This window comes from Neomonachus schauinslandi, chromosome 8 (genome assembly GCF_002201575.2).
Source record: "Neomonachus schauinslandi chromosome 8, ASM220157v2, whole genome shotgun sequence".
Classification (NCBI taxonomy): Eukaryota; Metazoa; Chordata; class Mammalia; order Carnivora; family Phocidae; genus Neomonachus; species Neomonachus schauinslandi.
In genome coordinates, this window is record NC_058410.1 from 21,562,724 (window position 1) to 21,634,812 (window position 72,089).

Here is a 72,089-nt window from a genome sequence, read left to right on the forward strand (position 1 = left end):
GAAGAGAGGAGTGGAAATTTGTCTGATGATGGAAGATAGAATGGTGGGATTTATACATAAAATCCAAGATGACAGTTACCTTATTTTATTATTTTTAAGCTGTACACAATCTTCCGCAGGTTCCTGTCAAGATAGGAATTTTACATTGTAGAGCCTGAAAAATACGTGCATATGACATTCAACTATAAAGCATTGGGACTATTTTTAAATCAATAGGAAGCACAAGAAGAAACGCTGTTTTCTTTCAAAGTCATTATCCTGAAAGGCCATAAACTCACTCCCGTGATGTCACAGTTCAAATCCTTTTGAATTATTGATCTGCTTTTAAAAAATTCGAACTCATGTTATCCTGGATACTGATGCATTGTCGGTGAGCATTTCTCTTATATCTGATCTTTCTGGAGTCACCGCCTATAATCTGTGGCCGTGACTGTAAGGTTTGGTGTTTGGCTAGTTAGAAGGAGTCACTGCATATATGAAAATAGCTTTAGAAATAGATTTCCACCTTCTGCCCCTGAAGGATCTATTGTTCTTTGTGATTGGGTCTTTCATTTTGTACATTAAATGATGTTAGTGTATGAAATTAGTAGCTTTGCCACAAAGTTTTCCTCTTCTTGCGCAAGGTCAACTTTCAGAGTTTGCCAAGAGAGCATTGTGGGATTGGGTAAAACCAACCTCTATCACACCTCTTGGGGGCACCGGAGTAGCCTTTCCAGAGGAAAACACCAGCATCTCACACACTGTTTGGCACAGCACTCAGAGCCAGGAAGGGCTTCAGGGGAACAGGGCAGGATGTGGGAAAAGCCAACTGTTCTCTTTAGTCTGTTGTAACCTGGCCTCCACAACTTAACACTTTCTGGGATTTTCTGACTCACAGCTTGGGAAGATCAGGGGAATATACTTGCCAAATTGAACAGAACACCTGCTTCCTGCTTAACTGTTCATTTTGAGTGGAAAATCTAATACTTTTCCAGAACATGTTTGGATATAAGAAGGAATAGAAATGCCATTGTGAAAATGGTTTTGTGTGTGTGTGTGTGTGGTAGGAAAAAAAAGCCCTAATATTCAAAGAAGATGGGTCTTGGTTTCTTTATTCCATTTTATTAAAGACTATCAACAGAAAAATAAACATTTCTTTTTCCTCAGAAGTTAATAACTATTAATTTACTAAATTAGTAACAGCTCTCTCAGTCTACCAGAAAGCTATAACAATAATGAACATAGATAGCCTTTCTTTTTTAAAAAATTTTTTAAATTGTTATGTTAATCACCATACATTACATCATTAGTTTTTGATGTAGTGTTCCATGATTCATTGTTTGCATAGAACACCCAGTGCTCCATGCAGAACGTGCCCTCTTTAATACCCATCACCAGGCTAACCCATCCTCCCACCCCCCTCCCCTCTAGAACCCTCAGTTTGTTTTTCAGAGTCCATCGTCTCTCATGGTTTGTCTCCCCCTCCGATTTCCCCCCCTTCATTCTTCCCCTCCTGCTATCTTCTTCTCTCTTTTTTTTCTTAACATATATTGCATTATTGGTTTCAGAGATACAGATCTGTGATTCAACAGTCTTGCAAAATTCACAGCGCTTACCAGAGCACATACCCTCCCCAGTGTCTATCACCCAGCCACCCATCCTTCCCACCCCACCCCCCACTCCAGCAACCCTCAGTTTGTTTCCTGAGATTAAGAATTCCTCGTATCAGTGAGGTCATATGATACATGTCTTTCTCTGTTTGACTTATTTCGCTCAGCATAATACCCTCCAGTTCCATCCACGTCGTTGCAAATGGCAAGATCTCATTCCTTTTGATGACTGCATAATATTCCATTGTATATATACCACATCTTCTATATCCATTCATCTGTCGGTGGACATCTTGGCTCTTTCCACAGTTTGGCTATTGTGGACATTGCTGATAGCCTTTACTTCTTACAACTCGATGAAGTAGGCCTTATTATGTCCATTTTACAGATGAGGAAACTGAGGCACAAACAGGTTAAGTAATGTGCCCAAGTCATACATTTAGTATGTGGCAGAGTTAGGATTTAAACCAAGAGAGTGAGGTCATGAATCAGTGCTCTTAACTACTATGCAAACACTCAGAAAGTTACTAAAAAGCAGGAAGAAATTCTTACCTTGTCATGGGCAACAGTTCACTAATCACTTAGTAAATGAAAGTGCAGTTTTTACCTAAGTCTCTAATGTGAAATGTGGGTAATTAAAGAATACACAGAGCCTGCAAACTCGTTTACTTTTATGACTGGTTCTAGGCAAAGAAAATGATTTATGGGTTTAGAGAAGTCGAATTCATGAACCATTCTCTCTCAGGGAAACCAGCTGGTGGTCTATATTCACAATATCACTTCTCTACAATGGAAGACATAGCAATGGAGCTGTGTGAAGACGTTTTTTGTTTTTTTGGTTTTGTTTTTGTTTTTGCTTTGTTTTGTTTTTATGGAAAGGGAATTCGGTTAAAAGTGAAACATATTCGTGAGGTTAACTGAGAAAGAAATCGGGAGAAATCTGAGAGGAGCCCAGTGGAACTTGGTTTCCACAATTCTCATATTTAACCATGAAATTAAAATTAGGTGCAGGGCTAGATTTTCATGGGCATAAGGAGGTTTGTCAGTGAGTTCCAAAGAGTTCACATGGTCTTCTTTCTACTCCTTTCTAAAATCTGTCTGAAAGACCCGAGAATTTTGACTGCTGAGTAAACTTGCTCATTTAGTAAATAACGAGTAAAAAAAGTTAAGAGTTGACTCAGAAGAAAGACAGGAAGTATGGTAAACGTGGGTGAGGGCATTACAAAGTTTGCAAACAAAACCAAATCTCTAAAGCATGATGATTTGCTAAACTATTATAAGTAACTTGGGAGAGAAAGCAGGACACCCACAAGGGAATTCTTTTTCATCTTTTCCCCTTCTAGTCAGAGTTCCATCCAGATGTTGCAGCCTCATGCAGCTAGTAGAATAATTTTTAAGAATAATAATTGAAAAAGCAAACTAAGATTTAAATGGCCAAGATAAAAATACACAAAGGGGATGTTATAGTGTAATGTTTATTAAGCTAAATTTTATTTTAAATTACTCCATTTCAGTACATGAAAGGAATGGTCCACAGTAAAACAAAAGTAGTATTTCCAAGAATGTTATTTTATTATCTCCAGTTCTGTATGCATTTTCGCCTTTGACATCTGTCTCTACCACCACGACCAACACAGAATGGTTCAAAATAGAATTGTGACTATGGGCATGGGAGTGAGATAAACTCAAAACAAGCAAACCAACACCAATGACCAGTAAAAGTGTTGCTCTTGATATTTATAGACCATATTTACAAAAGTCAAGTTAAACCAACTGGTCATTATGTACATGTGTTAATATTAGTACTTTATATTTACGGATTTGTGTGCATTTGTATTATCAAGTAAAAAGATAAATTTTAAATTATTTATGAAAAATATATAAAATATGACTGATAACATACTTCAATTTGAGTACGTGTTCAAAACTCAGTGCTTAAAAATCTTTGGAAAAAGTCCAACAGATATTCTGATGGCAGATGTTAAAAGCGAAAGAGATGAGGAAATAATGAGTGTTAAGCGTGATTTTAATAAGTAGGGGAGGTGGGCAGAAAGAAGGTGTACACCTGGGCAGGAATCACACAGGATAAGGCAGATGAAGACTCAGAAATGAAAGATGTACAGTTTTTCTCAAGATCCATGTCATGTGAAATTGAACAGAACCAAGGCACTTTCAGGAAAAGGTAAAGGAATTTAAGTTTTGATAATGAGTTCATACTATCAGCCAGTGCAGAACCGACTTCCGTCTAGAGAGTCGTTAGGAAGCATGCCCCGGACATTTACGGCACAGTCAGCTACAACGTCAAGTTCTTTGTTGGGCTTCCGTTAAGAGGGAAAGGGTGCCACGTGCCATATAATGCCCTCCCACAACCGCCCTGGCGATCTGTCCTCACCGGAGAAGCACGGGGTGGCATGAGCCCCCTTCCCAAACACAAGCGGGGTGGGAATTCTCGCACCTGAAAATTCTTCTTTCTCTAAGAAGCCCCTAGGACTTGGGGCAACTCAGCCCTGCGCCGCGGCCCCCCAGATCTTCCCCGGGGTGTTTCGCGGCCGGGGCCGACCTGCTAGTTGAGGCAGGGGCAGCAGCAGCAGCAGAGGGTCCGGCAGGGGTTCTTCTTCTCGTACTGCACCGCCTTGCGCACCTGCGCCTTGGCCTGGCCGGTGTAGTCGAGGGTCCTCTCCACGTTGAGCTCGATGACGTTCAAGGTGTCGGCCTGCTCCTCCACCAGCACCGCCATCTGCAGGAAGAGCTCGTGCACGTCGCGGATGCGGCTCTCCAGCCGCAGCAGCTCGCGGTGGCGGCTCTCAATCTCGTTGAGGGCCGCCCGCGCGCCCTTCACGTCGGCTAGCAAGTTCTCAGAGAACACGTCCCACTTGCCCTGCTCGAACATGTCCTCGATCTGCTCGCCCGACACGTCCTTGCCCATGATCTCCAGCTGGCGCTGGATGCGGATCTTGCAGTTGTGGCGCTGCTTCATCTCGGCCTGGTTGTACTGGTGCATGGCGCTCTGGAAGGTGCGGGTGAGCGCGCTGTAGTGCGCGCGCCAGATGCGCGCCACCGCCGAGTTGGGGCCGTGCCGGGCCTCCGCCTCCTCGCTCAGCGCCTCCATGGCGCGCAGCTTGCGGTGGATGTTCTCGCCCCGGGCCTTGATGTCCTTGGCAATCGAGTTGGTGTCGCGCTTGATGCTGCTGAGGCGCCGCATGGACGTGAGGAAGCGGGCGTTCTGCTTTCCCAGCCGCTTCACGTCGGTCATCAGCTGCTGGTTTTCATTCTGAAGGTCCTGGATGTCTCGGTACAAGGACTCCAGGATGTGATCCGTCTCGAACACGATGTCCTCGTGGGGCGAGTCCAAGTCATCGTCCCCGTCTGGGAACTGCTGGTCATAGTTCTTGGTTAACTCCACAAGTTCGGCCAGCCGGTCCTTCATTTTGCCTGCAAGTACAGACTGGGGTTAAACTCCTGCAGCGACTCAAATACTTGCATTGAGAACACTGACGCCCAAAATAAAGAAACTTCTGCACAGCGCTCCCAGTTCTTTATTCCCGGGTGTAGGCAACAAATACACTAAAGGAGCTAAATATTCTAGGACATTTGGCTCACAAGGAAAGGACTATCATGACCGAGAGGCGTGAACACAGCCGTACTTCATAGCCCATAAGGCCTCTGCAGCTCGGAACTCGAGTAATCAGCAATTTAAAATTTCAGAATGCCTCAAAAAATTAAAAATAGAGCTACCCTATGTCCCAGCAATTGCACTCTTGGGTATTCACCCCAAAGACACAGATGTAGTGAAAAGAAGGGCCATATGCACCCCAGTGTTCATAGCAACAATGTCCACAATAGCCAAACTGTGGAAAGAGCCAAGATGCCCTTCAACAGATGAATGGATAAAGAAGATGTGGTCCACATATACGATGGAATACTACTCAGCCATCAGAAAGGATGAATACCAACTTTTACATCAACATGGATGGGACTGGAGGACATTATGCTAAGTGAAATAAGTCAAGCAGAGAAAGTCAATTATATGGTTTCACTTATTTGTGGAACATAAGGAATAGCATGGAGGACATTAGGAGAAGGAAGGGAAAAATGAAGGGCGGGAATCAGAGGGGGAGACGAACCATGAGAGACTATGGACTCTGGGAAACAAACTGAGGGTTTTGGGGGGGGGGATGGGTTAGCCTGGTGATGGGTATTAAAGAGAGCACGTATTGCATGGAGCACTGGGTGTTATAGGAAAACAATGAATCGTGGATCACTACATCAAAAACTAATGATGTATTGTATGGTCACTAACATAACAAAATAAAATAAAATTTAAAAAAATAAAATTTCAGATTGCATTAGGAACCAATCACTTTTTCTTGCTTTATGTTTTCCAAAAATCGCAAATCAAAACAGGCACAGAAAAAGGAAAAAGAAGAAGAAAATATTTGGAAGGATAAAGATTTTTAAATAAGGACAGTCAATGTACTTCCAAGGCTGTAGGGCCAGCTCTAAGTGCTGTTTTTTGTCTATTTCAGCAAATGCTGAGCATGCCTGGTCCCAACCAACCTATCAGTTCTTAAAACAGTTACCATATAAATCATGGTTTAAAATGTTTTCTCTTAAAAATGTTATAAAAGTAAAACATGCTTGAAGTAAGACAACAAAATATAGACAAAAATCTAATGAGGAAGTATAAAATTTGGACGTTGACATTTCCTTGCTCCTCTGTTCATTATCACCGATACAGACTTCAGTTTGAGTGCCTGTTTGGTGGGGGTGACATCTGAAAATATATTTTGATGGAAGATATTAAAAGTGAAAGAGATAAGAAAGTGTTTAATGTGATTTTAGTAAGTAGGAGAGGTGGGCAGAGAGAAGATACCCTTCTAGGTGGCAATCACATAGCATAACCAGATGAAATGTCAGAAACAAAAGATGTTCAGTTTTTCCCAAGGTCCCTAGTAGTAAGTATCTTTAACAAAACTATTTGAAAAATTTTTTATATGGAAAATTTCAATCATACGTAACCCTAGTAGCAGTAATAAAGCACACTCTCATTTAACCCATTTAGCCATCACATAGTAGCAATATTTGTACTTTTGTTGTTGTTGTTATGCACATGCTGGTATTTTATTCATATCTGAATGCTAAACACAGTGCTTAAACATAAAATATTCATTTAAATGTATATGAAAGCTCTCAGATGCTGCCTTACCCCAGGTTCCCAAGAAAGCAGTCTGAAACAAATTTTATGTGCCAACATATTGCTGTGATACAATCCCAGGGCCTCCAGGGTGAGGGGGAGAAGGGAAGTGAGGTGGGAAAGAACAGAGACAAATACCCAGCTGGCTACAGCCTCACAAAACAACACAGCCAGTTGCTTAGTCAACTAGAAGTTTCCAGAAACACTACATGGAGTCGTGGCACCTGGAACAGTCCATGAAAAGGAGAAAGAGGGAGGGAGTCATTTGTTTATTGCTTCCTTCCTGTCTCCTGTCTCTTCTTGGTCAATATTCAGCCAATGGCCATTAAAACCCCTCTACTTATCCACATCCTCAGGGCAGCCGCTGGGGAAACCAAGTCCTATGCCCATGACCGGGTGCTGCTGTGAAACCAGGCATGAGGGCACCTAAGCCTCTGTGGGTGCATCGGGTCACCCCCACACACTGGAGCTGATGTGGCTACCATCACAGCACACGTTACAGAGGCCTTGCCAAGGTCTGGTCCTCGGGGGAGGCTGAGACAGATGGCAGTGTTAGGAGATGAGGCGACAGAACAAACAGCTGGGTTCTTGGTTCTTCCCTGATCGGACAGCCAAGAACTAGAGGGTAGTTGAGACTGAGCGAATCAGGGAGGAGTATAAACTGGATCTGGAACAGACATACATACAGATGAACATGGATGCTACTTTTATATTGGAATTGTTCATCTGTGTACACATCCAAGTGTTATCTGCAATATTTGTACTTCTCATGACCTTTTGAAACAAGTTGGCAGCTCAAGCAGAATTTCCATGTTTTCATAAGGGTGGTTCTAATTCGTTGCTACATAGCAAGGTAAAATAATGTTCTCTGTGTCCACATTTTTTCCAGGGAAGTGAAAAACGTTCATTTTTAGTAGCATGTATAAATGTCAAAATAATGAACATGTTCCCTTGGGCACAAGATTTTGTGGCTGCAAAGATTCTCTTCCGACTGTATAATTTGCAGCAAAGAAGGAAAATGTAGTAGCACTTAATGGACACTCAATCGATGAGGGATCTTGATCTCAAATTAAAAGCTTCTCTCAAGTTGAAGTAATTAATTTTATTTCACCAAAGAATGCTGACAAGTTGGATTTAGTGATAAATGGGAAATGGTGAAATATTAACCATGGCCTCTCATCTGCTATGATCACTATTTACATAAATTAAGCAGAAGTTTTATTCCAAGGTGATGATTTTTAATACCCTGCTTAAAATGCCATTTTGCTATCTGGTGACAATGAAATGACAATGAAAAGGCAACTCATATATGAAGAAATCTAAATGCTAGCGAACATAGGAGTAGCTGATATGTATCAGGTGCTTACTGTAATACCAAGTGCTTTCTAGGCACTTGTCATGTGATACCCTCTTTAATCTTCACAGATTCCACGAAGTAAGTATTGTCATTATCAGAGCTGGTACCTGAGCATAGGGAGATTAAGGAACTCACCCATGGTTGCCAGGGAGTGAACACTTGGGCCCTAGAGCAGCCCTACTTAACCACTACATTAACTTCTTCAGCAAATAAATAAAAGTGAGTCACAAAGGACTTCACTATTAAACAAGGAAATGCAGATTTAAGCACTGTGATTTTCTTCCCCCACCAAGTTGCCAGGATTTAAAATAATAATAATAATAATAATAATAATGTTTAAAAATTGGTGAGGATTCTGGGAACTCTGAAAAAATGCTGGTAGGAGAGCAAATTGATAGAATCTTTGGCGGGGAGGTTAGCAATATGCATCAAAAGCTTTTAAAATGTGTATTTGTTTTGCCCCATGTACATTAATTCTAAAAATTTGTGCAAGAGTGTGTGAAGCCCATTGCTGTAAATATTTCCAACGTCATGCTATTTTTACAGAAATTCAGAAATACTTTAAATGTGCAAAAATGAGGTATTGGCTGCTAAATCATTGCAGTTTAGAAGGCTATCTAATGGTAGTAAAGCATAAAAAACCATCTTAGGCAGACAAACTAGGTAAAGAGAAGAGGATGTGTAGCACTACTACACATACATCCTGAAACAAGGACTTGAACAATATGCATCAAAATGTTAATAGTTGGTTTCTTTGAATTGTGGAATTATAAATGATTTTAATTACTTCCTTGTGCTTTTCTGTATTTTCCAAAATTTTTATGATGCCCATGTAGATTTTACAATTAAATAAAATCCCACAAAACTGTAAATATTATTTGCTTAAAGGACTAATTTCTTAAGGTCCTTCTTTAAGACATATGCATTGCAATCAGTTAACACCTTATGTGACCTGGACAAAGTACATTAGAGTTAGCTGGTTTGGAGTTGAGCTGTATCTATCTGCTTAAGTTAGTATCCAATGTATTCTACGATGCAACAGGTAGATGGTACAGAGAAGGGATATATTTTGATGAACCAGGTAAGAATAGGTGCCATCCTTGCTTCTTGGCCAAGACTTAGGAGGCACTACAATGGAAGGTAATGAATGGGTGGTTAAGGTAAAACACCACACACCACAACATTAGGAATCTGTTTGCTGGTCTTCCACTAGTCTTAGACAGGTCCCATGCTCTGTATTGTTCTCCTAAAGCCACAAAAAAGCTATTTGGGGGAATCATCTCATTCATATTATGAGCAGAAAAACACACTTCAATCATACAGATAATGGCCTTGGAAGAAGATGTTCAGAAATAGTCATTCCTTCTCAAGACCTGAAAACCATAAAGGCATGGAGCCTAAATCAAGTGAAGGCCTAAGATCATTGGAAGGCTCAAGTCCATAATCAGGTAAGGAGAGTGAAAGGAACAGTGTGGGGAATTAAAGATTCTCTGTGGGGGTGTAGAGGAGATGGTGGCCTTTACCTTGCCTTCCTACCAACCTTGCCTGGCCCAACCCACCCCAGATTGAGTCGGTCCTACTGATCCAGACGTCTTCTGGTTGCCAGGGAGCTAGCATTAGGAAAACTACAACAGAAAGTCAACCAAAGAGAGGAAACCATCAAAATCCTAGAGGAGAACACAGGCAGTAACTCTCCCTAACATCAGGCATAGCAACTTCTACCTTGATATGTCTCCTGAGGCAAGGGAAACAAAAGCAAAAATAAACTACTGGTACTTGATCAAAATAAAAATGGTTCTGCACAGAGAAGAAAACAATCAACAAAACTAAAAGGCAACCTATGGAATGGGAGAAGATATTTGCAAATGACATATCTGATAAAGGGTTAGTATCCAAAATACATAAAGAACTATTTTTAAAGATTTTATTTATTTGAGAGAGAGAGCATTGCAGGCAGGAGAGAGGGGCAGAGGGAAAGGGAAAAGGAGAAGCAGACTGCCCACTGAGCAGGAAGCCCGATGCAGGACTCCATGCAGGGCTCAATCCCAGGACCCTGAGATCATGACCTGAGCCAGAATCAAGAGTCAGACACTCAACCAACTGAGCCACCCAGGTGCTCCCAGGAAACAGACTCTTAACTATAGAGAACAAAGTGAGAGTTGCTGGAGGGGAGGTGGGCTGTGGGGTGGGTTAAATGGGTGATGGATATTAAGGAGGACACTTGTGATGAACAGTGGGTGTTGTATGTAAGTGATGAATCACTAAATTCTACATCTGAAACTCATATTACACTGTATGTTAACTGACTGGAATTTAAATAAAAAGTTGGGGGAAAAATTTAAAAATAAAATATAAATTTAAAAAATAGAGAAAAAAAGTCAACCATGAAGCTGCTATTTCTAAGAATGTGGCCCAAAAGATTAAAATGTATTCCTTGCTGTAGTTATACCAAAATATAGATGCAGGCACTGAAAGAACATCAAATTAACCTACACATCCAGTAGCTTGATTCTGTACTGTGAGATCTTAAAAAGGAAACTATGATAAATGAGAAAGAAAAATTAAACAATTCTATTGACCATCCTGTCTCACTATGATAAAGAATAATGTAATACATTTTGGTAAATTGTATTTATAAAGTTGCTAAAATAAATCCTGCTTTGAGTCATGTGGAGATGAAGAATTCAACCGAAATTTTATGACCAACTACCAGAAATCTGCTTCTGTCTTTTAATTTCCTTTTCAGGCATGCATATCATGTGTCCTGAGAACAAGGTCCCACAGGGAAGGAAGGGGAAATTGTGTAATCCTTCTTTCATTGGGCAATTACATTTTATGTACAAAAAATATATAGGAACAGAGAAGTGACAGTAGCTCAGTGGTTCTCAGACTTTAGGAGGCAATAGAATCCTCTGGAGAGCTGCAAACACTACAGATGCTTGGGCCCCTAGAGTTTCTGACTCAGTACTTCTAAGATGACCTTCAGGTGATTCCAGTGCACACTTAAAACTTGTGACCCATTCTGTAGATAATGATCATGACAGCTTCTGATTCATAAGCATAATGCAGTTCTGGACCACTTATAATAGTCCTTATGGCTGGGTGTTAAACAAACTTGATGGGGAAAGACTCAGAAAGACAGAAAAAGAAAGATTCAGAAGGCAGGTTTGGACATACCTCAGAAGGTCAATGAGTGGGGGTTATAATACACAAATAACCCATATACTGGATGCTACAAAGAACAACTATGAAAGTTCCTACTTGCTTCTAAGGGAACCAGCTGTAAACAGAACACAAGGTCATATCTCTGATCATACAACAGAAACGTTTTGCCTACTTACTCTAAGGGGAACAAGAACAAAACTGTTCATACATTGTTATGGGCTAAATTATATCACCCACCCAAATTCATATATTGAAACCCTAACCCCAGCACCTCAGAATGCAATTGGTCTTTAAAGAGGGAATTAATTTAAAAGGAGGTCTTTATATAATCTATATATTATTATACATTAAGCAATGCATACATTAAGCAAATTTTGCCTATTCCCAGAAAACAAAACCTTCTCTTGTTTCACAGCAATATGTTAAAGTATTTTTACAAGTAGTGAGAAACTTCAGACTTGGGGATACACAGTTCAATGCAAGGCAATGTGCCAATCATGTGAGGTTTATTACGAAACTCAACTTGTAGATTAACGGAGGGGAACAAATCCAAAAGCATGGAAGGACTTTCCTTTCTGTATTTATGACAAAGAAATGTTTTTAGAGACTTTATTACTCTTGAGTTCAGAAAGTTCCAGATTCTTGTTTCAATGGGAACTAAAAAAAACACATTGAGAGACACACACACACGTGTGCATAGGCTTTGTATAAAGTTATCAGCTATTAATGAAACTAAAAATATCCTGCCCCATGATAGATTGTTCCAAATAAGGACTTTTGAGTAATGACTCCCTTACTTCAATTATGAAGGGTCCATGTTCTGATTTTCAGGTCGTATAATCTATATCTCCTAGGTCCTGATTTTATAGCAATATTTTAAGTCTTGCAAACAAAAAATGATGATTACAAATCAGAATGTGTCTTTATGTCTAAGCCCACCACTGGCCCATATGGCATTTTAATGAGCCCTTGTGTAGGAGCCTGTGACATCCTCGTGGATGCTAGAAGGGTGCCCCTTTCTCTGAGTGATACAGCCCTGCACCAGGGCACAGCATCTGGCAAACTGGGCACGGGATGGATTTCCAGTCTCTCTTATCTTCGTGGCAAGTCACCCTTGTACTGGGCAGTCTGCACAGCCCCGTGTGGTTGCCCTGCGTGCTCCCTTCTTGACCTTCCTGCCCAATGGGTGGGGCCAGGAAGTCCCATGGGTCCTATGTCATGGTAAGTTAGCAGTTACCTTCCAGCACACAACACAGGAACACAGCACTTAGCAGGCAACAAGTGTACTTTCCCAAACAGGATAATTCAGGTCCACAAATAATAATTTTACTCAAATGAGTAAAACCTGGCATTCTGCTCTATTTTTTGATTTAAAAAAATGACACATCTAAGAGGTAAAAATCCTTCTTTGAACTTCTGAAAATTATAGGCTAAAATAGAAAGAGTCCCTAAAAAGACTTATCTTCTTACTGCTCTAAAGGTTAATTAAAAAAACAAACAAACAAACAGTTGTGTTGGATCCAAAGTGCACTGGCAAGAACACATTTAATTGTTTAACTTTTTGAGGTTCACTCAAAGCATAATGTGAGAGTCTGAGAAGTATTATCCGAAATGGATTCTAAGTATAAAAGTCTGAGGCTAGAAGAAATAATAATACATGTTTCTTACTTCCCCTCTTCATTAAAGCAAAGCCAGGAGTTTTTCCAAAGCATTTCTGGGGAATCTAATCTAAAAGAGCAGATAGTCTCCACTTTTTTTTTTTAAGATTTTATTTATTTGATAGAGAGAGACACAGCGAGAGAGGGAACACAAGCAGGGGGAGTGGGGGAGGGAGAAGCAGGCCTCCCACAGAGCAGGGAGCCCGATGTGGGGCTCGATCCCAGGACCCTGAGATCATGACCTGAGCCGAAGGCAGACGCTTAACGACTGAGCCACCCAGGCGCCCCAGTCTCCACTTTTTAATCACTCTATTCATTTGCTGCTTCCTGAAACTTTCACTTTCCAGTTCCCTCAATCAGACTTCTCAGCCAACGTTTGAAGAGAAGGCAGTCCAGTATGCATGGCCAGTAAATCGCCAGTGGGCAGGAGGGATTTTACTTACAGCAATATGCTTTCAGATGCATTCTGCAGGTATGCACTGTAAATCAAAGTCCATACATTTGCTCTATAGCTGACATTTATCAGCTATATCAATATTTGTAGAGTGTCCAACACAGTGCTAAGGATTGTGCGGTCTCTATGAGGCCCTATTTTCATCCCTGTTTTACAAGAGAGGAAACTTGAGGCCTAATGAGTTAAGCAACTTGCCTAAAGTCACACTCTAAGTAAATGTGGAGCTGAGGCCTGAATCCAGAAAAACTGACTTAAGAGCCCATCTATAAACCACAAAGCTACATTAGCTTCTTTTTCCAGAGACTCCTTGATAAAGGCTTTGAAACCTTTAATCTTCCTTGATATATTTTTATATATTAAATATATATTTATACACATAATATTCCATTATATTCCATATATATATAATATATATTCCATACACAGGTATATGTGTTATATGTATGTATAATGGAATATTACTCAGACATCAAAAAGAATAAAATCTTGCCATTTGCAACGATGTGGATGGAGCTAGAGTATATTATGTGCTAAGCAAAGTAAGTCAGTCAGAGAAAGACAAATACCATATGATTTCACTCATGTGGAATTTAAGAAACAAAACAGATGAACATATGAGAGGGGAGAAGAATAAAAAAGAGAGAGGGAAACAAACCATAAGAGACTCTTAAAGATAGAGAACAAACTGAGGGCTGATGGAGGGAAGTGGGCTGAATAGGGGATGGGCATTAAGGAGGGCACATGTTATGATGAGCCCTGGGTGTTGTATGTAAGCAATGAGTTGCTGAGTTCTACTCCTGAAACCAATATTGCACTGTATACTAACTAACTAGAATTTAGGTCAAAATTTGAAAAGAAAAAAAAAAAAAAAGGAAGAACTCTTTAATCTTCTAGGGAACTATTCCCTGAGTGCATTTGAGTTGCTATAACATACCACAAGCAGGGTGGCTTATAAACAACAGAAATTTGGGTGCCTGGGTGGCTCAGTTGGTTAAGCGTCTGCCTTCAGCTCAGGTCATGATCCTGGAGTCCCGGGATCGAGTCCCGCATCGGGCTCCCTGCTCGGCAGGGAGTCTGCTTCTCCTTCTGACCCTCCTCCCTCTCATGTTCTCTGTCTCTCATTCTCTCTCTCTCAAATAAGTAAATAAAATATTTTTAAAAATTAAAAATAAATAAATAAACAACAAATTTATTTCTCATAGCTCCAGAGGCCAGAAGTCTGAGATCAGGGTGCCAGCATGGTTGGGTTCTGTGTCTGGTGGTGGCCTGCTTCCTGGTTCATAAATGGCTGTCTTCTCCCTGTGTCCTCACAATGCAGTAGGAACAAGCAAGCCTTCTGGGGCCTCTTTTATAAAAGCACTACTCCCATTCATGAGGGCCCCACCCTCATGACTTAATATGCCTCCCAAAGACCTGTTGGGGGTTAGGATTTCAACATGTGAATTTTGAAGGATCCAAGCATTCAGACCATACTCTTACCCAATCAGACCATACTCTTACCCAATCGATGTTTTATATCTGCAAAAATTATTAGCATCTAATAACCCAGATATGAAAGAACACATGAAAACCGTGGCACCATTAGAACAATTACCTTCTTTCTCATAATAATTTCCTCACATCAGAGTTTCCCCAACACTGCAATGCTTTCATTATTAGAGCCTCTGTTACTCTATCAGACAGGAGTAACTCATCACAACTTGACAAAAGTCCACAGAATTAACGTTCACAGATAATTCTCTTATAACAAAGATCCACTGTATTTAGGATTGACTAAACTATTGAAATAACCAAGCACTGATACTTGGGAATAGAAATTGTACAGTCAGGAGTGTGGAAGTGGTAACAGAGGAAAGGCTAATGAACTTGGTAAGGGAGAGAGTAAAGACAGTAGAGTTCCAGGGTCAAGGTTCGAATCATCTGTACAAGTTTTTCCACTCTTATCTGTATGAGGATTTACAAACAAAACCATTGCAGTATTCTACATCTGATTTGGCTTTGGCCCCGGAATGTGAAACAAACTTGTGACTGGGAAATATAGAAGAAATCTTTGGAGGAAAAAAACATTGTGGGGAATAAATGTATGTCTTTGATTAAACTTTTATATTTTATAAGTATTCCACAGGGTACTTTCTTAAAAAAGGGAAATCAGTAGAGTTTTCAAGAATCATTAATGACCATTTCTTTCCCAACTCATAATATCAGTTAAGGACTATCCCACAGAATCTGTAGATATCTTTTTCCTGTTCCTTTTTCCTCTGAGACAAAGTCCTGTGAGCCACTGATTCTAATCCTGTTGGCTGCTTACTTCTCTTCAATTCTTCAAGGAAACAACTTATTATTTCTAGCTGACAATTTTTACATGAGCACAGAAAAATCTCAGTTATCCAATGTCATCACTGCAGGTTTTTCCATGTAAGTGACCTTTTTACCTAACTGAATTTTCTCCCTTCAAATAGGAAAGGGGTTCACTCATTTTTGTTGAAAATCTTCTTCTAAAATGCACTGATGTACTTCCTTCCTTAAAGAGAAGACTTTGGATACAATTTATTGGTGACTCAGATTGTCATTATTAACATCTCTGAACTGTATGGGGATACACTTTGTTTTCAAATGTTTCTCTTGCCTTGGGGTTAAAATGTCAAACCTTTCCTCAGTTATTCCCAGCTACAGATATTCTTCTCATTCCCTTTATAGGTTGTAGCAAAAGTTTGTAAGAAATTAGATAAAAGCCAAGCACTGAATCATGGTAAACTACATGTGGGTCAACAACCCTCTGGAATCAAATGTACTAAGTAAAGCAAGGAAGGAAAAGCTAATGTCAGTGACAAACTGAGTGTCCAATATGAGCCAGTCTCTGAGTAAGTGAGAAGGCTGGGATTTAAGCCCACATCTGTCCAGATCCTATGTTCATGTTCTGTCCACTCAGTCCTGCGTGAAGCTGTGTGAAGAGTTAGGGTATGTGGTGTAAGTATTGCTAAGAAGAAACATTTTTAACCACTCTGACATTTCCCTCCCTGTAGACATCTCTTGCCACTTCCTCCTGCCAAAGGGCACAGAGTTGCCTATCTGATTGGTGAATCTGGAAGGAGAAATTGCCCATGATAGCCCAGCCTCTTCTTCCCTCTTCCTTTTGAAAGGCGGCTTACCACGGAGAACCCGTGTTCTCCTCCCCTGTGCTCCTGGGTGGGAGTGGAGAGGTCAGCTGATGGGGAGGGCACTCTAGGTTCAGGGACATAAAGCACAGTTCCCCATCAATGAAGCCACTTCCTCCAACCTTGTCTTTATTGGTAACAAAGGTAACACTTCGGCCTCTGTTTTATCCTTCTATTTCAGTGGGTATGGAAATCAGATGGGTAAGGGGAAGTTATTTATTATGTTCCCTTTTCAATCAACCCAATAATTATGTCAAGTAAAATCAGAGAAGCAGAAAGACTGGTGATTATCTTGCACCCATGCCTTAATTCTAAAGATGAGGAAAGAGAAGCTCATTATATTTAAGTACCCTACAAATAATGGTAAAGAGATGGCTATTAGTAAGGGGGAAAACTCTTATGGAATAGATATTTCCATTTATAGCAAAAAGATTCTAATATATGTAAAGCATTTTCATGAACCAGGCATATATTGAAAGTTTAATAAAGGAACCTCGATAAATAATTGCTATTAATTTTACTCTTTTAGTACCTCATAGTCTCTGAACTATGAAAGCAACAAATTATTAGATTATTTCCATGATGTGATGACCATCAATTCACATCTCATTTTCTTGACCTGGCCTCCCAAGTGCCCCCATTCTTCCTTTCCAAATTTGTACATACTCTTTTGGGGAAGTTTGAAACAAAAATTCACTACCCATTTTTCGCAGCTCTTCCCATCAAGAGGTATAGACTATTTTCCAACTCCTTAAATTAGAGTGTGTCCATGGGACTTGCTCTGGCCAATGGGACATCAGCAAATACGATGATGCAGAAAAAAAAAAATGATGATGGGAGCATCTTGTAAGGCACTGTGCAAAAGGGCTTGCCACAGGGAGCCCCAGAACAACACAGCAGAAACTAACTGACACAGAAATTGGTGCCTACTACTGGGTATTTACCCCAAAGATAAAAATGTAGTGCTCCAAAGGAGTATGTGACCCCAATATTTATAGCAGCAATATCCACAATAGCCAAACTATGGAAAGAGCCAAGATGTCCATCGACAGATGAATGGATAAAGAAGATGAGGTATACATATACAATGGAATATTATGCAGCCATCAAAGAAACGAACTCTTGCCATTTGCAACGATGTGGATGGAACTAGAGGGTATTATGTTAAGCGAAATAAGTCAATCAGAGAAAGACAAGTATCATATGATCTCACTGATACGAGGAATTCTTAATCTCAGGAAACAAACTGAGGGTTGTTGGAGTGGTGGGGGGTGGGAGGGATGGGGTGGCTGGGTGATAGACATTGGGGAGGGTGTGTGCTATGGTGAGCGCTGTGAATTGTGTAAGACTGATGAATCACAGACCTGTACCTCTGAAACAAATAATACATTATATGTTAAAAAAAAAAAAAAACAAGATAGTAGGAAGGGAAAAATGAAGGGGGGGAATCGGAGGAGGAGACGAACAATGAGAAACAAACTGAGGGTTTTAGAGGGGAGGGGGTGGGGGGATGGGTTAGCCCGGTGATGGGTATTAAGGAGGGCACGTATTGCATGGAGCACTGGGTGTTATAAGCAAACAATGAATCATGGAACACTACATCAAAAACTAATGATGTTATGTATGATGACTAACATAATAAAATTTTTAAAAATTAAAATTTTTTTTAAAATTTTAAATGTATATCTCCTTTGACCTAACACTACCATTTTTTGGAATTCGCAATAAAATGATTAGACACATATACAAAGATATAGTATAAGAGCTTGTGACCGCTAGGAAATTGGAGACAATCTATGTATTTACCACTATCAGTGGTTTAATAAATTGCGCAATCTATAAAAAAAAAAAAGAAAGAAAGAGAAAAAAGAAATTGGTGCTTAGAAGTAGCATGTTGCCATAACAAAAATCTAAAACATTCAGCAATGGCTTTGGGACCAGACAGCAGGTGAAAAGCCGTGAGGTAGCTATTAGCAAAAACTGGGAAAATGGCATGCAAAATGTGAGTGTTGATGGAAAGAGGGATGAGGAAACTATGCAGCCGTGGGGGAAAGGCAACCCGTATTATGCAGCAGCCAGACAGTCTCTGTGGCAGCACAGAAGACTGAAAGCACACAGAGTGAAGGCTGGATCCAGCTGCAGAGGTCTCCAGGCTGAAGGCTGAAAGTGTTCGTTGAGTGCTTCTAGCTGCATATAAGGTTCTGCAAGAGAGAGGGGTGCTAAAACCTGAATGATCTACTTAATAAGCATTATGTAGAGAAAAGAGAGAAGAGCCAGAATTCACGAGATTGGAAAATAAAACCATTTACCTTCAGTCTCTTCAGTTGGAAGAAAAGATTTGTATAGGAAAAAATGACCTCAGAATAAAGACCTTGGTAAAATTTAATGGGGTGCCTTGTAGACCTTCTCAGTGGGGCAAAAGGGACTCTGAGACGCCTAAACATGTGATTTCATGGCAGCGTAACACTCGGCCCAAAGTAGAGAGAGATTTGTCTCGAAAAAAAAAGTGTGGACATGAGTTTTAGGGGCGGGGACTCTCTGGGATTCTTAGGAAATCCACAAGATTTTAAGGAGGATTTTCCTGATAAGCTCAAAGGCAAGACAGAATTCAGAGGAAAAGAGGCCTCAGGATGCCTGCTTTCCTATGAGCAGGAAGTAGGCTAAAGAAGATATTTAGAAGCAGAAATATGCCATTTCTTAGGGGAAAAGAGGAAAGTTTCAGAAGGTGGAGCCAGGAGCAGTGGAGAGTAGCCGTGAACCAGTCCTGAGACGCAGAACTGGGTCCTAATTAATCACCCCCTGGCCCAGGAGTGGGGGTACCAGCAACACAGACCTGGATAGAATTGGCATGGAAATGTGATGGTTATTTTTATCCTGTGAATATGTTTTTGCTTTAATGGATTATGTCTTTTGGTTATTCTTTCCCTATTTCATCATTTTATGTTAGGTGTGTATGGGGAGATAACTGGGGGTTTTTGTTGTTGTTTTTCATTGTCTCAGGATCAGGAGGATCTACATGCAAAGAGCTGGGTCTGAGAAGTCCCAGAAGTGTCCAGAAGTGATGCAGAATGAAACTGAACCATTTCCTTACACCACACACAAAGATAAACTCAAAATGGATGAAAGACCTAAATGTGAGACAGGAATCCATCAGAATCCTTGAGGAGAACACAGGCAGTAACCTCTTCGACTTCGACCACAGCAACTTCTTGCTAGACATGTCTCCAAAGGCTAGGGATGCAACGGCAAAAATGAACTATTGGGACTTCATCAAGATAAAAAGCTTTTGCACGTCAACAAAACCAAAAGACAACTGACAGAATGGGAGAAGATATTTGCAAATGTCTTATCAGATAAGGGGCTAGTATCCAATATCTATAAAGAACTTATCAAATTCAACACCCAGAGAGCAAATAATCCAGTCAAGAAATGGGCAGAAGACATGAACAGATATTTCTCCAAAGAAGACGTCCAAATGGCCAACAGACACCTGAAAAAGTGCTCAACATCACTTGGCATCAGGGAAATACAAATCAAAACCACAGTGAGATACCACCTCACACCAGCCAGAATGGCTAAAATTAACAAGTCAGGAAAAAACAGATGTTGACAAGGATGTGGAGGAAGGGGAACCCTCCTACGCTGTTGGTGGGAATGCAAGCTGGTGCAGCCACTCTGGAAAACAGTATGGTGGTTCCCAAAGAAGTTGAAAATAGAGTTACTCTACGACCCCGTAATTGCACTACTGGGTATTTACCCTAAATATACAAATGTAGTGATCCAAAGGGACACCTGCACCCCAATGTTTATAGCAGCAATGTCCACAATAGCCAAACTATGGAAAGAGCCCAGTTGTCCTTCGACAGATGAATGGATGAAGAAGATGTGGTACGCACACACACACACACACACACACACACACACACACACAGGAATATTACGCAGCCATCAAAAAATGAAATCTTGCCATTTGCAACGATGGGGATGGAACTAGTGGGTATTATGCCAAGCAAAATAAGTCAATCAGAGAAAGACAATTATCACATGATCTCACTGATATGTGGAATTTAAGAAACAAGGTATGGAGCGCCTGGGTGGCTCAGTCGTTAAGCGTCTGCCTTCGGCTCAGGTCATGATCCCAGGGTCCTGGGATCGAGCCCCACATCGGGCTCCCTGCTTCGCGGGAAGCCTGCTGCTCCCTCTCCTATTCCCCCCTGCTTGTGTTCCCTCTCTCGCTATGTCTCTCTCTGTCAAATAAATAAATAAAATCTTTAAAAAAATTTTTTTTTAAATTTAAAAAAAGAAACAAGGCAGAGGATCATAGGGGAACAAAGGAAAAAATGAAACAAGATGAAACCAGAGAGGGAGACGAACTATAAGAGACTCTTAATCTTAGGAAACAAACTGAGGGTTGCTGGAGGGGTGGGGGGTGGGGGCATGGGGTAACTGGGTGATGGACATTAAGGAGGGCACATGATGTAATGAGCACTGGGTGTTATATAAGACTGATGAATCACCTGTACCCCTGAAACAAATAATACATTATATGTTAATTAATTGAATTTAAATTAAAAAAATAAATAAAAAATAAAGAAATAAAGTAATAAAACTGATTTTGGGAGGGAAGTAAAAAAATAAATAAAAACACAAACATAAGCAGCATGTACCATATGACTGTCGTGATGCTCTATGTCACCTACTTGATGATCATGGTTCACTTACATACTTGGATTTTAATGCAGTGTGCATTTACAATATTCTGTTCATACTGTATGCAAACATTAATATAAAGCATACACAAAAAAAGGAGTATGTGTTTCTCAACATGTCTGAGGACAGCCTTCCTTTCCTTTTGAAGATTGTGGTCATAATCATAGTAAAGAGAGAAAAAAAAAAAAAACGATGCTAAAAAAAGATTATCTCACACACAAGCAACATCCACAAGAAAGGCCAGAAACTGTTTAGTTTAAAAAATAAAATAAGATAAAAATATAGGAATAAATATAAAAAATAAATATAAAAATAAAGAAGAGCATGTGTTGCTTTTGTACTCAGAAAAGAAGAGATTTTACAATAAGGGCATTAAAACAAAAATTATTTAAACCGCCAAACGTGAGTGTTCACTTATGACTATAGGTGAGATGGGTCATAAACTGTTGGTAGTATATTAGCAAATGCACTATTTATACTAATATTTATACAATTATAGTTGCTGGATATCCTTTGGCTTTTTAAGTGAATTAAAAATCACAAAGAGACAATAACAGCATATAAGAGAGCTTACTCTGCCAGGCACTCTTCTAAGACTTGTATGTGGATTATCTCATTTCATTCTGTCCACCATCCCATGCAGAAGGTATTTATAGTTGGGGAAGATAAGGTAGAGAGAAGAAATGTGGCATAAGCAGAGGTTTGAAAAGCACTCATCTTCTAGGCGTTGCCCTGTCTTACTGTTGGGAACCCTGAAAGCAAAGCAGTCCAGGCTAGACCCAGTGGTGGCAGAACTGGCTCAACACTTAGCCACTCTCTTAACATTTCCCTGAGCATATGTGGAATCCTAAGCAGAGTATACAACTCTGAAAAGAAGTACCCTGATTGCCTTTAACAGTCTGAGAGGTTAATAGGGCCATAATCAATTTCTGATGTTTCTTCCAAACCTAGTTCACATCCCTCTAATTTTTATTCTTTTTAGTATGATAGCAAGAAACGTCTCTGGTCATTTGGAACATGGCAGTGGACATGTTTGGAAGTTGCATTTTTGTCTGCCCAGTGTTCTTTATTTTGGCAATCTGAACGACAGACTTATGATACACTTGAAACCGTCTACTTCCATTTCAAAACTGGCTCTTCAAGTTCTCAGAACCTCTTATCAGACTGAAACTCAGCCAGGGTTAAAAGTGCTGTGTCTTTGTACTGTCCTACCCCCACCACTCAAGCACTCTTACTTAGCATGCTGCATTATAAACAGTTTCTGGCCTTTCTTGTGGATGTTGCTTGTGTGTGAGATAATCTTTTTTTTAGCATCGTTTTTTTTTCTCTCTTTATTTATATTTTTTAAGATTTTATTTATTTGTCAGAGAGAGAAAGAACACAAGCAGGGGGAGTGGGAGAGGGAGAAGCAGGCTCTCCGCTGAGCAAGGAGACTGATGCAGGGCTCCATCACAGGACCCTGGGATCATGACCTGAGCAAAAGGCAGACGCTTAACTGACTGAGCCACCCAGGTGTCCCAACACATGCTCTTTTTTAAAGAAGAAGGGGGAGGAAGAGAAATCAAATGATACAGAATTGTTTTACTTGGAAAGTAAAAATCTCACATCATCTAATACTACTATATATAATAACTATATATAAAATAACCAATCCAGACTCTTTTCTATCTTATAAGGTTGTGAATACTTAAGAGACAACATTCAGAACTGATCCTGACACTGTGAAATATGGAATGGTTCCACAGTAAACCATAGGAGTTCTCTGGGGTTTCTTCCTGCCAGAAGCATCCCTCAGGGATGCAGGCCTGTAGGGCACGTCCCTCTGTATTCTCTACCACCAACATTTTTGTGCAGGTGAAATCAGGAACAATGAAAACAACTTGGAAAGGGGAAGGAAGTTCTAAAAAGGAATAGAATCCTTCTTTTTTGCTTTCATGTTTAAGAATCTCAAAATGGTGATCCCAATTCCACACATCCCAGAGACGGTAGAAGAGTCTTAAGGGGCTCTGTCAGTCTGAGGACCGCTATCTTCAAGATTCAGTGTTTATAAAGTCAGTGACCAGGTTTTCTTTGGGGAGCAGATAAATAATTTTAATTCAGTAAACATCCCCTGAACATCTCCCTCATACATGCATCACGAAGGTAAGCCCTATTCCCCACCCCAATAGTAAGTAAAGTTTTGTTGTTAGTAGTGGTAGGCTTTGTTTTGCTTTCCAGTTGGATATAGGACCATGGAGGGAAGAAGTCTTGCCCCTCAGCTAGCTGACATGAGTCCTGAAAGCAAATCTGGTGTAGGAGAGAGGGTGCTCAGCTAGCTGTCAGAGGACTTATCCTCACTTCCATCTCCAGCTGTATAAAGTCGAGCAAAACTTCGCATGACTTGGAGTGGCAGGTTCCTCACCTGTAAAATGGTAATGACATTACCTATCTCATAAGGGTCTTTTGGGGGGAAGGTGGGGGTGGAGGAGATCATTAAATGATGTAAGTAATGCATATAAAAGCACTCTATATATCTGAAAGTATTTTACAAACGTGGTATTAGAAATTATTATGTTCTACCATTGCCATCCATCATCAGTTTACTGCCCTAGGTAGTTTATTCAAAATACTACAAGTACTACCCCTTAAGAAACATGTACAGACCATGTGATCTAAAATGATCCTCTAACACCACACAACTATTCTATTACCAGTTTCTATATTATTAAACTACTCAGGGGACAGATTATTAATGCCCTATATTCACTCAGAACCACAGCAAAGTAGGAGTTGATGTTTTTCATTTACTGTATGAAGGAGGGACAAGGGAACAAACTCCTTTATAATGAAAACTTTTATTTCAAAATGAATATCTCACATTATCCCTGTCGAAGAAGACAAACAACAGCTCCTTGCAAAACAAAAGTAACAAACTAGAAAGCAGGAGCTGACCAAACTTCTTACACATTTACCCCAATAAAAACCATTCCACGTAGCAGTTGTGCTGTTTAGTGCTATGTAGAATCAACACCTTTAGGTGCTGAGAAGTAATCTTACAGATGTTTTAATATTAACAGAATTTACAATTTCCCTTATGTGGGAGCTTCCATTTTGGATAAAAGGGAAGTTGCATCTTTACAGTAGTAGTGGTAATATTCATAATTGGAATCAATAGATAATTCCTATCTGTCAGGTGCCTGGGTGGCTCAGTTGGTTAAGCATCTGCCTTCAGCTCAGGTCATGATCTCAGGGTCCTGGGATTGAGTCCCGCATTGGGCTCCCTGCTCAGCAGGGAGTCTGCCTCTCCCTCTCCCTGCCACTCCCCTTGCTTGCTCTCTCTCTCTCACCCTCTCTCTCAAATAAACAAACAAAATCTTTAAAAAAATTCCTATCTGTCCAATATTGAGGAAAATTCTCTAGCTAAAGAATAATTTTATCTATTCCCCCATGCACAGACTGTCAATATCCTTGTAGGTTAATTCCAACAACCTTAAAATGCATACAATTTTAAGTACCATAACTTCCTGTTGAGCATTTATTAGATTTTAGCATTATATTAAAATATCTCAATTTTATTAGCTAAAATATTTATAACAGCATAGAAATGATGTCATGTTAGGTTTATTTTATTTTTATAAACCAAGTTGGGCACCCTGTTAACTAGCTTTTAAGTAACATTCATAAAATAAGCTATGGGATTGCTGTTCTTGTGCATATCTTTCAGGATGCATGTGTTTGCCTGGGCTACTATGAGAGAGACTTTTATGCATTTATTCAACGGGTATTTGGTGAGTACCTACCATGTGCCAGGCAATATGAGAGGATAAGGTTAGCAAAAGAGATGTGGCATCAGTCCCTTCAAAGTATTTTTTTGGATAAGCAACAACAGAAAAAAAAAAAAGCTTATAGAAAGCACTTTTTTTTCTTAAAGATTTTATTTATTTGACACAGAGAGAGAGTGGCAGGCAGAGGGAGAGTGAGAAGCAGGCTCCCCACCAAGCAGGGAGCCCGACGCAGGGCTCAATCCCAGGACCCTGGATCATGACCTGAGCCGAAGGCAGACGCTTAACCGACTGAGCCACTCAGGCGCCCCAGAAAGCACTTTTAAAGAAAAAAATGCAAATTCAGAAATGTCAAATAAGCTTCTGACATACTTAAAGTACAGGCAGAGCTGAAACCAAAACCGACTTATGCAACTTCCTGATTTTTGACACACTTAAAGACAGAACTATGAAGATAATGAGGGAGCTACAACTTCGGTTTTCTGTGCAATGACAAGAAGTTTCTTAGTTTCAACAACTGTTGTCAACTATGACACAAAGATGTAATAGTTTACTATTTAAAAGAGGAAGCAAAGTCTAATAAACCTGCATTGAACTCCCAAATTGCTCTGAGCAAATTGGAATAACACTACCAACCTCAAGGGGTGCTCAATAAGGTGCCTGACACACAGTGAGTGAATTCTCAACAAATGCATACTTACGGTTTTACTCGTGATGGTAAACATACACACTTTCCATGAACATCAACAGAAAATTTGTAGATGATAGTTGAGTTATTTGCTTTTTACTTACTGCCCTCAATCTATCTTGGCCTAAAGAAACACCACTATGGCCATTTTATCCTGCCCTCCTTCTAGATATGCCCTCCAATCAGAGATGACCCTCACCCCTCCCTACTCCTCAGGCAAATCCAAACTTATCCACTTAAACATCCCAGTCCTATGTTCAGTCTCTACTTTTTAAGGCAATAATAGCTATTTTGATGAATATATCTGTTCTTATGTGCTTGTAGCTTAATTTACCACTCATTCTAGAAAACACATTTGTATTTTTAAAGATGACCTCTATATTCTGGATAAAATGGTAAATTAAACAGTATTTCTGCTCCCTTCCAAAATCCTACTAAAAGAATTTTCACAACGGCATAAGCCAACAGGGAGAAAGAGCGGAGAGAAGAGAGCAACAATAAAATTCTGGAAGCTGTAAAGCAAGTGGGCGAGAGATAACTAACCTAACAGATATTTTATTTTTATTTTTTTAAACAATTTTTTTAAAGATTTTATTTATTTATTTGAAACAGAGAGAGAGACAGTGAGAGAGGGAACACAAGCAGGGGGAGTGGGAGAGGGAGAAGCAGGCTCCCCACTGAGCAGGGAGCCCAATGCGGGGCTTGATCCCAGGACCCTGGGATCATGACCTGAGCCAAAGACAGACGCTTAACGACTGAGCCACCCAGGTGCCCCTGCCTAGCAGATATTTTAAAAAGTTGAATCCTAAGCTAACAGTGGAGAAGACCAAGAAACAACCATGAGATAAATACCCTGGAATCAGAACGAAAGGCCGAGTACCTCTGAAAAGGGAGGTGATGGTGGAGTAACAACTAAGTTTGGTGAAAGCCTTTTTAAGAAGGAAAAGGACCTGTCACCCCTTATCCCCCCTTGGCAGGAGAGTACAGGCTAGACTCTGAAGCTATACCAGGAGAGAGGTACTTATCTGAAGAGAGGAGGATGAGGAGAATGTTTTTTATATGAAATGTGGACCTCCAAGTCCTCCTCTTTCACCTATTGTCCAGCACAGCGCCCCATATTCTACAGGCAGGAGAATGAGAGATCTTTTCCATAAAGTGCAAAGTAAAAAATAAAGAGGTTAAAAATAATAAACAGAATTGGGACGCCTGGGTGGCTCAGCTGGTTAAGAGTCTGCCTTCTGCTCCAGTCATGATCTCAAGGCCCAGGGATCAAGCTGCACTGGGCTCCCTGCTCAGCGGGGAGTCTGCTTCTCCCTCTCCCTCTGCCCGTCCCCCAGTTCGTGCTCTCTCACTGTCTCCTCTCTCTCTCTCAAATAAATTTAAAAATCTTTAAAAATAATAATAATAAAGAGATGATGAGGAGTTTGGAGGTCCAGTACTTTAATTTCAAATTCTGAATTACAAGAATTTCAGAGAGAACACATCATAAGGTGGTGGGGGGTGGGTAAAGAAACAGATCACCTACAAAGCATCAAGAGTCAAGACGCTTTGGACTTCTAAATGGCAAAACACTGGAAACTAAAAAATAATGGGACAATGCCTTTAAACTTTTGAGGAAAATATATTTTCAACCCAGAATTCTAAGCTCAGCCAACCATCAATCAAATATGAAGTAGAATAAAAACATGTTCAGATAGACAAAGTCTCAAAAAAAGATTCCTATGTTCTTTCTCGGGAAGAGACTGGGGAATGCATTCCAACAAAACAAGGAAGTGAAGCAAAAAAGACACAGACTATAGAATCTTAACCTGAAATCCAACAGAGGAGAGAGGCAGAGAGCAGCCCAGGATGATGGCAAGGGAAACTCTAAGATGAGAGCTGGGCACCTGACTGGAAAGACCATCTGTCTAGATTAGGTGAGTAGGCGACACAAGAGATTTCTTCAGAAAGATGAAACTCAGAATTACTGATGGGTCAAAATTTCTTGGGAGGAGATTTAGACAATTTGGGATTGAATAGGTTGTAAGTATAAATAAAACTAAACTAACAAAAACAGCAACAAACCCAGGCAATTAACCTCCAGGAAAGTAAAAACAGATTATGTGGTTATAGGAGAGTAATCTTGATATAAAACATGGATCTCCTGTGATTAGCATGCTCATAATCATAAGCATATAATTATTAAATACTGATCTAACTCAAATTAGGATTCTGCTGTATTGAGAGGATGGGATGAAGGAATAAGAGAGGTGCATATCTCTGGCAGTGAGGGCTAAAATGAGCTAAATCATTATCTTCTGTACAGGGAAATCAACAGATAATGCCCAAAATGGAAAAATCAAGAAATAGTAATAGAAGCATGTTATTTAGAGATATAAATATAAATACCAAAAGAATCAGTAAACATAGTAAACACAATAAAGAAAAGGTATAGTAAACGTATGTGCCTTGGGGGAGAGGGAGATGAAATAGAAAGAGACCTTTTTTCTTTTCTTTTTTTTTTTTTTTAAGATTTTATTTATTTATTTGACAGAGAGAAAGCACAAGCAGGGGGAGCAGCAGAGGCAGAGGGAGAGGGAGAAGCAGACTCTCTGCTGAGCAGGGAGCCCAATGCGGGGCTGGATCCCAGGACCCTGAGATCATGACCTGAGCCGAAGGCAGACGCTTAACTGACTGAGCCACCCAGGTGCCCCTGAACCTTTTTCATTAGACTTTCATTGTTCATTAGTTTTATAGAACTAGTTGAATCTTTAATTATGTATGAATGTTTGATAAAATTAAAAACTAGAGAAAGGAAAGCAAGGAAGGGGGAGAGAAAGGGAGAGAGAGAAGCAAGCAGGAAAAAAAGAACAAAATAGGCTTTCGGAAATCAAAACACTAGCTAAAAGGGCAATGCTATAAATTTTGGCTGAGGGGTAACCAGAAGCTCTCCATCCTTCCTGCTTACTTCTTTCTCTCTCTCTTTCTTAGAGAACCATCTTTTTACAGATTCCACTTTAGAATGAACATTTAGACGCATTTATGAATGGAATCTGGAATTCTCCCCCAAGTTAATTTTTTTGACTGAACTAAATCCAAAATTCCTGCCAGGGTTAAAAAAAATTCTAAAAAAGAAAATGATCCTTAAATGAAACTCAAATAATAAATGATTAAAGTTTTTTTATAAATTGAAAAGAAAATAGCACTCGTGAAATGGGGAGCGCCCTAGCAGATATTACCACTTGTCATAAGACAATAATTAAAAGCATAATAATTTTGCAAACATAAAACTTAGATTAGTGGACATGAACACAACATTGAGGAGTAGATCAGTTATATGTAAAATGTTAGTATATGAAGAGGCATACCATCAAAAAGTAATAGTGAAGGAGAAGAATATTAAGCAACTAGGCTGGTATAATTGAGTAGCAAGAATTTATTCCTCTCTAAGTTGACGAAGTTTATAATTTATGGGGAGAAAGAAGCCGATACAGAAATACTAAAAGAGCAAAAACTGACCAGAAAAGGGCAAGCACCTTGTTCTGAGTTTATCAGAACAAGGGCCCAGTGTGAGCTGCCAGGACAGGCGGAGGCTCCGAACTTCAACACCACTGCTGAATCCTCTCTCACCAGGGCCAAGAATGTGAAGCAGGAAGATGAGGAGCGAGAACAGACACTGACCTCTGAGAAAATGTGCTTCAAACTTGATCTGTAACAGAGCCTGGAGGCAAAGCTGTCAAGTACCCTCCAAGGCCATAGTCATCAGATTCTTAAAATTAACTTTTAAAAAACTGGGATATAAGCCCATGATTTTCAGAGCTTTACATGTATTTTCTTTTACTATGTATTACATGTTAAAACATTAATTAACTTCAAGCAATGGCACATCAAATGAGATACAACAGACTTCCTTCTCTGCTCCCTGCTATCTATTTTCCTCATTAAATGAAAGAGTCATGTTCTTGACCTCTCTTTGCCAAAGTGTGTGCTTACATACTGGACAGACACACACACACACACACACACACACACACACACAAAGGATTGGTCGATTTTAAACTAGATAGACCAAAAGATTTTCCTTTGTTACAAAGAGGCCCTTTGTCTTAGAACCAAAGCCAGCCTTGTAGCTTCTATTTTTATATGTTTCAGAAGAATGGGAAACTCTCTAACCTCAGACTAAGCTGGATGACTGGCTCTATGATCTCACACTTTCTGGCGCTTCCTCTTTCCTGATATTTACTATATGCTATTGTTAACTGTTTGACTCCCCATCCTCTCTGCTTGCCCGTAAGTTCCACAGGGGCTGTACCTATTGTGCTTGCCATGTACCCCAGAGCACCCAGCATACAGCATCAAAATGTCCTAGGAGTTTATCAGCCTCTTCTTTAGGTGACTGATACTTCCTGCAATGACCAGACTCAGAATTGGTAGGTTTAAAAGTGCCTTTCCCTTTGAAGAACAGTAATTATTCCTTATTTCAATGAATAAGATAATATATTTTCTTGTCATAGTTCTCGTTCTCATCCTATTGGATGGTCATTTAAAGTTATAAGATAGCACGTCAAAGCTTCATCTGAGATAAAATTTCTTAGAATCTTCTTATTCTCCCAGAAAGTTTACTGATTCCTATAAATTCACTGACTTCTCCCCTATGCCTATTTGAGGAATTTGGCCTCTCTTACCCAGCTAGTAAAAGGCCAAGTCAGACTCATCCCTCTCTCTTTCCAGCAATCTGGGACAAAACCAGCCAAGGAATTCGGGACAGTATTTCATGGCCACACCAGAGATATGCTATGAAAGACAAGGAGTAAATGTTGTTCTATCAAACCTGCTGGAATTAAGGCTCATGTGTTCCTCTGTTGTTCCACAGTTTTCATAACTTCTTATTTGAAGAATCCCACTAGGCTTGGTCACCATCAAAAGCATAACAGCTTAGGTCAGTGGTTCTCAAAATATAGTATGTATAAAAGTCATCTGTAGAAAATTTTTTGAAAATATCAGTTCATAGGCTCCACTCTTAAAGATTCTGTTTCAATAGATATCAAACGTGGGCCTGGACTTTCTGTTTTCTTTGTTGTTGTTGTTTGGTTTGGGGGGTTGTTTTTAAAGATCCCAAGTAATTCTGATGATTATAATCTACAGGCTACATATTGAGAGTCACTGGACTGGTCTGGGGCTTTTCAAAGGTGTGAAAGATGAGAGAGGGAAGAAGGGAGAAAAGAGATAGAGAATGTAGGTTAATATCACAAAATTGTTTGCCATTCAACAATGGTAAAGCCCAGAATCACAGCAAAGGCCAGTATGCATTACACTTTTGTTCTGGGTCTGGACAGCCAAGGGCTTTTTGCTAGCTGTGGGATCAGAAGTTAGTTTTCTATGAGGCACCTACACGCCACTCATCCCAGCCTTCCCTCACTGGGTTCCCCTTCTGCTCCTCATCTTCCTAGGATTAAGCCTACTTTGTCTTCTTGCTATCTGGTCAGCTATTCTAAATCCTTAAGGGCCTTGGAAAAAATGCCAACTTTCTGGGCTCCACTCAGCAGGGCAACAGTCTGGGTCGGAAAGACACAAACAAGGCTGCAGCAGAGGAGAATGCTTTCTTCCATACAATGGTTGTGGATGATGTGATATTCTGACCCCCTTCAGGACCAAGGCCCTCAATTCCCCCAATTGCCAGAAATGTTGGCTACTGAAGGCTCAGAGCTCCAGGAATTGCCTTTGACTGAAGGAAGCTGCTTAGTCCAAGACTGCACCTCATGCCTGGGTGTAGCCCATATCCAGTGACTTGTCAATGCAGGGAATGCAGATGACTAGCTCCCCTGCTTGCGGAACAATTCTGAAGGGCCATTCCTGCTCCAAAGTTTCCTCCTATTGAGGCCCCCATTGTACATGCACTGAAGTTCAGTCTCTCCCTCTGCATAATCCTGAGGCTCTCTCTCCCTGACAAGTGCTGTTCCCACAGCATCTTCTGATAAACCTCCTGGATGCAAACCTCACAGTCTATTTGCAGGGAATGTGACCGAAGTTGCTGAACTTGCCTTTTTCAGTCAAGCACTGCCAGCACAGTGTAGTGGGCCTCTGTACCTGACTTCTTGGGTAATCCAGTGGTCACTTAATTTCTCCAAGTGTGTCCTTCCTCAAGTATAGAATTCAAATACAGACGACAACAACAATAATACTTACCATTTCTGTTTTGCCAGGTTTTTATGAGAATTAAAAGAGAAAACATATATGAGAGTACTTTGTAACTAAAGAAGAGCTACATCATACTATCATCTAACATCTCTATATCCTGGTTTACCGTGCAGTAATCAAGGAAGAAGGACGAAGGATGTAGGATATCTACCAATATGATACCATTCAGCTTACACACTGTATGCTACTTTCTCAAATCAACAGATTTGTGTTACTAATCAATACAGCTAGGCACAAAATAAAAAAAATTAGAAATAAAGCCAGGAGGTCAGATGTGCTCTACCACAATCCTGAAACTGAAAGAGAAGACAGAACAATATTTGTTCACTCTGTTTCCATATGAAGACAGCAACAGAGCAATTTCCACTCCTCTGTAAAGTCAGAATTCACATTTTTACCCAATAAGTTACACAATGAGTAATGGAATATCTTTTACATCTTTGAACAGAGAAACAAGTATATAAAATGAGGAATACTTTTCCAGGCAACTAAGTATTTTCTGGATTACCTTGATACAGTACCTACTAAAAAGAAAAGAAAAAAAAAAAAACAACACAATACACAAATCAAGTTGAAAACACTGATTTAGTTCACGAAGAATAAGTGGAAATTATCAATTCTAAAACTATGCTTTATATTAAAAATTACCAAATTACTGAGCCTTACCAAGAACTTAAATGAGATATACAAATAATGTCTGGTATTCACAGACTAAGAAGGAGTGGCTAATGAATGACTTAATCTGACAGATGGCTTTATTATCAGCAAAAGTCACAGAATGATTATAACTGGAAGGAAGCTGAGAGACTTATGAAAGCCCCCAACTTCAGTGATTCTCTGCTCTCAGAGAAACCACAGTTAAAAAGAAGAGGCAAGAGAAACCCACATGAAATATTAACCAAAATCCTTCCCTTTCTTATTATTTGAGTACTGAATGAATTACAGATAGGCATACAGGAATTCAGAACAAAGGGTGATCATGTGGGTTGGATCATTCCAGAAGGCTTCGTGTCTTCCATATAGTGGAAAGACATGTCTCCCCATATAGTGTCTCCCCATATAGGGGGTAGCTATAAATACCTTGTTTTCCTGTTAAGCCTGAAGAGATCCTGAATGAAACATTTCCTTCATGCATGGAGAAAATATTTTAAAACTTCAACCTTAAGATGAGTTTGCTGATTCAGTTTAGGTAGAACATCAATTCAGTATTTGTAATCCTTAAATAGTTCAAAGTAGAGGTTTTTGAGAAAAAGATAATTAGACCCCGCTTGCTGAACAAATATCAAAATCTTAATCTAACTCATGAAATAATGAGAACAGTGAAGAGATGAGGCCAGATTTTGGGGGGAACTGGGGAGCTTGGCTTGTTTGTCAAAAATACCTTTATTGGGACCAAAAGAATCTATCTGGATACTAAAAATAGAAAATAGGTCCCAACCCCTAGAAATCTGAGTCATTTTGCCTAGTTATAATCAAGAAAACAGGGGACACTGCAGGCCAGCTTCACTTAGTAAGATTCTGGAAGTTAGAGGCAAGACCTGCTTCGGGGTAAAACCAGAATAAAACAGGCCCCAGAAGGTAGATCACAAACCGGGAGTATAAGATTTGGAGTTATGCACCTGCCTGAATTTGTTAGCAGTTCTTCTACCATTGGACCCTGCTCTGTAGATTAATATTCCCTGGCCAACTTCTCTGTTTCCCCACAAGAGGGATACTACAGATTTCTGCAACAGATCATTGACTACATCCAAGAAATGCAAAGCAGTGAACATTCAGCGTTTGGGGAGAGTGGTAATCTAGGCAGCTCTAAAGACACATTTGTTGAAGTTCTGGAAACTCACAGCCAGAGTGAGTCTCCATAAAAGTGTTTCAAATTCCCAGGAGAAATTTTCTGATTATTCTAGGCTTATTCCTTCTGTTTTGTTGTTGTTGTTGTTGTTTGTTTGTTTTGTTTTGTTTTAGTTCAAAATGGTGGTTTTATTAAAGCGTGGAGACAGGACACTCGGGCAGAAAAAGCTGCTTTCCCCAGACTGTGAGGAGCAACTGATTAAATACTTCAGGGTGGGATGTAAAGATAAGGGAAGTTTCTAGGCTTATTCTTAGATCAACCAAATATATCTAGGGGTGAAGGTAGGGGGAGCGATGCCATGCAGCACAATAGGGCCACTGAGGGCCCATCTTATATATTGGGCCATCCCTGGACGAGAAAGAATTGTTGGCATCAAGACAATGACTCCAATTTGAGTATACCACAGTGTCTGAGACTTCATTCATTCATTCATTCATTCACTTACTCATTCACTCACTCATTCATTCATTCATTCATTCATTCATTCTTAGAGATACCATGTCAAAGCAATGTGGTTCAGAATGTAAGCTCTGGAACCAAGTGCATGGGATCAATTGCTAGCTCTATCAGTTACTAACATTACGCTTACTTCACCTGTCAAAAGCAGTCAATTGTAGTACCTAACTCACAGGGATGCAATGAGAAGTAGAAGACTGAAGTCACATAATGAGCCTAGAATAGTGCCTGGCACTAATAAGCACTCTATACATTTTAGCTATTATTACTCATTCAAAAATTTTAATGAGCACTGATTATGTGCCAAGCACTGTATAAGGGCCTCATGGTCCTTTAGCACAAACCTATTCTACTTAGGTTCCCATCCTAGTCATTAACTAGGAATGTAGGAGTCATCCTAAACTCTTTCCTCTCCCTCACTGCCCACCCCTAAAGATGTGGCCAAGTTCTGCCTATTAGACATGTCAGCTCCTTCCCTCTTTTCCACTCCTCACTATCACTGCCTGACTCAAGCCTTCTCCAATTTCTCTTCTCAAATATTACAGTAATCTCCTGTGTGTCTCCCATAAGGCTGGTGTTGTGCTCATCCAATCTATTCTCCATCTTGATTCTAAATTGTCTTTCCAAAACACATATCTGGCAATATCATTCACCTGCTGAAGTCTTCTACGGGATAAAGTCACAGGTCCAACATGGCACATGGGACTTTGTAATGTGGCCCAGTCTGTCTCCCTAGCCCTCACCCCGTGCCCATACTGACCAGGCTGGAGTTCCCTAACAGTACAGCGCTGATTCTTCCACTGGGTCAACTATCCCTCCATCTGCCCGACAGCTCCCCCTCTTACACTGAGGCTCATTATTTAATCAATAAATACTTCCTAACACCTGCCATGAGTAATGCCTGTACCAAGGTCAGGGAATACAATGATGAAGAACACACTCAATCCTTTCTTTCTCATAGAAAAAGTAACTTTGACGCCCTTGAGGGAGAAATGAAATATGGAAATTGAGAATGAGTTGTCTCAAGTTTAGCATTGTTTCCCCCACTAGTTGGAATACCTTATGGAATTGTAGAAATTGAATATATTTTGGCATCAAGTCCAAAAGTACCTCAGCAGACGTCAATCTCAACAATAGACTGTGACACAGTAGATTTAGTCATTTTGACTTGTACAGCTATGATGTGTTGGAAAAGATTGATTTGAACTATAAAAAAACAATAATCAGAAAGTTGTTTCAATATGGTGTTATAAAGTTATAGGCCATTAACTAGCCACTCTGTTTTTAAAAGGTAAGTAACTCTAAGTGCCTGCAACTGTCTAGGGGTAATAACAGACTCAGTTTCTTTTTACATGGTTATAAATAATATGAAATATGGTTAATTCAAACACTTTAAGAATCATTCCTTTCTAATTAATACATTGTTAAATCACTCATTGAATGAAATGCTTACTGAATAAGCACAAAAGGCTATCTACAAAGACAAGTAGATGATCAAACTCAAAACTTTCCTCATTCTTCCAGCAATGATGACACAGTTCATTCAAAATCCCAGATCTGCAGAAATATATCAAGACAGAAGCTCTTCTGTGGACACAGATTTGTCAAAGTGCCCATCTCCTTCATTGGATTTTCCAACCTTCCACACTAGTGTTTATGGCCCTTTTCAGCAGCATCCTGTCTTATTTACAATTGTATAACCAGACCTCTGTGAAAAGCGTGGCACAAAGAAGGTGCCTGGTAACTGTTTGCTGGGCTGACCTCAGCTCAACTCAGCTCCAACAGAGATGCTGTCCCTTTCTCTACTGTGTGTTGAGACAGTGCACAGTCCTTTCCCAAGAGCCACTACCCAGCTGCAATGGGACCTATCAGCTTAAATATGTTAATATCTCACCTCCAACAGGTATCCACCATCTTCAAATATTTTCATGTGGCACTAATTTACTAAAGACAAACTGTCCAAAATATTTGGATTCAGAGAGTGACATTCAATCACTATGTAAAATGACATATTTCTACCATACCATACCAGTGAAAGTAGTAACACTTGGTTATTGAACAATGAACTTAACTTTCTCTTGGGCCTCTGCAGCAAAGCACATGATTTGAATGGTTATCTTACATCAGCCTAGTGACCCTAGCTGGTAGGCTGTACCATCAGGTGCTTTAGGAAACTGAAAACTTGAACTGTTACTTCCTATACCACCAGCCCCAGTTTAGCAGTGCACGCACTTTATATCTTAGTCTTACTTTACACACACCCAGAGTGAACCTCACTTTTCAAAAGTTCATTAACAAAGTCTCACAATTAAAAGAGCAGCCCTGTGAGTCATTTTTGGATACCCGTGTGGAAATAACAACTCCTCCCTTTGCTGAGAAACGGCTTCAACAAGTGCATGAGAACCACAGGAAGTAATACACATCTCAACTAGTGTCAGAGGAGTCTAGAATTCCCTCTCAGGGCTGTGTGGCTCTGGCAGTCACCTTGCCACTATTTCTTGTCTTCATTCTTCTAAAAATAAAGTCTTTTTTATGTGGGCCTGGAAGGAACTAGCTCAAGGCAATATCAATTTCTCCGTATTTCCTGGCTCCTGAGTCATATTGTCAAGTTCAAGTCAAGAAGTACCCATTCTGGTGTTTTTGAGAAAGTGCAACCTAAAATAGGGAGTGAACAGCACCTGGGTGGCTCAGTTGGTTAAGCGGCAGACTCTTGATTTTGGCTCAAGTCATGATCTCAGTGTCCTGAGATCAAGCCCCCTCTTGGGCTCTGCGCTGAGCGTGGAGCCTGCTTGAGATTCTCTCTCTCTCTCTGCCCCCCCCCGCCCCTACCCCCGCTCACTCTCTCATAAATAAATAAGTTGATAAATAAATTAATTAATTAATAAAAATAAAATAGGAAGTGAACAGGCGATCGCACCGAAGTAATGTCCCCGGTAATTCAAAAGAACTTCAGCCTCTCGACTTAAAACCAAAGTAGTCTTAGGTGCACACTTTGTAAGGGAAGCCTATCAACAGGAACCCGAAGTAATTTCAATGCAGCCCTAAATGCGTAGTCCCTTGCCCACTGAGAGAAAAAAAAAAGTCACTCGCTGTACATGAGAAACCCAGGGCCGAGTTCGCTGAGGCGCGAGGCGGCGGCGTGAGCACCGCGGCCAGACCCGAGATCCCCCCAAAGACATCCCTCGAAGCCCAGCCAGCGAGGCCACCCCGGCGTCCCCCGCGGCTCTCCGCGCACAGCCTAGCGGGGCGCATCCTCGCTCCTGGGCCAGTTAAGGAGAGACAAAGAGGTACAAAGGGAAAAAACGAACCAGGAACTGGACCGAGCGCGCGACCGGGAAGCCCTGTCCTGCGCGGGCGCCGGTCCTACGCTGGGAGTCGTGAGAAGGAAGGAAACCTGTCGCGCGACTCCTGGCGGCGAGGCTCCCGGCGCCTCCCGCGGCGGGGACTGGGCTCTTCCTCAGCCGCCCGAGCTCCGCGCCGCCGCCGCCGCATCTGGACGCCGCCGGCCCAGCCCCTGGTGTCTGCAGCGCCCGCAGCTGGGGGAGCAGGCCCCGCCCCGGGACGACTGCGCCGGCCGCCCGCGCGTCGGTCCCCGCCCCGCCCGGAGTCCGTGCGCCCCTGCGGGTCAGCTCCAGCCGCCTCCCCTCTCATGGGCGCCCACAGGCCCTCTCCGCGTGCTGACCGAGGCACCTCACCCGCTCCCCCACCCCCGCGCGGGGAGGGGGGCCGGAGGCATCGGACTTTCCCCGGGAATCCCCCTGGCGCTGGTGACGTTTGCCGGCCGGACCCGTGCAGCCGGTTCTGAGTGTGGGTGTGAGTGCGAGAGGCTGGGGCCGGCCCTGCACCTGATGGGACCCGCCAGGAGGCGGGCAGGGAGGCTGAGCACGGTCTTGCCAGAGCCCCCTCCGACCCACCCCTCTCAAGTAGCCCTGAGCCCCAGCCGGGTACATTCATTCATTCAGTACCAACTGAGTTGTCCACTCAAGGACTGAGGATACTACCCTGGATAAAAATAGCTCCAAGACCCTGCCCTCGAAGACCTGGCATTCCAGTGCGGAAAGATAAACGGATTAAGGGTATATTACGCGGAATGGTGGTAAGTATCTTGAAAAATAAGACTGAGGCTCAAAAGTTAGGAAATGCTAAAAAAAAAAAAAAAAAAAAAAGCCTTCATTGATGGGGAATTTTCAGAGAAATGCAGAAGCCAACAGAAAGAGTTTCCAATGGCTGAAGCTAGAACAATTTGATCAACAAAATAAATAGTGGTAGTAGACTGCAATCAAAGTAAAAAGAAAATCCATGAGTTCCTAATGATATAAGTAGTTGAATGAATAAATAAATGGTGGAGAGGAGATGCAGAAGAACTTGTAAAAATTTATGCGAAGCACAACTTCCCACTCCTTGCTCAGAGTGACTAATCCCAAAACGTAAGGTATGGAAAGGGGGAAAAAGAGTAACTTCACAATGGAGACACCTAAAAAACACGATCTTGGCCAAATGATCAAGGTCAACATTAACAGTCATAAATCATATTGATAGTATACACTCTTGATATGTGATGAAAATGTCACTTTACCTCTGTGGCCTTCCTTCCCAGGCCCATAACCCCAGCTTATCATAAGAAAAACATCAGACAAATTCCAGCAGAGGGACATCCTACAAAATACCTCATCAATACTTCTCTAAGCTGTCAATGTCATCAAAAACAAGGAAAGTCTGAAAAACTGCCACAGCCTAGAGGAGCCTAAGGAGACATTACACTTAAATGTTTGTGGTATCCTGAATGGGATCCTGCAACAGAAAAAGGCCATTAGGTAAAAACTAAGGAGGGTTTACCTAGGTGGCTGATTCAGTTAAGAGTCAGTCTCTTGATTTCCTTTCAGATCATGATATCAGGGTTATGAGATCGAACGTTAGAGGGCTCCCCATTGTCCCTCTCCCTATACCCCTCCCCCACCCCCACTCATGCTCGTGTTCTTGCTCTCTCTCTCTCAAATAAGTAAATAAATAAATAAATCTTTTTTAAAAACTAAGAAACTCTGAATAAAGTATGGACTTTCATTAGCAGTATAGTATCAAGATTGGTTCATTAGTTATGATGATGTGCCATACTAATTGTATGATGGTAGTAATAGGGGAAAATGGGAACAACATTTATGAGAACACTTTATACTATCCTTGCAATTTTTCTGTAAATTAAAACTGTCCTAAAAAATGAAGTTTATTTTAAAAGTTAAGCAAAATAAGAGAGATGAGGGGTGTTATAATAAACTAAAAACAAAAAAAGGGGGGGTTTATTTCAAAGGTCTCTAAGATAAGAAAACAGTTTGAGGGAGGAAACAGTGTGGATATTTGGGTTATGACCATTTCCAGCAGAGAGATCTGCAGATATAAAGGCCCTGAGGCAAGAGCATGCTTGGCTTCTAAGAATAGTATCAGTGTGGGTAGAACAGAATGAGTGGGGGAAAGGCAATGGGTGGTGGAGCTAGGAGTGGAGAACAGTGTATGTAGGGCCTAGGTGGTCATGATAGTCTTAATATTTTACCCTGATTGAGAAAGGAAGACATCGAAGAATTTTCAGTAGAGGAGTGACCTGATATGGCTTTTTTTTTTTTTCTGTTGTGTTGACAAATTAGGGGAGAGGATGGAAGAAGGCCAATTTTACAAATTCTTCTTCAGGGGAGATTTATCTCCTCTACACCATTATTGATTGAATCTATAGAATAAGTAAAGTAAATTGCCCTCCTCAGTATGGGTGGGCCTCATCCAATCTGTTGAAGGCCTGAATAGAACAATGGAATAGAACAATTCTCCCTGGAAAAGGGAGAATTTGTCCTCTCTGGGCCTTTTTTTTTTTTTTTAAGATTTTATTTATTTATTTGACAGAGAGAGACACAGCAAGAGAGGGAACACAAGCAGGGGGAGTGGGAGAGGGAGAAGCAGGCTTCCCGCCGAGCAGAAGCCCAATGCAGGGCTCGATGCAGGGCTCGATGCAGGGCTCGATGCAGGGCTCGATGCAGGGCTTGATCCCAGGACCCTGGGGTCATGACCCGAGCCAAAGGCAGACACTTAACAACTGAGCCACCCAGGTGCCCCTCTCTGGGCCTATCTTTGAACTGGGACATCAATTTTTTCCTGCCTTCAGACTTGGCCTCAAACTGAAAGTTACACCATTTACTCTCCTGCTTCTCAGGCCTTTGGACTCAGACAGGAATTATACCACCAATTTTCCTGGGTCTCCATCTTGCCGACTACAGATCGTAGAAATTCTCAGCCTCCATAATATATATGTTTCATTCATATATACCTGGTTCTGTCTCTCCGACAACCCTCACTGATTCAAAACCCTAGCAGTAGAGCTGGTAAGAAGTGGGCAGGTTCTGGATATATTCCCAAGGAGAAGCTGACAGGACTGGCTGATTAACTGGATGTAGGACATGAGAGAGTAAAAGGAATCAGGATGAGTCAAGGTTTTTACCTGGAGCAATTAGAAGAAAAGAGTTTCCTTACGCTAAGCAGGGAAGACAGCTTGAGAAGCAAGTTGTGGGGTTGGGGGAGGGGAGGGAAGGGTTGCTGGGGATTAAGAGTTCCATTTTGGACACTTGAAGTTTGGAGTTGTCAAGAAGCCATTTAGATAGATGAGTCTGGGATAATGCTATTAATTGGGAGTCCTTAGCATACAGGTGATGTGCAGATAGAATTTAGATAGTGAAGTCTGAGCCCTGGGGTACTCCAGAGGTCAGAGATCAGGAAGATGAATAGCTGGAAGAAATATATGGTCAAGAGAGAGATTTTTATTTTTAATTGGAAGATATGCCTGTTTGTATGCTCATGGCCGTGAGCCAAAAGAGAAGGAAAAAGTGAGGATGCAGAGGAGTGAAGATCATTGCTGTAGCAATGTTCTTGAGTAGATGAGCAGGGGTGGGAGCCAACGCACAAAAGGAATGTTGGGGTTAAATTGGAGAAGATAGAGAAAACAGAATTCTTTTCTGATAGCTGGAGGGGAGGCAGAACATATGGGCACAGATGCTGGTTAATGTGGAGGCAGAAAAATGTTTTATCAGAGAAGAAGCAAGGTTATCAGTGGAAAGAGAGGAAGTTTGAGAAGAGGATAGAAAGTATGAAATATCATCCAGGGACAGTGAGAGAGTAAATAGACTCTGAAAATATAGTCAGATTGCTGGATAACACTAAGGGTTCATTTGAAGTCAGGGACCAAGATATAAAGGGAGGCCAGTTGGTATAGTTGTGTATTCTCACCAGCCTCATTTGCCTATTTGGGTACAAATAATGCTAGACAGAGGTCCAGATACAACCAGAGTTTGGAGTTGACAGCTGAATATGTTGGAGGAGAGAGGGACAAGAGCATGGAGCGTCTATGCAAGGGAATGATTATAAGGAAGGACCATGGCATTTAAACCAAGGAAGGAGAGAAAAGAGGACATAAATGATGCTGTTGAGGAAAGTGAAAAGGTGTTAGGTTAATGGATTGGAGGCCCCAGGATGTCAAGGAATTGTTCAGTGGGGGATTAGAGAGATTCAGTTGGAAAAAAGCAAGTTGGTTATCAGAGAGTGGGATCTTTGAGACTTAGACGATGAAGGGCTGAAGATGTTCATAATGACAAAGTCTAGACTGACCTGGGCTTTCTGCAATTGATGTGCCCACCCCCGTCTAGGCTCCCAGGTTGGTCTCCTATGTTTTATACATTTTTTCTGGAGAGATTGGCTCTCACCTCCAGTCTGGATTTTTTGAACCATGAGTATGGATGAGGACTTTAAGGTAAACCCAGATAAAGCAGGACAAGCGCTTGGAGAGGGGGATATCTGCTACATGAAATGAAGTCTTGTCCTCTGTATACACCATCGTGTATCCTACTGCCATCCCAAATTTGAAGCACTCATAAACCCACTGAATCTCAGGATTGGAGGGTCATCTAACCCAGCCACCCCTCTCAAGTACAACTCCTCCATCACCCTCAGTAAATAGTCATTTTTTATCCCCACACCATGTAGTAACCACCAACCATCATTTCTCTTTGCCATGCTAGTTTGCAAACTCCTTGAGGACATATTAGTTTAACCTGTCTTTTTTGTGTGTGATACAATATATGTGACATAAAACTTACCATTGTCACAATTTTAAAATGTAAAGTTCAGCTCCATAAGTACATTCACATTGTTATGCAATCCTCGCCATCCATTTCTAGAATTTTTTAGCTATCCCCAACTGACAACTCTGTACCCATTAAACTCTTAATTCTCCAATCCCCCACTCCCCAGCCCCTGGCAGCCACCACTCTATGTTCTGTCTCTGTGAATTTGACTATTCTAGACGTTTGTATAAGTAGAATGGAACAATATGTATCCTTTTGTAACTGGCTTGTTTCACTCGGCATAATGGCTTCAAGGTTTATCTATGTTATAGCATGTGTGTCCGAATCTTTTTCCTTTTAAAGCCTGAATAATATTTCTTTTTCAGTCATTGCTTTCATTTTTCTGGTGTGTATACCCAGAAGTGGGATTGCTGGATCATATGGTAATCCTCTGTGTAATTTTTTTGTGGTATCATCACACATTTTTCACAGAAGCTGCACCGTCTTACATTTATACTAGCAACACACAAGAGTTCTGATGTCTCCACTTCCTTGCCGACACTTGTTATTTCTTATAACCTAGCTCTGATTTCCTCTCTACCTGACCCGCTGCTAGGCACATGATGTGGTATGAGTGAATGAACAGCTGTTGTTAACCCTGTTGAAAAGGGAAATAAGATTAAATGAATCAGCAAGCCCCATCTTGCACATCTTGTTCTAGATTCGCACTGTCCACTATTGTAGCCACAGGTAGCTATTTAAATTTAAATCAATTAAGATTAAGCAAAATTTTAAATTCACTTCCTCAGCTCAGTGACATTTTCAGTGCACAACAGCCACCGTAACTGGTGGTTATTAGTGTCCACTGTATCGGAGTGTGCAGACTAGAACACTGCTGTGAACATTACCAGTTCTTTGGTTACTATATTGGGCAGTGCTTTCTAGATCCTGTGAGGGCCCTGTGCTTTGTCTCACAAATCATATTTGGATAAGCTTTTCCAGAGTTGGACAGCTTAAAATTTAAGATAAAGGTCTTTCTTTCAGGAGGGAGGAAATATGCTACCTAAAAATTCTATGGCCCTTAATACATAAATGGCTGCCACACAATGTCTCAAATTTTTATGTTTAAATATTAAATTTGGACTTTCAGTGATTATGTGGTTCTATTGCTCTCGATGATTACCTTTATGAACACAGATTTGCTAAACTAGATAAGCCTTTCTCTGTATCTCTCAAAACAGTTCTTTATTAAACCATTGGTTTCAAAAAAATATTTTTAGATTCAGATTGGAAATTAGGTTTCTACTTACTACTTTATACCCAAAGCCTAACACGATACCTAGGATATTAGAGACTCTCAATAAATATTTGTTGAATGATGAGTGAATGAATGACAAAAGTAAGCACTGAGCAGAACTTGGGAGCTCAGGGCACTGAGATAACATTTTAGAGGGCGGCATCCAGGTGTAATGAGATTTAGGAATATGGATCTAGCACTGTTTTGTTTTTTTTTTAACAAAACAGGGATTTTAAGCCATGTTCTTTTCTCTCATTGTTCAAAAAATAGCTTAAAACTTAATTCCTGTAAGGATCTTGTCTAGTACATGTTTATAAAGCTTCAACTCTTTTATAAACACTGGCCACCAATGAATATAATAACAAGAACAAATTCTAGGTTTCAATAATGTCAGCATGTGTGCGGACACCTTCTGTTTGCCCCTTCAAATTTACTTTCTACCTCCTTCCATTCTGCTGCTACCCTGGATGGTTGATCTTAATGGATGATTGCAACAGGCAATCCTGTTGGGTTTAGCCAGTAGGGAAATCTAGCAGGAGAGCAGAATGAGGTCGGGGAATTTATTCCAAGCAGAGGGCTATCTGTGTTCCTCAACAGAAGGTCACTGTTCCTCTAAGATGGTCTGTTCTGTATGATTCCCTCTCCTTCCTGGTTCTGATTACCTCTCCCTACTCATGGTTCTCAGGCCTGGAGTATGACCTCCTGGGAGTCCCTATGGTTTCCACTCTGCCTATACCTTTATAATATTACCTTTATTTATAAACCTTCATCAAATTATTCTAATTTGAATGTGCCATCTGTTTCATGTTGGGACCTTGAACAGCCATCCTTAATCAGCTATACCGTAGTGTCTAAATCCCTGCTCTGAAAATTTTGTACCTACAGACCTTACAAAAATGTTCCCTGATAGTATTAGCATCTCCTTATTTCAATCTACCAGTTAGCTTTATGAAGAAACCATGTTGTATGTCATATAATATAAATTTTTCTCCAGTACACTCAGACTAGAAAAATATTCTAATTCATAGGCAAATCTTCTTGCATATAGCTTCTCTACATAAAATATTATTTATGGAAATATATAAAGAAGACTATAAAATAAATAGGTTATGTTTAAGATATTAAATATCTTAATATCTAATAAGCTGTAAATTACTTCTAAATGTGAGAAAATCTGTACCTCAGTACTGCAAACAAACCATCATTACTCAATATACACAGTTTACCAGAGAACACAGTTTCTAACCTTTTCCTATACACTGAATGTTTGTGTCTGCCAAAAATTCATATGTTGTAACCTAATCCCCAATGTGTTGATATTAGGAGGTGGGGTCTTGGGAGGTGATTACATCATGAGGATGGAGCCCTCAAGAATGGAATTTATGTTCTTATAAAAGAGGCCCCAGAGAGCTCTCTTTCCCCTTCATCATGTGAGAACACAGCAAGTAGACAGCTATCTATGAACCAGGAATTAGGGTCTCACCAGATACCAAATCTGTTGGCACCTTGATCTTAGGACTTCCCAGCCTCCAGAACTATGACAGATAAACTTCTGCTATTTATAAGCCATAAAGTCTAGAGTAATTTTGCTATAGCATATAGCCTACATGGATTAAGACACCCTTTGAAGCTCAATATTTAAATGTATACAATTATTAGCAGACATCAGCTCATTTAAAAATACATAACCCCATAATGCTAATACCTATATTAAAGATAACTAGGGATACCTGGGTGGCTCAATCAGTTAAGCATCTGCCTTCGGCTCAGGTCATGATCCCAGGGTCCTGGGATCGAGTTCCGCATTGGGCTCCTTGCTCAGTGGGGAGCCTGCTTCTCCCTCTGCCTGCCGCTTCCCCTGTTTATGCTCTCTCTCTCTCTAACAAATAAATAATAAAATATTTTTTAAAAATAAAATAAAGATAACTGATACTTATTGCTCAGTTACAATGTGGCAACCACTATGCTAACACTTTTGTATATTGTTTAATTCTCATTACAAATTTATAAGGCATGTACAACTCAACCCCCTTTGACAGAGGAGGAAATGAGCCTTAAAATCTCCTGTCCACTGTCCCAACACCAGCAAGCAAAGGATCCTAGATTCAAATCCTCGTATCTTAACCACCAACTAAGAATCCAAGAACAGCATTAAATTCTAGGTTTCAATAATGTCAGCATGTGTGCTGTTCTTAACCACCAATTAAGAATCCAAGAACAGCATTAAAGATCACAGAAGAACCAAAAAATAAGGACTATCTGAAGCAAATGATTTCTCTTATCCTGTTACCTACACTCAAAGAATGATGTCTAAATCTAAATAAGCTTAGAAAAATTACTAAAAAGAAAGAAAGAAAGAAAAGAATGCAACAATAACTCATAGAAAAACAAATTTATTATTGTGCAGTAAGCTTATTTTTCTGTACATGGTACACAAGGAGGAGTAGAAAATTAGCGGTGAAAATGTACTGTTTTGGTATTAGTTAAATCTTATTCCTGCCTACAATTCCTGAAGTGACATGGCTGTATTTTTATTTTAACCCAAATTGCAATTAAGTGAAAACTTCCCTCTGATAAATTGGCATACTTGCAAGAGGCTTGAAGGTGAGCATATATGGCTGTTCTATGCATACAAATAGAACACTCTCTGTGAAAGAGAATGAGCTAAAAAATATCAGGTCTAGAGATAGTATAATTGATCTGCTTAACGGCTCTTAATGATTTTTCTGCATCTGTGATTTTGCATAACAAGTTGCAAAACTATTTTAAGATGAGACTTTCTCAATACTCACTTCTTGTAAACCCCTTTTTGCACCATCGCCCTGTCCTGCGGAACTGATAAAAGTGAAACAGAAAAGCATAAATAGAATCTAACAAATAAGCCAAGCCTTTTAATAATAAAGTAATGGTTTCATCATGAGCCTTTGAATCGGAACAATTAAATTTGTTCTCAACAAGCATAATTTTCACAGACTAAACATTTTTATAATCCATATTTTGTTCATTTAGATGAATTCGTGCCACTCATTTAGAAACTATGTATTTCTACACCAAAAAGCCTTACTTTGGGGCTGAGACATGATTTTCTTCTCTTTTTCTTCATCCATTTTATCCTTTTCTTGCAGCTCCATGACTTTATCTTACTTTTCCCTTTAACACCATCTTCAAAAGGACTGAGTCCTTCCTTAGAAATGGTTCATAATTTCTGTGAGTGCATGGACCATGGCCAGCATCCTTCCATGACCCTAAGGAAAATTTAAAAGTACAATATTGGTACCACAAAAAACAAACAGGTTTCAAATGATGAATACGTTTTAAAGATGAGCTTACTAAAAGTGACACAGTGAAAACAGATTGAAGTCTCAGCAGTAAACTCACAGATTCAGGGGACAGTCTTCTTGCAGGTGCCTGCTCTTGGGATGATGATCTTGTTGATGAGACCCTTGGGGAAGCTGATAGATGTTCCTCTCAGTCCGCAGCTCCTTACCTTACTTATGGGCCCAGAGCGTGAATAGGAATCTTTGGTAGGAGCTGACGGGGCCTCGCATCACTAAGTCTCAGTGTTGAAAGCAGGCCACTCTAGCTGATTTCTTTAAACCCTATTTTCTACAAGTTGGTGATGGGCATAGTCAATTATGAAACAGGAACTTTTGCCACAATTCTACATCCCTAGTCACAAAGAAACTTTTACAAAACAAATGCCCCCAGGCAAACTGGAATTCATGATTCACTACAATGCAAATGTGGGTGCTGTATATAATCTATTCATGCCTTATTTTTTTCATGGTCCTAGGACATCTTGTCTCCAACTTAAGTAGTGAGTAGACCCCTCTTCAAGGAAAAAAATATATGACACTCAGTGTTGACAAATTACTTGAATATAATATAAATACAATGTTACTTACATAAATATGGTATAAATTCCTTATGGTTACAGACTCATTAGAAAACTATAAAATTCAAACACCATATGTGGAATTTAAGAAACAAACGAACAAAGGAAAAAAAAAAGAGGTGACAAACCAAGAAACAGATGCTTTAACTTTTTTTTTTTTTTTTTTTTAAGTAGGCTCCACACCCAGCATGGAGCCCAACACCGGGCTTTTACTCACAACCCTGAGATCAAGACTGGAGCTGAGATCAAAAGTCAGACATTTAACCGACTGAACCCCCCAGGTACCCTTAGACTCTTAACTATAGAGAACAAACTAATGGTTACCAGAGGGGAGGTGGGTGGGGGGATGGGTGAAAGAGGTGAAGGGGATTAAGAGTACACTTACTGTGATGAGCACTGAGTAATGTGCAGAACTGTTGAATCACTATACTGTAGTACACCTGAAACTAATATAACATTGTATGTTAACTATACTGGAATTAAAATAAAAAACTTTATTTGAAAATTAGCGGTGAAAATGTACTGTTTAAAATAAAATACTTTAAAATTAAAAACTTTAAAAAATTTGAACAAATCTACATATTAAAAGTATAAAATTATAATATTAAAATGAACAGCATTGATTTATGTTGTTTTGATGAAGCAAAAAGTTCTATTCTCTTAGTAAATTTCAATTATATAAATTTACAATGTTATTAATTATAGTCACCGTGTTTTACATTAAATCCTCAAACCTTATTCATCTCATAACTGAAAGTTTGTACCCTTTTACCAACCTTTCCCTATTTCTCTCAACCCCTAGCCCTTGGAAACCACTTTTCTACTCTCTGTTTCCGTGAGTTTGACTTTTTTGTTGTTGTTTTTTTAAGTTTTCACATGTAAGAGTACCACTCAGTATTTGCCTTTCTCTGTCTGGCTGATTTAACTTAGCATAATGCCCATAAGGTCCATCCATGTTGTCACCAATGGCAAGATTTCCTTCCTTCTCATGGCTGAATAATATCCCACTGTATATATACGCCACATCTTCTTTATCCATTCATCCATTGATGGGCACTTTGGTTGTTTCTGTATCTTGGCTATTGTGAATAATGCTGCAAGGCACATGGGAGTGCAGATATCTCTTCACTATCCTATTTTCATTTCCTTTGGATTTATACCCAGAAGTGGGATTGCTAGATCATATGGTAGTTCCATTTTGAATTTTTTGAGGAATTTTCTTTCTTTTTTAAAGAATTTATTTATTTGAGAGAGAGAGAAAGCACAAGCAGGGGGAGCAGCAGAGGGAGAGGGAGAAGCAGGCTCCCTGCTGAGCAGGGAGCCACTCGGGTCTTGATCCCAGGACCCTGGGATCATGACCTGAGCCGAAGGCAGATGCTTAACTGGCTGAGCCACCCAAGCGCCCCATAATTTTTGGAGGAGTTTTCATACTGTTTTCCATACGTGCTGCACCAATTTACATTCCCACCAATGATGCACAGGGTGTCCCTTTTTTTCATATCCTTTCCAACTTTGTATCTCTTGTCTTTTTTATGACAGCCACTCTAACAGGTGGAAGGTGATATCTCATTGTTCTTTTGATTTACATTTCCCTGATGATTAGTGATGCTGAGCACTTTTTCATATACCTGTTGGCCATTTGTATGTCTTCTTTGGAGAAATGTCTGTTCAGTTCCTCTGCCCATTTTTTAAATGATTTGTTTTGTTTTTGTTTTTGTTATTGAGCTGTATGAGTTCTTTATATGTCTTGGACATTAACCCCTTGTAAGATACATGATTTGTAAATATGTTCTCCCATTTGGTAGGTTGCCTTTTCTTTTTGTTGATAGTTTCCTATGCAAAAGCTTTTTATTTGATGTAGTTTCACTTGTTTATTTTGTTTTTATTATCTTTGCTTTTGGTGTCAAGTCCCTCCCCCCCCAAAAAATCACTGCCAAGATTGATGTCAAGGACCTTATCCCCTATGTTTTCTTCTAGGAGTTTTATGGTTTTATGTTTTACATTCAAGTATTTAATCCATTTTGAGTTGATTTTTGTGTATGGTATAAGACAGAGGTCCAATTTCATTCTTTTGTATTTGACTGTCCAGTTTTCCCAACACCATTTATTGGAGAGACCATCTTTTATCCATTGTATATTATTGGCTTCTTTATGGAAAACTAATTGACCACATATGCATGGATTTATTTCTGGGCTCTTTATTATGTTCCATTGATTTATGTGTCTGTATTTATGCCAATACCATACTATTCCTTTGAAAAAATGCCATTGGAATTTTGATAGGGATTGTATTGAATCCTTATAAAACTGCTTTGGGTAATATGGATATTTTAACAATATTAATTTTTCTAATCCATGAACACAGAATTTTTCCATTTATTTTTGTCTTCTTCAATTTCTTTCATCAAAGTCTTATAGTTCTCCGTGTATAGGTCTTTCTCCTCCTCAGTTAAATTTATTCTTTGTATATTATTCATTTTGATGCAATTGTAAATAGATTATTTACTTAATTTCTCTTACTGATAGTTCATTGTCATGGTATAGAAACACAACTGATTTTTGTATATTGATTTTGTATCCTTCAACGTTACTGAATTTTTTTTTTAAAGATTTTATTTATTTATTTGAGACAGAGAGAATGAGAGAGAGAGAGCACATGAGAGGGGGGAGGGTCAGAGGGAGAAGCAGGCTCCCTGTGGGACTCAATCCAGGGACTCCAGGATCATGACCTGAGCCGAAGGCAGTTGCTTAACCAACTGAGCCACCCAGGTGCCCTGAATTTTTTTATTCTAAAAATTTGGGGGGTAGTTTTTAGGGTTTTCTATCTATTATGTGTAATCTGCAAATAGAGAAATTTTTATGTCTTCCTTTTTGATTTGGATGGCTTTTATTTCTTTTTCCTGCCTAACTGCTCTGGCTAGAACTTCTAATACTAAGTTAAATAAAAGTGACAAGAGTGGGCATCTTTGTCTTGTTCCTGATCTTAGAAGAAAAGCTTTTAGCTTTTCACCATTGAGCATGATGACAGCTGTGGGCTTGTCATATGTAGCCTTTATTATGTTAAAGTATGTTCACTCTATATCTGGTTTATTACAAGATTTTATCATGAATCTATGTTGAACCTTGTCAGATGCTTTTTCTGCATCTATTGAGATGATTGCGAGATTTTTATCCTTCACTTTGTTAATGTGGTGTATTGCATCAATTGATTTGCGGATGTTGAACCATTCTTGCATCCCTGAAATAAATCCCACTTGATCATGGTGTACAATCTTTTTAATATATTGTTGAATTTAGTTTGCTAATATTTTGTTGAGGATTTTTGCATCTATGTTCATCAGGGATATTGGCCTGTAATTTTGTTTTCTTGTAGTTGTCCTTGATTGGATTTGGTATCAGCGTAATGCTGACCTTGTAAAATGAGTTCGAAAGTGTTCTGTCCTCTTCTATTGTTTTGGAAGAGTTTGAGGACTGGCACTCATTTTTTTTTTTTTTAAGATTTTATTTATTTATTTGACACAGAGGGAGAGAGCACAGGCAGGAAGAGCAGGAGAGGGAGAAGCAGGCTCCCCGCTGAGCAGGGAGTCCAATGCGGGACTCAATCCCAGGACCCTGGGATCATGACCTGAGCTGAAGTCAGGAGCTTAACTGACTGAGCCACCCAGGCACCCCAGGTACTCATTCTTAAAATATTCAGTAGAATTCACCAGTGAAGCCATTTGGTCTTGGACTTTTGTTTGTTGGGAGGGTTTTTATTACTGATTTAATTACTTTATTTGTAAGGGGTCTGTTCAGATTTGGTATTTCTCATGATTTAGTCTTGGTAGGTTGTATGTTTCTAGGAATTTTCCATTTCTTCTAGGTGGTCCAATTTGTTGGCATATAATTATTTGTTTTAGTCTCTCATGATCCTTTGTATTTCTGTGGTATCAGTTGTAACATCTCCTCCTTTGTTTCTAACTTTATTTATTTGGGTCTTCTTTCTTTTCTTGGTAAGTTTAGATAAAGGTTTATCAATTTTGCTTACTTTTTCCAAAAAACCTCTTACTTTCATTGATCTTTTCAATTGTCTTTATAATCTCGACTTCCTTTATTTCCAGTCTCATCTTTGTTATTTTCCTCCTTCTGCTAACTTTAGGCTTAGTTTGTTCTTCCTTTCCTATTTCTTTGTGGTGTAAAGTTGTTTATTTAGTGGGTTTTTTTTTTTCATTATGTAGACATTTATTGCTATGGACTTCCCTCTTAGAACTGCTTTTGCTCCATCCCATTTGTTTTGGTAGGTTGTGCTTCCATATTCATTTGTCTCAAGAAATTTTTCATTCTCTTTTGATTTCTTCTTTAACATATTGGTTGTTCAGTAGCATGTTGTTTGCTCTCCACGTAGTTGTGAATTTTCCAGCTTTCTTGTAACTGATTTCTAGTTTTATAGCATTATGGTTGAAAAAGATACTTAATATGATTTTAATATTTTTAAATTTACTAAGAGATGTTTTGTGACCTAACAAATGATATATCCTGGAGAACATTCCATGTGCATTTGAGAAAATGTGCATTCTGCTACTGTTGGATGGAATATTCTCTAAATGTCTGTTAAGTCCGTCTGTTCTAATACATAGTATAAGTCCAATGTTTCCGTATTGATTTTCTGTGTGGATGATCTATCCATTGTTGAAAGTGTCAAAATAAGCTCTACTTTGCATTTATAGTCATCTGGAAGAGAAGAATAAATAAATTTAGAGCAAACACAATATAAAGCTCCATTTGGAATTGGAAATAAAATTTTCAAGATAGTCCTGTTTAATATGGCCTATTTTACTGTTGCTACTGCCATAGAGAACTAAGATGCTAATCAGGTATAATGGAAAAAAATATGTTGATAGAAATTGCTTTTAAAATCCGCTTCTAGTCATACCAATTTTTATCCTTCGTCAACTCTTCATTGCAGGCCCACCATCTTATCTTATTCCTGGTCCTACTTTATCTCAATTTGACACTAGATGTAGGGGGGTTAAATCTCCCCTGAGAATTGTATGCAGTTCATAGTCATGGAAATTTGAGGTCTGAATTCATATTACCTGTGTGGGGCAAAAGGCCTCAGATAGATTACAGTGGACTAGTTTATTTATGACACCAGACGACTGGCTGAAACAAAGGTACACTCTCTCTGAAAATACTAAACTATCCAGATTGACAGTAACTGTACTATACCAACAGTCAAAGAGCCATCCTGACCTCAGAAATGTCAAAATGTGAAAAAATATGAATTGCAGACTATCTTATATATGGAAATTATGAGAATTTAATGAGATAACTCATGCAAACTACTTATAATAGTGCCTAGAAAGTAGTAAGCTGTTATAATCATCATCATCATCATCACTTTTCAGCTTTATTTGCAACAACCACAAGTTTCCATCACAATAAATCAGACCTACTCTCCTTTCTGCAAACACTCATTGCTTCTTTTATTTCTTTGTTTTGTGCAGGATGAAATGAGAAAGTACTTTGCTGAGTGTAGTGATCATCATCATCATCATCATGCTAGCCCCAACACAGCCACATAGGTTTTCCTAACTAAAATTACCCAGGTTGGATTGGATAATTTTTGTTTTGTTTTTTTTTCTTTGGATTGGATAATTTTTTAAACTCTTTATTATGGCAAATGTTGGGTCTGTACAAAAGTCTCTAGAATAGTTAATCCTTAAACTGAAATATTTATTAGGTCATGGTCAGTATAATCCTTCATTCTAATGCTTTCTACCCTAGACTATTCCCAGGCATTATATCCTTTTAGACCAGATAATTTTTGTATATCTTTCCAATTCTAAAAGTTTATAATAAATCCAGCAACTCGTGGAATTGCACTGTAAGTCCTGGTTATTAACAGTCATTTTTCTGCCCCCGACTGAAGAAAATGAGCCTAGATACTGCTCTACTATCTAGTTAATACTTATACATTGACTTCTGCTTCCAAACATGATGGAGTAACAGGGACCAGATTTACCCTCCCAACTGAATAACAAGTAGAGATAAAATATATAAATACCAATTTTCAAGATATTAAACATTAAATAATGAAGGACTGTGATCCCCAAGATGTGGAAAACACACAAGGTAAGCCCTGCTTGTCCCAGCTTGCTGCTTTGAAAGAGTTTCCGGCACATGGCACAGAGAAGAAGCCAGGCAGATTTCCTGAGTTGAGGAGATGAATCTGAATGTCCAGGAAGACCAAGCTGACTAAAGTTCACAGGATAGAGTATTGGGGAGAGAAAGTTGAATATAGAGACATCCCAGCAGATTTGTACAAGATCCCCCTGGAGTATTCAGCAGAGGATTTATCAGTTAATGCATGTCAGAAAACTACCTGGGGCTGGGGACAAAACCAGGTAAAAGGATTGGAGGAAGCAGTTACTGCTGCTTACACAAGGCCAGAAATGGTGCCTATTTTCACAAACCAGACTGAAAAACCTCATAATTTACTGGAAGAAGTGGTCAGAAAATTTTTGTCTCAGTAGGATCAAACTGTTTCCAAGTAATTTAACAAAGTTTAAGAACACTTATGGGAATTCAAAAATACCTAGCACCCAACAAGGTATAATACATAATCTACTCTTCCTACTCTTTAAGAGTAGGAAAACTCAATACATATACACACACACACACACACACACACAATTGGAGTCCCCTAAAGGAAAAGAGAGATAGAAAAAATATTTGAAGAATTAATGTCCAAAACTTTTCCAGATTTGATGTAACCTATAAACCCACAGATCCAAGAATCTCAGTGAACCCAAGCACAAGAAACATGAAGTATACCAAAGCATATCATAACTAAATTACTCAAAACCACTGATAAAGAGAATATCTTAAAAACAGCCAGAGGGAAAAAATACATTATGTAGAGAGGAAAAAAGATAAAAAGATGAGTATAATAAGAAATTTCACATCAGAAATAATATAAGAGGGAAACAATGGAAGACTAAAAGAAAAAATATTAAGGGAAAAACCTGTCAACCTATCATTGTATATCCAGTGAATGTATCTTTCACAAATGAAGGTGAAATAAAGATTTTCTCAGATATATAAAAACTGGAAGAATTTATTATCAGCAGACTATAAGATATGTAAAAGGAAGCCTTTCAGGCAAAAAGAAAATGATGTTAGATGGAAATATGGAAATCTACAAACAGAAAACTGGAGAATACCAGAAATGGTAACTACATAAATAAATATACAAGATTTTTTCTTAATATTAAATATCTTTAAAAGATAATTAATTGTTTAAACAAAAATAATAAAAATGTACTGTGGAATTTATAAAATATGTTAATAATAATGTATGACAATAATAGAACCTTAAAATTGGTTCTTAAACTATTTGTAAAGTGGTATAATATCCCTCAAAAGTAAACTGAGATACATGAATGAAGGATACTATAAACCTAAAGCAACTAAAATGACAAAATAACTAACATGCCAGCAAAAGAGAAAAAAATGGAATCATTAAAATGCTCAATTGATCCAAAAGAAAGCAGAAAATGAGGGAAAAGAGAACAAAGATGGAGAAAACAGAAAACAAATAGCAAGGTTAGATTTCAATCTAATACATAATAATCACATTAAATGTAAGTGGTCTAATCATTCCAATTAAAAGGCAGAGATGGTCAGATTGGATAAAAATCAAAGTACAATATGCTGCCTACAAGAAAATCACTTATTAAATGTCAAGAGAAACAGAGCAAAAGCAAAAGAATGGGAAAAAGATACAGCATGCTACACAAATCAAAAGAAAGCAGGAGTGGTTCCATTAATGTCAGACAAAATACATTTCAGAGGGGCGCCTGGGTGGCTCAGTTGGTTAAGCGACTGCCTTCAGCTCAGGTCATGATTCCGGGGTCCTGGGATCAAGCCCCACATCAGGCTCCCTGCTCAGCGGGGAGCCTGCTTCTCCCTCTCCCACTCCCTCCCCGCTTGTGTTCCCTCTCTCGTTGTCTCTCTCTCTTTGTCAATTAAATAAATAAATAAATATAATCTTTAAAAAAAATACATTGTAGAGCAGAAATAGTAGTGATAAAGAAAGTAATTTCATAATGTAAAGAGATCAATTAATCAGGAAGAAATAATCTTAGGTTTATGTACCAATATCAGCTTCCAAATACACAAATTAATAAATTAATACAATTCTGGTCTATTTAAACAATTCTCAAGTTTTTATATTCATTATAATTTGTATTTTTCCTTTTAATTTTTAAATTAATAAACTTTATTTTGGAGGGCAGTTTTATATTTACAAGAAATATTGAGTAGAAACTACAGAGTACCAACCCCCACCAAACTTCCTTTTTCATTAGTGGAGTACATTTGTTACAATTGATGAGCCACAGCTGATACATTATTAACTAAAGTCCATGGTTTGTATTAGGATTCACTCTTTGTATTGTACATTCTCTGGAGTGTGCATGCGTGTGTGTGTGTGTGTGTGTGTGTGTGATTTTTCTTGAATTGGGTTTTGACAAATGTATCCACATGTATCATGCTAAATAGTTTCACTGCTTAAAATAATTCCTGTGTTCCATCTATTCATCCTGCCTCCCCTACCCTTGGTAACCCACTGATCTTTTTATTGTCTCTACAGTCTTGCCTTTTCCAAAATGTCATATAGTTGGAATTGTACAGTATGTATTTTTTTAGAATGGCTTCTTCCACTAGATAATGTACATTTAAACTTCCTCTGTGTCTTTTTGTGGGTTGATAGCTCATTTCTTTTTTGTTGTTGAATAATATACCATTGTTTGGATATGCTCAGTTTGTTTATCCACTCACTAACTGAAAGGCGGGATTGCCAGATCATACGATAACAGTATGTTTAGTTTTTTAGAAACTGTCCAGCTGTCTTTCAAAGTGGCTGTACCATTTTACATTCCCACCAGCAGTAAATGAGAGCTTCTGTTTCTCCACATCCTCACCAGTATTTGGTGGTGTTGTTTTGGATTTTAGTCATTCTAATAGGTGTGTAGTAGTATCTCATTCTTATTTTAATTGCTTTTTAGTTTTAATAGATAATTTCTAATAATATATTGTTTAATATTTTGAGGTTTTGAACATTTACATTAATTTACGTTTTTGATAAAAGTAAATTCAAAGTAAAATTTGAATATCATTACTATACTATATAGTATGAGGTTATATTTGCCAAGATAGGATGGAGAACCTATTTTATTTAACAATTTAACTTCATTTATAATCTTAAGATATTTAGATATATGGAATGGTGGCATCTATTTGGATGCTTGCCTTGGGGCAGTCCTGTTTGGGCAGGGGATCACAATTTTTGAAAATCATTGAGAGGTTGTAGACAGTCTCAATAGAAATGTGTACATACACAAATACAGACAAAATTCTGTGTGTCTTTCAGGGATTCGCAGACTTCCTAAGACTCATCCAGGTATTCATTCATTTTAGGGCAGCAGCCCCTGCTCTGAATTTCTGACAATTACTGCTCATTTAGTTTCCTGAAAGCACAGTCCCAAGATTTTCATCCTCTTAAATCTTTTATACTTCTCCAGAGGTGTCCATTTCCTTAAGTAGTAATTCCTTCAGCCTGCTATTTAAAACATTCAGCACTTCTTTCCTTTTGCTGAAGCACCAGTGGCCAAAATGAAGTTCAATCCCTTTGTGACTTTTGACCAGAGCAAGAACCATGGAAGGCATTTCAATGCGCCTTCCCACATTCACAGGAAGATTATGTCTTCCCCTCTTTACAAAGAGCTGAGACAGAAGTACAATGTTTGATCCATGCCCATCCAAGAGGATGATGATGTACAGGTTGTACAAGAACACTATAAAGGTCAGCAAATTGGTAAAGTCATCCAGGTTTACAGGAAGAAATCTGTCATCTACATTGAGCGAGTACAGCGAGAGAAGGCAAATGGCACAACTGTCCGTGTGGCCATTCACCCTAGCAAGGTGGTTATCACTAGACTACAAGTGGACAACGTCCATGAAAAGATCCTTGAATATAAAGCCAAATCTCACCAAGTAGGAAAGAAAAAGGGCAAATATCAGAAGAAACAATTGAGAAGATGCAGGAATAAAGTAATCTTATATACGACTTTAAATAAGAACTATTAGGATGAGGGGCACCTGGGTGGCTCAGTCGGTTAAGTATCTACCTTCAGCTCAGATCATGATCCCAGGGTCCTGGGATCGAGCCCCACATTAGGCTCCCTGCTCAGCGGGGAGTCTGTTTCTCCCTCACCCTGTCCCTACCCTCCACTTGTGCTCTCACTTGCTATCTCTCTCTCTCAAATAAATAAATAAAATCTAAAAAAAAAAAAAAAACAACTATTAAGGTAAAAAAAATTCAGCAAACTAACCTCAAGTTAACCAGATCAGACCTATCCTTGCATTGCCTTCATTCATGTAGCCCAAGCCTCTGCCAATTGGTGCAACTTGCTAGTCTCTAAATGTATCTCTAGGCTTTCCAATGTCTCCAAATTTATATAATTTTTCCACCTGAAATTCCCTTTTCTTTATCTCTGCCTACTGAAATTCTACCATTGTTCAAGGCTTCTTGATGGAACCTTTTCTTCCTACCCCACCTATTCTAAAAGAGTCTCTTCTTTTTCCAACTACTCAGAACACATTTGTATACTCATTCTTTCATTCCTCCTTCCTTCATTCATTCTATCAATCATACAATAAACTTTGCTGAGCAATCATAGTACTGGGCACCCTACTGGTACAGATGGCTCCTGCTCTGGAAGGAGATTTCAGGTGAACAGGAATGCATCTAAGGGACCTGATGAAGGCCTAGGCTGCAGTGCAATACAATGCAGAGATTAAGAGTAAGACCATCTGGGCTCAGAGCCTGGCTCTGCCCATAGTGGCTGGGTGATCTGGGCCAATTTGCTTCACCTCCCTCTGCTTGCTTCATTATCTGAAAGTCAAGATAAATAGGGCACCTATGTCACAGGGTCTCCATGAGGATTAGTGAGTTTATAAAGATCTGAGGGTTCTTGGCACATAAGTAAGAACTCAATAAATACTATTAATATGATCATTGTGAATGGAAGAAAAGTGGCAGGTAAGAGTAGACTTTCCTGAAAATACATGTCTGAGAAAACCCTCCACACTACTCTGGTGTTCTCTAATGCTTGTTGAAGAAGATTAAATAGACAAACACAAACTTTTGGCAGGGTTTCTTTTTTGAGCTGATTTTGAACTGGCTATTTGTGTTTCTGATGCATTTGATGACTTCTGTCTCTATAGTCAACTTATTGTCTCTTGACCTAAAGAGTGGCTTTCAAAGGTCACTACTACCACTTGAGTTGGTTTTGTTTGTTTGTGTATTCATTTTTAACTACTGTAGACCTGATAAGTTTGCAAAGAAGTTTTAAAATTTTTAAAAGGCTTTTCTATAAGGCTGTACTAACACTTTCTCCTCACAAGGCAGGGCCTTCATAAGAGTGAAGTCAAAAACTGATTTTTAGGATGACAGGTCACAGAAAGTATAGGTTACAGAGTCAGCAAGCAGGTAAATGGCCTTTTAAAATATTATAAAGTATTTTATTAAAGTTGGAGTGTTTGGAAGCAAGTTACTTGCTTTTAATTTATGGGGTGTTAGCTTTCCTGGCCGGATAGAGTGAGCAGGTTATTTAAACTTCCTGGGTTTGTTTCATCATCTGCATTATGGGGATAATACCTCTATTCAGGGGTAAATAAGATGGTGTACATGGAAGTGCTTGAAAATAGAGAGGAGGAAAGAAAGGGGGGGGGGGTGGTGAGCCCTAAATGAACTCCAAAGAAATAGCCAGAGATTTATGCTTGATTTTTAAAACTTATACTTAAAGTGAGAGTGCACTAGAAGAGTATTTTGTTATGACATTGACTTTATGAGTTTAAATCCACCAACTTTTTGAACTAAGTTCATGAGTGCTTTGACTTTGTTGAGCTGCTCGCTTTCTTACGTTATTACTTGAATGACGTATCAACCCATTATTTGCGTTCACCTTTCAAATAGTCGAATTGCATTTCAGTGCCTGACCATGAGTTATTGTGACTCAGAACAATTAAAGAAGTTTGACTACATGTGGAAAATTTATGAGTTGCAGAGTGAGAACATGGCAGATTTCCATAAATCACTTTTATTGAGAGTTGAGTCACTCTTTGCTATGAAAATAATTTATAGGGCAATGTTCCTTTTGAGGAAAAATGAAAATTAATGGCATTCATAAAGATGATGATGAATATGTTTCAACACCAGTGGAAAAGAACAAGTTTCACAAAAAATGTAAACCCTACACCATATTGTTTATCATCATAACTATTCCAAGCTCTTTGGTAAATGTTAGGAAGTTTGGCTGAATTAGATATCATTCACTGAGCTAGCTGTTCTCTGTGTGCATCCCAGACCCATTTTGAGCCATTCTGTCTGCTGCTCTGAGTCCCAGGAGGCTTTAGCAGGAGACCCAAAGGATGAGACGGAGTTAGGGTATTTCTTTTTGGGGGTGTTTTTAAATTTTTATTTATTTATTTTAGAGAGAGACAGAGAGGGAACACAGGTGAGCAGGAGGAGGGGCAGAGGAAGAGGGAGAGAGAGAGAATCTCAAGCAGATTCCGAGCTGAGCACTTAGCCAGGCATGGGGCTCGATCTCACAACCCTGAGATCAGGAGTCAGAGGCTTAATGGACTGAGACATCCAGGCACCCCTATTTCTTCTGTTCTTCTCTAGGTGATGCTGAGGTTCTGGCTGTCCCTGCTCCTGACCACCACAGCTCCAGTGGAGTTCAGCCTACTGGAGCTATGGGGAAGGAAAGTCTTTCTGCCAGTGCTGTTCTAGAGACCTCAGTTTTCCTTCTTGGTTCTCTTCATTTAGATAAATTTAACAGATTCTCATCAAAATCTCACCTAAAAAGAACTTGTTTTCTGTTGGAGCCAAGCCAGATATATTCTCCATTAAGCAAAGTTTATGAACTTTCTGGGGTATGGATCCCACAACAAACTAGATCTCAATCTACCAAACAAGCGCACTCCTTTTTCCAAATGTTTTTCAGGTATCTTTATCATTATGTTCACTTTATTAAATGTTCTAAAATAAACCAAAACATCACGTGTGGTAGTAAGGCTAAATTATACTTCCCAGAATTCCCCTGTCTATATGTTTCTGTAGGGAGGGCCATAGGATAGAGTCTGAGATTTGGGGGAAATTTTTTTTAGCTCACACATATGGTTCTTTATCTGCTGGATGAGCTCATTGGTGCGAGGCTGCAGCCAGGCTTCTGACTATTCCACCTGCCCCAGGATCCTCCTTTACCTTGTCTGACTCCTAGGCCAGGTGTGTGTGTGTGTGTGTGTGTGTGTGTGATTAGCTCCATCCTGAGGGGTCTCAGGTTCTGCAGGACACTCATACCATCAAGATCTGGGGCAATGAGAACTGATAAGGATTTCAGTCTGTCTTTGTAAGCTCCAGCTTGTTCTTGCTCTTCGCCAATTTACATCCATCTTGCTTTCCTGTCCACCTGTGCTCTGGTCTTTAAGCTCAGGTATCAGCCTTACAGAGTCTGCTAATCCAGCTGTGTAAGGACACTTCCCTGTGTGTGTGTGTGTGTTTGTGTGTGTGTGAATGGATAGACAGATAAATAGATATATGAAATTAAAATATTAATCATTCCTTTTGTACCTTCCCTTCCAGCACTATAAAGACTGCATTTAACATGTCTTTTTTTCTTAGCTCCTTTTATTTTTATTATTTTTTTAAGATTTTATTTATTTATTTGACAGAGAGAGAGATAGCGAGAGCAGGAACACAAGCAGGGGGAGTGGGAGAGGGAGAAGCAGGCTTCCCGCTGAGCAGGGAGCCCCATGTGGGGCTCGATCCCAGGACCCTGGGATCATGACCTGAGCCGAAGGCAGACGCAAAACGACTAAGCCACCCAGGCGCCCCTCTTAGCTCCTTTTAAGATCTTTCTCTGCATCACTAACTTCAAACAGGTTGATGTGCCCTCTTTTTTTTTTTTGTTTCTGTTTTTTTAATTCTTTGGGACAGGGCTAAGCAAGGAGTTCATAGACAAGAACCAAAAGCATGATCCGTAAAAGAAGAAATTAATAATTTACCAAAATTAAAAACTTCTGTGTTGTGAAAGACCTTGTAAAGAGAATGCAGGATTTGCAAGCCACAGATCTGACATAGGCTTTATATCTACAATATATAAAGCACTCTCAAAACTCAATGGTAAACAATCTAGTTATAAAACAGGCAAAGACATGAACAAAATATTTCACCAAAATGAAGAATTAAGGGGCTTCTGGGTGGCTCAGTGGGTTAGGAGTCTGACTCTTGATTTCCACTCTAGTTGTGATCTCAGGTAGTGGGATGGAGCCCCCGTGTTGGGCTTTGCACTCAGTGGGGATTCTCTTACTTGGGATTCTCTTACTCCTTCTCCCTCTGCCCCTCCCCCACTTGTATGCTTGTATGCTCTCTCTCTCTCTCTCAAAAAAAAAAAAAAGAATTAGGATTTAACATAGGGATTTGGGAGGACACAAGCATTTAGTCTATAGCACTATATTCTAACCATCAGAAAGGAGAAAAGATAAAAAGGAAACCTCTTCCTTTGATATAATTCCACAGAAATTGCATGGTTTCCTCTTCATCCATTGGCCAGACCTTAGACACATGGACCCATCTAACTGCAAGAGAGGCAAGGATTAATCTTTATTCAAAGGAAAATGGGGAAAAAGATTATTGGAAGACAAAAACTGTCCTTGTCATGAGTTCCTAACATTTCAAGGCTCTTCCAAATGTGACCTCCTCTTCCACCTGTATTATATTCACCTAACTAGTCTACTGCCTGCACTTTCAAAGTCTCCTAGGTCACTGTCCTTAGTCATGAATTCAAAGCACAGGTTTAATTACATTACTCTCTTGTCCCATAATCTTCACTGGGTCCCTACTATTTGTAGATTAAGTCTAAACCCTTTTACTTAATATGATATTAATATCCTCCATAATACCATTTCAATTTGATCTCCCTCTTCTTTCCTACCCTTCTTTATCCTCTCAATTGGCCATTCCCTGAATATACCATGAGCTTTCACTTCTCCATAACTTTGATCATGACAGACCCTCCACCAGAATGAGCTCCCTAAAAGCCCATCACCAACCTTTGAAACACTGCACAGAGTTCCAACTCTGTCTCAAATGATATTACTTTTATAAGCTCATTTTTCATCACTTCTATTAAAAATAACTTACCCATTCTCAGAATGGCCACTGTATTTATGCTGCCTTCCATTTTAATAAGTTATAAATTTACATATTCATAACCATGATTATATTGTGAATTACATAGTATTCACTACATATTACTCATCTTTGCAGTCCTGGGAGCACCTAGTCTCTGAATTTTTACCTAACAGCTGCACAATACATATTTATTAAATGGAATTAGTATGTAACCACTAAATTTATAGAAGGAAAGAGAAAAATCTCAAGTCATCTCTCTTTGGATAAAATGCTCATTTAAACTACATTAAATGCTTTATCAACAATCTAGTATTATTTACTACATAATTCTCTCTAAGTCTATATGTACTTATGTGGAATTGTTTTGAGTGATTTGTGTTAATATACAAAGCTTAATATGGATTTGCATCAGAAAGAACAACTTGTAAGAGCTATTTTCAGCTCTAGCAAGGAAGTGACAATTTTCAATTTTTAGCAGAAGTGTTGTAACTTATCTCAGTCAAACACTTGCTAGGTCGTTCAGTTTGTCATTTGTGTTACTTTACTTTCTATTTTAACTCTCAGGCCTAGTCAGAAATAATAAATAAAGAAAATTATAGTTTGATTGCTGCTAATTGTCTTGTGACAGCAGGTGGAAGTGAAAATAATTTCAACATTGAATTATCTGTTAAATATGACCACAAGACCTATTTGATATTAATCTTTTGTCCATGTTGGTCAATTTCTCTCAATTTCTCAATTAGCTCTCTGTGTATTAGATTCAGACAGGAAGATATAGCTATAGAATTTGAAATAAACAATAAACTCCCAATTAAAATTAATAAATTATATGAAAATGAACCCCCTATTGGCCTTATAAGGACACCTCTTCCTGAAAAATAGGATTTCATATTAACCTTTTTGTAATTTTATATTATTTGTCCCTCTGTCTATCCCTCTTCTGTACCCTCTCTGACCTCTTTTTGTGTCCATAGTTCTTGTTTCTGATCTGATTAAAACTATTTCATGCACTTCGTATTAATCCTACTTGTATGGGAGGAGTTGGGACACCAATCAGAGCTCAGGATGACATATCACTCCAGCTGAATCCTGACCTAGAAGAAGGCTTAGGAAAGTGTATGGACAGAATGAAAATAAACTATAAGGTTAATATTTTTATTTCTAACTCTTTATCAAATTTTGAGTTGTTTTTTAATACATGGGAAGTCAGGTAACTTTCTAGGGCAAGGAAAACAAAAGAAAAGACAAATCATTCAGGCAGTGACTCATGGAATCATTAAGGTACAAAACAAAGCCTAACCACAAGAACAACAAAACAGTATCTTTTCTCAAAAGCTCATTTTGAATACTAGATTTTCTAGGTTATTGATTCCTCCACCCACTTTGAAAAAATAGTTGCCATTTTGGAATTTAATAAAAAAATAACAGTTTTCACAGATACTGTCATTAAATGCAAGGGTGTGTCTGGAAACAAGGGTTCCTCAAACTGACAGTAATTAAAATGTGTATTCAGGGTTGCCTCCTTGGTGACAGAAAGGCAGCAGGGTCAAGACACTGAATTGGGGAAGGATGAGTGGAAAATGGATTGAGAACCTGCTAGGTGTTTGTACTTGGCTGAGTGTTCTAGTAATGCCAGAGCTGTAACCAAGCTTCCCTAGGCTCTATCAGCCTGATAGAGTAGGTGATTCTAGAGAATGCTTGAGAGTTCCCAGAGGGCTCACACATGTACTCATGAATGTCTGCACCTGTTACTTGCTGCCACCATCCTGCGGAATCACGGTGCTATCTACTGACAGGTCTTCCCAGCATAGCTGTCTCTACCACAGTGGAAACAGTGAAGCCCTCAAGATGACAAAGCTGTTGATGTTCTGCTGTGAAGTGGGAAGGAATTGTCTCGCTCCCTACCCTCATTCATGGGCAAGACCTCCTTAGATGAGTTTCTGAGCTATGTTCCTCATTTCCAACATGTTAGAGTTTTTAGTAAAATACTCTTTTTGTAGAGAGAGGACTCAAATAATCAAAATCAGAAATGAAAGAGGAGACGTAACAACCAATACCAGAGAAATACAAAGGATTATAAGAGAATATTATGAAAAATTATATACCAACAAATTGGACAACCTGGAAGAAATGGATAAATTCCTAGAAACATATAACCTCCCAAAATGGAATCCAGAAGAAATAAAAAATTTGAGCAGGCCAATTACCAACAATGAAATTGAATCAGTAATAAAAAACCTCCCAAAGAACAAAAGTCCAAGACCAGATGGCCTCACAGATGAATTCCACCATACGCTTAAAGAAGAACTAGTACCTATTCTTTTCAAACTATGCAAAAATAGAAGAGGAAGGAAAACTTCAAATTCATTGTATGAGGCCAGCATTACCCTGATATCAAAACCAGATAAAAACATTACAAAAAAGAGAGAGAGAGAGAGAAGTACAGGCCAATATCGCTGATGAACATAGATGTTAATATCCTCAACAAAATATTAGCAAAACCAACAATACATTAAAAAAAAGTCATTCACCACAGTCAAGTGGGATTATTCCTGGGAAGCAAGGTTGGTTTAATATTCACAAATCAATCAACATAATACACTGACAAGAGAAAAGATAAAACTATATGATCATTTCAATAAATGCAGAAAAAGATTTGACAAAGTACAACATCCATTCATGATAAAAAACCCTCAACAATGTAGGCTTAGAGGGAACATACATCAACATAATTAAGACCTTTTATTAACAACCCACAGTAGACATCATATTCAATAAGGAAAAATTGTGAGCTTTCCCCCTAAGATCAGGAACAGGCAAGGATGTCCACTCTCACTTTTATTCGACATAGTATTGGAAGTCCTAGCCACAGCAATCAGGGAAAAAAAAAAAGCATCCAAATTGGAAAGCAAGAAGTAAAACTCTCACTTTTTGCAGATGACATGATACTATATATAGAAAATTCTAAAGACTTCACCAAGAAACTACTAGAACTGATAAATGAATTTAGTAAAGTCATAGGTTACAAAATCAACATACAGCAGTTTTCTGGATTTCTATACACTAATAATGATGTAGCAGAAAGAGAAATTAAGAAAACAATCACATTTACAATTGCAACAAAAATAATAAAATACCTAGGAATAACTTTAACCAAGGAGGGAAAAGACCTATACTCTGAAAACTATAAAACATTGATGAAAGAAATTGATGATAACACAAACAAATGGAAAGATATTCTGTGCTCATGGATTGGGAGAATGAATATTGTTAAAAAGTCCATTGTACGCAAAGCAATCTACACATTTAATGTAATCTCTATCAAAATACCATCAGCATTTTTCATGGAAGTAGATGAAATAATCCTAAAATTTGTATGGAACCACAAAAGACCTCAATAAGCCAAAGCAATCTTGAAAAAGAAAAGCAAAGCTGGAGGTATCACAATCCCAGATTTCAAGATATACTACAAAACTGTAGTAATCAAAACAATATGGTACTGGCACAAAAACAGACACATAGATCAATAGAACAGAATAGAAAACCCAGAAATAAACCCACAGTTATATGGGTCAATTAATCTTTGAGAAAGCAGGAAAGAATATCCAATGGGAAAAAGACAATCTCTTCAACAAATGGTGTTGGGAAAACTGGATAGTCACATGCAAAAGAATGAAACTGGACCACTTGCTTACACCATGCACAAAAATAAACTCAAAATGGATTAAAGACCTAAATGTGAGACCTGAAACCATAAAAATCCTAGAAAAGAGCACAGGCAGTAATTTTTCTGGCATCAGCTGTAGCCACAGTTTTCTAGATATGTCTCCTGCGGCAAGGGAAACAAAAGCAAAAATAAACAACTGGGACTACATCAAATTAAAAGCTTCTGCAAAGTGAAGAAAATAATCAACAAAACAAAAAATAACCTATTGAATGGGAGAAGATATTTATAAATGATATATCCAATAAGGGTTAATATCTAGAATATTCTGGTTAATATCCATAATATATAAAGAACTTATACAACCCAATACCCAAAAAACAAATAATCCAATTAAAATGTGCAGAAGACATGAACAGACATTTCTCCGAAGAAGATACATAAATGGCCAACAGAAACATGAAAAGATGCCCAATATCACTAATCATCAGGGAAATTTGAATTAAAACCACAATGTATGGATAACACTTCACACCTGTCAGAATGGCTAAACTCAAAAAAAATAAGAAACAAGCATTGACAAGGATGTGGAGAAAGACTCTTGTACACTGTTGGGGGAAATGTAAATTGGTGCAGCCACTTTGGAAAATAGTATGGAATTTCCTCAAAAAGTTAAAAATAGAAGTATCAAGTGATCCAGTAATTCCACTACTAGGGAATTACCCAAGAATATGAAAACACTAATTTGAAAAGATATATGCACCCTTATGTTTATTGCAGCATTATTTACAATAACCAAACTATGAAAGCAACCCAAGTGTCTGTCAATAGATGAATAAAGAAGAGTGGTATATATACACAATGGAATATTACTCAGCCATAAAAAGAATGAAATCTTGCCATTTGCAACGACATGGATGGATCTAAAGGGTGTAATGCTAAGTGGAATAAGTCAGTCAGTGAAAGACAAATACCATATGATTTCACTCACATGTGGAATTTAAGAAATAAAAGAAAGGGAAAAAAAAGAAACAAAAAAACCACACTCTTAAATAAAAATTAGTGGTTACCAGAGGGGAGGTGGGTGGGGGGATGAGTGAAATAGGTGAAGGGGATTAAGAGTACACTTACTGTGATGAGCACTGAGTAATGAATTGTTGAGTCACTATATTGTATACCTGAAATTAATATAATACTGTATGTTAACCTTACTAGAATTTTAAAAATTAATAATAATAAATTAAAAAAGAAAACTGCCATGGCACCTGGGTGGCTCAGTAGGTTAAGTGTCTGACTCTTGGTTTCAGCTCAGTTCTGATCTCAGGGTGGTGAGGTCAGGTTCCTACTTAGTGCAAAGTCTGCTTGTCCCTCTCCCTCCCCCTCTGCCCCTACCCTTGCTCATGCATGCACACATGCAAGCCTGCTCTCTCTCTCTGTCTCTCTCTCTCAAATAAATTAAATTTTTATTTTTTAAAAGGAAACTACTATGAACAACAACAACAACAAATATACTTTTTGTTTTTCCTCAAGTTCTGCTACTTGGAATTTCAACCTAAGGTAACTCGTACTGAAAGTAATCCTAAGAAGTGGATGCTTGAATATGGTTCTGGAGTTGATTCACTCACTGGTCAGCTGGTGGTCACTAGTAGTAGGTAGAGTACTGGTAGCTCCTGGCATGCTATAGAGATGAGATTGCTAAGACTTTCACTTGTAGTGAATTTGATAGGCTATAAAGGGAAAGAGCTGCACCAACTAGTGCACTCTCTCTGTGGTTTGAGAATTGTGGGGTAAGAATAACTATAAATTATAGAGTTGGGAACCTTTACAGAACCTTCATATTAGTTCCTTGATTTGTAGAATAAGAGTTGTTGTAGTAAGAAAGGCAAGTAGAAGTCCCTGAAAATACACCCTCAACTCTCAGCCAAGACTGTAAATCAAAAACAACTTAAATCTCAGGAGAGCAATGGCAGAGTTTAGGATGTAGGGGTGATGGGTCTCACAATATCCCCCATTTAATCCACTATTCTGGCTTAATGGGTGAATCAGAGAGCATGACATTGAGTTACTACAAACTTACCCAAGTAGTCCCTTCATCTGCATCTGCTATATTAGATGTAGTATATTTACTCTAACAGATCACCACAGCCTCTGCTGTATGGTTTGCAGGTATGTCTACATCTATTTATCTTGTATCTATCAGAATGAGAATTAGACAGTTTGCCATCATACAGGATGGATAATAGTATACATTCATGGTCTTGCCCCAATGCTATATTAATTCTCTATTAATTCTTTGCCATGAGGGTCCAAAGGGATCCAGGCCATCTGGAATTTCCACAGAACTTCCTTTTGGTTCTCTAAATGGATGACATATTACAGGTCCCCCCTTGCCTTTTTATCTTGAATGGGATTGACACTTACTCCAGATATGGATTTGCCTTTCCTGCCTGTTGTGCCTCGGCTATCACCATTATGTGAAGGTTCATAAAGCATATGATATCCTGGCATAGGGTCACACCTAACATCATCTTTGGAAAGGGACCTTCTTTGTAGTAAAGGAAGTATGACAATAGGCATACGATTTTACATCACATATGTGCCCCATCCAGAAACTGTCAGCCTGAAAGAACAGTGCAATAGCATCTTGAAGGTACAGCCAAAGCACAAGCTTGGTGATACCTTGCAAAGGACAGGGCACTATCCTTCAGGATGCAGAGTATAGCTTAAACCATCATCCACTATATGGCTGTGTCTGCATTCAGTAGATTACATGGGTCCAACGGGATCCAACAAATAAAAGTCAGAATGGTCCCACCATTACTTCCTGTGACTCTTTGAAGAAATTATGTTTCTTATTCTCACAATTTTAGGCTCTGTGGTTCTAAAGGTCCTGGTTCCCAGAAGGGGATGTTTCTACCAAAGAACATAGTAAGAAAACAACTAAACTTAAAACTATGGCTGTTATAAATGAGCCATCAAAGAAAGAAGTTACCATATTGTTAGGGTTGCTTGATCCTTATCAACACAAGAAGATGATATATTTGACACATCATCTACTAGAGTGTCCCTTGGTTACCTTATACCCAGAAGTACAGCACCCACAGCCCAATAATAGTAGGGTAACCTAGAGGTAACCTGAATGAGATGAGAGTCTGCCTCAGCCTAACTGGAAAGCCACCTGGACCAACCTAGGTGATAACTGGAGCGGAGGGGAATCTGGAGTGTGTGGTGATGAAGGGAGATGATAAACATCAGTTACAAACTTGAGACCAACTGCAACAGTGAGAAGCTACATTTGGTCCACTAATCTTTCTCCTGTTAGTTTTTCCCAGAAACTGTGATCAACCAAAAACCTGGTAAGAAGGAATTAGAGCTAAGTGGGTACAAGGAGTGGATTGTAGTGGATGCTGTTTTTTGTCCGATATCCTTAACCAGGTCAATGCACTAATTCCTAGGCTGCTGGGAATTTTGAGTTCTAAAGGCCCACAACTGCCTCCTTTTCTAGAGAATTGACCTTGGCCAAGCACAAGTCCCCTTGCCTGGGACCTTATCTCCCCTAGGGTGGATAGCCCATTCCAATAACTGAGTGACTTGGAGTTACTGACTGTGGACACTCATGCTTTAAGGTGAGATGAGCTCTGTGGGCAATCTGAGCTCCATCACTTCCTATGGGATCAGGAGAAGCTGAACTTATTCTTCCTGCCTTAACTTGCCTTTTCCTTCCCTTCTTCTGAGACTACTCCCTCAACAAATCACTTACCCAAGAATCCCCATATCAGGCTGTGCTTCTAGGGGACCTGTCTTGAGAACTGCACATTTCCTAGGATCAGAACAGCTATTAAGTTGCAGAGTCACTATTATTTTAAATATATAAATATAAATATTTATTTAATATAATTTAACATTTTATATATTAAATATATAAATAAATTATATTTATTATAAATATAATTATAAATATAGATTTATATTATATAAATTTATAAATATAAATTTATATTTATATAAATATATAATATAATTATATATAATTATAAATATAAATTTATAAATTTATGATTCTAAATTATAATTATAAATTTATATACTATATAATATAAATATAAATTTATAAATAATATAAATAATATATAATATAAATTATATAATTATATGTAGTATATATAATTACAAAATATAAATTTATATAACATAATATAAATATAAATTTATATAATTCTAAATTATTAATTATAAATTATAATTATATGCTTAATTATAATTTATATAATATATACTATAAATTTACATAATTATAATATAAAATAAATATAATTTAATATATAATATAATTTAATATAAATATAAATATTTATTTATATATATATATATAATTTTTTCATCTCCAAAGACTTTCTTCTTTCACTAAGTCACACTCACTCTGGTATGCTATCCACCACCATTCGCTAACCCTCCATCACTGATTTAATTTTTTTTATTGAGCAGCTGTTACAGAATGTAATACTGTTTTAAGAGTGTTTGAGGGGCATCTGGGTGGCTCACTCAGTTAAGCATCCAACTCTTGACTTGGGCTCAGGTCATGATCTCAGTGTCGTGAGATCAAGCCCTGCATCGGGCTCTGTGCTGGATGTGGAGCCTGCTTGAGATTCTCTCTCTCCCTCTGCCCCTCCCCAAACCCTGTCCCTCTCAAAAAAAAAAAAAGAGTATTTGAGATGCGGCTTGCTTCTTCAACAGAAGCAATTACTTGAAATAATTAGTTCACAGAGATTGGATGAAGAACGTGAGTAAGTGTCAGAGAGATAACAGAAACGATAAGGCAGTTCTGTGCAATTTTATCACTCCTAGGCCCACTGTAACAGGTTCCAAATGTGCAGTTAGAACTGGGCTGCTCCACATCTTACCCCAGTCTGCTCCTAAGATATTTCAAACCTTCATAACTCTCCTCATGCCACCCAGCCCATCCCCTCCCCTCTGCATAGGACCCTGATTCCTAACAAATAAAGAAAATAAATCCTCTCATGGATGAAAAAACTTCTCAATTCCTCCTGTTCTCCCACCCTCAGTAAAATTTCTGCATTCCTTCTCTAGTCTCTCAGACTTTTCTTTTTCACCTCAAATAACCTCCCCAGTTAGATTTTATCTGACCTTTAACTTATTCCATCAAATTATTTTCTCCCTTAACTCCTGCCTTTGCTCTCCCATTTGTTTCTGACTCTCAGTATATAAAGATACTTCATTTGTTCCCAAATTAAAAATGAATTTACCTTTCTACAACAGTGGACATTTAGTCTGTTTCCTTTTAGGGATCTATTATGAATAGTGCTGCTATGAACTCTCTTGTTGATATATTGCTACATATACATGTACACAATGCATCAGACTCATCTAGAGGGCTTGTTAAAACATTGATGGCTGGACCCCATCCCCAGTAGATCAGTAGGTTCAACAGGCCTGGGGTAGTGCCCAAGAATTTTCATTTCTGAATGTTCCTAGATGATGCTAATACTGCTGATCCAAGGACTCTACTTTGAGAATCGCTTCTCTCAGGAATATATCCAGGAGGGGAACTGCTTGGACATAGGGTATAGAATATCTTCAATTTTGATAATCCCAAACTGCTTTTCTAAAGTGGTTGTACTACATCGCCACCAAAAGTTAGAATTCCTCACCAATACTTGGCATT

The 72,089-nt window shown here is 39.0% G+C and overlaps 1 protein-coding gene and 1 pseudogene across 1 annotated transcript; one reads left to right on the plus strand and one right to left on the minus strand.

Annotated features, from left to right (window-relative positions):
- Positions 1-2,949: 2,949 nt before the first annotated feature.
- On the minus strand, positions 2,950-37,954 carry STX11 (syntaxin 11). The gene is made up of 2 exons (XM_021693411.1): positions 37,522-37,954; positions 2,950-5,021 (listed from the first exon to the last, which is right to left on the minus strand). The coding sequence occupies exon 2, from the start codon at positions 5,014-5,016 to the stop codon at positions 4,153-4,155; it is 864 nt and encodes a 287-aa protein (XP_021549086.1). The 5' UTR covers positions 5,017-5,021; positions 37,522-37,954; the 3' UTR covers positions 2,950-4,152.
- A 19,201-nt stretch (positions 37,955-57,155) lies between these two features.
- Positions 57,156-57,592, plus strand: LOC110583434 (annotated as a pseudogene).
- Positions 57,593-72,089: the final 14,497 nt, after the last annotated feature.

Coding starts and splice junctions, on each gene's coding strand:
- STX11 (XM_021693411.1), bottom strand. CDS start 5,016: ATGAAGGACCGGCTGGCCGAACTTGTGGAGTTAACCAAGAACTATGAC.